General features: G+C 47.8%; 1 protein-coding gene across 1 annotated transcript; it reads left to right on the top strand.

The window, feature by feature from the left end:
- The first annotated feature begins 16205 nt into the window (after positions 1 to 16205).
- Positions 16206 to 47645, top strand: LOC142814471 (uncharacterized). Its single transcript, XM_075893233.1, has 5 exons — positions 16206 to 16223; positions 17765 to 17926; positions 32232 to 32329; positions 41029 to 41090; positions 47374 to 47645. The coding sequence occupies exons 1-5, from the start codon at positions 16206 to 16208 to the stop codon at positions 47643 to 47645; spliced, it is 612 nt and encodes a 203-aa protein (XP_075749348.1).
- Positions 47646 to 72089: the final 24444 nt, after the last annotated feature.

Here is a 72089-nt window from a genome sequence, read left to right as displayed (position 1 = left end):
ATAATGTTCACCGGGGTCGGCACCAAGAGATATTTTTCCAAGTTCGGTCTGACGAAAGGCTATTGGCAAGTCCCACTCCATCGGGCTTCAAGACCAGTCACTGCCTTGTCGACGCAGTCAGGACATTAACAATTCATATATATGCCTTTCGGCATCAACACGGCTTCCGCAGTGTTCACGAGAATAATGAGGACTCTTCTTCAGGGTGTGGAAAACGTAGTCGATTACATTGACGACGTTCTCGTAGCTACAGCGACCTGGGAGGAGCACTTGGAGACTTTACAGCACTTGTTGCAGCGAGTCCGTGAAGCAGGACTAACCATCAAGCCTCAGAAATGTGAAATCGCCATGGAATCCATCATCTTCTTGGGTCATCGGTTGAGACGTGGAACTATTCAACCAGTAGAAAGTAGAATGGCGAAGATTGCTCACGCAACTCGACCCGAGACCAAGAGGCAGCTGCGATCGTTCCTGGGATTAGCAGGATACCACCGCGATTTAATACCCCGATATGCCGAAAAGGCCCAGCCTTTAACGGAATTAACCAAGAAAAGGGAGAAGAACAAGATCTGCTGGAACCAAGAAAGAGAAGCGGCTTTTGAGACACTGAAGCAAGCCCTCTCATCAGGACCAATAGTACGAGCTCCTGATCCGAAACGCACATTCGTACTTCGTTCGGATGCGTCTGGCACCTGTATCGGGGCAGTTCTCGTGCAGGACCACGATGGGGTGTTACATCCAGTGTCATACGCCAGCCGACAGCTATTGCCGCGAGAACAGAATTACTCCACCATAGAACGAGAATGTCTGGCACTAGTGTGGGCAATAGAAAAGTTTCACATCTTTGTGTACGGATTGCAGTTTGTTGTGCAAACTGATCACCAACCATTACAATATCTAGCTAAGGCCAAACACCTGAACAGCAGAGTACTGAGATGGAGTCTGGCATTACAAGAGTATTCCTTTGTTATTCAAGATATTAGAGGCTCAGATAATTCAGGTGCCGATTTCATGAGTAGGCTATAACCTAAGCTTTCACGGAAGTGTATTGCAACTGGTTTACAGTTTGTCTACAATGTATATTTCTGAACCACGTAGTTTATTCACCAGAAGAAAACAGTCATCGTGCCATGGCTGACTACATGGTTTTTTCCTTGTTTTTTTATGTGTGAGGATGTGTGAACATTTATTGTGGACATATATCACCTCTATTCACTGGCGCGGTGCAGTGTTCTTGTGCGGACACGTGGTGATTGCGACTAAGACGTGGCTAGAAAGTTTTTTTTTTAAAAAGAAAACACTTTTTTCGAAGGAGGGAAATTGTGTGTGCTGAAGAATCCGTCACGTGGGGAAAGGGTGGTGTGCACAAAAAGGCATACACACAAATTTGTGGAGTGCATTTCATTCGTCATTTATTTTATTCTGTTCTCATGTGGGATAAAAAATGTCGGCCAAACCAGTAGGTGTGTGAATGAGCGATTGAGAGAACACAATTACAAGGCGGGAAAACTGCCGCAAGAAGGTTTTCTGGCTCTTCATATTCACGCGTGTGGCTGTCGGCCTTTGTTCCAGAGTACAATCATTGTTGGTCGGCTTAAGGATGAGATGACTCGGTTGATCATAGAAGCCGAACTTATTGATGCTCTTGGAGATGTATGTATTAGCAAGCCTTCAATTGCGTTGTCACCCAAGGAACTGGCGTTCCTGCGTACGCAGTGATACGTGATTTGATCTGTGAGGTTTTTTCGCTGTCCTATTTATCGTTTCGTCTTGTAGGAAGATTGCATTGTCGCGCATGTATCTGAAACACGTGCGTATCTGCGTGCTCGCCTGACGATTATGGTTTAAAAGCGGTTTGGAGGTCGAAAATAAACATGTTGTTGCTAGTAGCGCTCTGTCTTCTCAGTCTATTTTTCCTCTGTTCGTTTTTTCGCCTCGCGCTACATAAATTTCTTTCAAATGTTTCACCAACAAGCCCACATCGCCACTCTTGTCACATGGCAACTGCCTGCAAAAGTATAACCGCAGACCCGAGCTCTACTCGTGCAGGTTCCAAGCGGAGAGACGGTGTGGCCACCAGCCGTTCGAATCACGGAGCCGTGCCAGGGCGCGATTACCTTCTTTAGTAGTCTGGTCATTTTCCCGCTTAGTATCAAATAGTCAGCCCCGGTTCAACTAAACCACCTATTGCATAGCCGTCTATCAGCAACGGTATATCCAGAGAAAGCCGCACACATCGCTCAGCGAATCTACACCCTTTACTGTTAGCGTTGGTCGGAAGTCTTCAGCACGTCGACTGCCAGCGACCTCGCCTCCAAGGGTCGCTTGCGTTAGTTTTCCCGGCGGGGCCTGGAAAACCGTGCGCCAGCATGGCGCTGTGGGGAAGATGAAAAGCGCCTCGGCGACGGTGAGCGCGACTGCCGTCCAAAAGGCGGTGGCATGCGCTGTTGAGCGAGGTAGTCCTCAATGTCCCGCGGTTGCTGGCCATACCGAGGAAGCGCTGAATATACTGAAAATCCGCGCAGCCCGAGGCGCCAGTATGGACACTGGTGGTACAAATGGTCCGCTTCACCGCAGTGAAAGCACAAAGGTCGGCGATCAGGAGTGCGCCAAACATCAGATTTCCGAGGCGAAGCACGTCTGTCGTCAAGGTAGTGTGCTGGTTGTTCCGCAAGATGCACAGGGCTGGCGTAAATGAGGGGTGGGGGCGTGCGTGTGTTCTCGTAGTCCCGGAGAGGCTGCGCCGACTGAAGTGAAACCGTAGGAGGTGCCTGAACAAACAGCGGGGAAGAGGAAGCTTTGCGCTTCAAGGCTTCCGCATAGGTCGCACGGTGGTAGTCAGCCGGGGCAGGTGTGGCGTTATTCAGACTCACAGGGTCACGAAGGGCATGATGCAGCTCATCCTTCACGATGCTTGCAATGGAACTCACCATAGGTAGTGGTGGTGTGGCAGCCTTTTGCAGCTCCTCGCGTACTATGGAGCGGATAAGGTCGCGCAGACACTCGATGTTGCTCGCAATAGTCGTGAGAACTTGAGCAGTGGACGAGTTCACTTGCCGCTCATACAGGGTGGATCGATGCTGAAGCATTTATTCCATCATGACGGCTTCGAACAAAAACTCGGCGACCGTGTTTGGAGGGCTCCGTACAAGGCCAGCGAAAAGCTGCTCCTTAACTCCCCGCATCAGGTGACGCACCTTCTTTTCTTCTGTCATACTCTGATGAGCCCGTTGGAACAGGCGCGTCATATCTTCCACATAGGTCATGACAGTTTCATTGGGCATCTGGATGCGGGCGTGGATCGCTTGCTCCGCTCGTTCGTGGCGATCAGCACTTCTGTAAGTATCCAACAGCTGGCGGCGGAATTCGGGCCACGATGTCATCTGTTCCTCGTGATTCATGTACCAGGTACGTGCTCCATCCTCCTAATAGAAGTACACACGTCGTAGTTTGGCCGCGTCGTTCCCGTCGTTCAAAGCAGCTACGCGCTCGAAGTCGACCAACCAGTCCTCGACGTCTTCGAGCTCGTTGCCATGAAACAGTGTCCGTACCTGTTGAAGTGGTTTGAACAGACGTGCTCATCATACTAGTGTGAACTGTAGGGTCAGCTTCGGGTGGCAATCCCCTGATCCTGCGGCTTGTCCGATGAACGGGAGTGTTGACTCGCACTGGGCTTGTGGTGCCGCTTCCAGGAGGGGTCTGAAACTTCCGTGAGGAGCCTACCCCGCACCTCTACCAATTGTCACGTCACTCCAGGGGGTGTCGACAAGGTTTATAGAGGTCTCAGCAACAGGGTTCTAACCAAGCGTGTCGGTTCGGCTTGTTTGCCAGAGCGGGGGCCACGTGCACTTCTTTCTTCTCTGTGGTCGTATGCCAAGCCTTCACCTTGGCATACGACCCACTACTAGAAGTAGGTGGCAGTATGTATGTATGTATGTATCTATGTATGTATGTGTGAATGTCTGTATGTATCAATGTATGTGTCTGATTGATATGTGGGGTTTAACGTCCCAAAACCACTATATGATTATGAGAGACGCCATAGTGGAGGGCTCCGGAAATTCAGACCACCTAGGGTTCTTTAACGTGCACCCAAATCTGAGCACACGGGCCTAACACATTTCCGCCTCCATCGGAAATGCAGCCGCCGCAGCCGGGATTTGAACCCGCGCCCTGCGGGTCAGCAGCCGAGTACCTTAGCCACTAAACCACCGCGGTGGGGCCAATGTATGTGTCTGTCTGTGTATGTGTGTATGTCTGTATGTATGTACGTATGTGTATGTGTGTGTATGTGTATGTTAGTGTGTATGTATGTGTGTATGTGTGTATGTGTGTGTATGTGTGTGTATGTATGTGTGTATGTGAGTATGTATGTGTGTATGCGTGTGTATGTATATATATATGTGTGTATGCGTGTGTGTGTATGTATGTGTGTATGTATGTGTGTATGTGTATGTGTATGTATGCTTTTATGTGTGTGTGTATGTGTGTGTATGTATGTGTGTATGTGTGCGTGCGTGTGTGTCTGTATATATGTGTGCATGTATGTATGTTTGTTTGTATGTGTGCATGTTGGTATGTCTGTATGTCTGTCTGCATATATGTGTGTCGCTATGCATGTGTATGTATGTATGTGTGTATGTGTGTTTTTGTATGTATGTATGTATGTATGTGTGTGTATGTGTGTATGTATGTGTGTGTATGTACGTGTTTGTGTATAGATATATGTGTGTATGTAGTTTTGTATGTGCCTGTGTTTGTGTGTAAATATATGTATGTAAGAATGTATGTATGTATGTGTGTAGTATGGGTGTGTGTTGTGTGTTTGCATGTATGTATGTGTGTATGCATGTATATGTGTATGTATGTGTGTATGTGTGTATGTATGTATGTAGGTGTGTATGTGTATGTGTGTATGTATGTATGTATATGTGTGTATGTATGTATGTATGTTTGCGTTACTATGTGTGTTTGTATGCATGTATGTATGTATGTATGTATGCGTTACTAAGTATGTGTGTATGTATGTATGTGTGTATGTATGTATGTGTGTATGCATGTGTATGTGCGTGTGCGTATGTATGTATGTATGTCTGTATGTATGAATGTATGTGTGTGTAACTGTGTATGTCTGTGTGTGTGTCTGTATGTGTGTATGTCCGTATGTATATAGTGTGTATGTGTGTGTATGTCTGTATGTATATATATATGTGTGTGTATGTGTGTGTGTATGTGTGGGTATGTCTGTATGTATGTGTTTATGTATGTATGCATGTGTGTATGTATGTATGCATGTGTGTATGTCTGTATGTATAAATGTATATTTGTAAGTATGTATGTCTATATGTATGTGTGTGTGAATGCATGAATGTGTGTATGTGTATATGTATGTGTGTATGTATGTATGTATGTGTGTGTATGTACGTGTGTGTGTATGTATGTATGTGTAAGCCTGCGTGTATGTATTTATGTATGTATGTATGTATGTATGTATGTATGTATGTGCGTGTGTGTGTGCGTGTGTGTGTGCGCGCGCGCGTGTGCGTATTTGTGTGTGCGTGCGTGTGTGTGTATGCGTGTGTGTGTATGTGTGTGTATGTGTGTATGCATGTGTGTGTATGTGTGTGCTTATGTATGTATGTATGTGTGCTTATGTATGTATTTGTGTATGTGTGTGTATGTATGTACTTGTTTATGTGTGTGTATATGTATGTATGCGTGCTTGTATGTGTGTATGTGTGTAGTGTGTTCATGTGTGTATGTTTGTGTATATATGTACATGTTTGTGGTGTATATATATATGTTTTTTTGTCTAATGTGAAGATGACAATCTGTATAATTTCTTTCCACTCCTGTATGAGCCTGTTAAGGCTTACAGTATCAATAAAATAAAATAAAAAAATAATAAATAATATGTGTGTGTATGTGTGTGTGTGTTTGTGTGTGTATGTATGTGTATGTGTGTGGTCTGTGTGTTTATGTATGTGTATGTATGTGTGTGTGCGTGTGCGTATGTGTGCGTGTGCTTGTGTGTGTGCGTGTGCGTGCATGTGCGTGTGTGTGCGTGTGCGAACAAGCGTAGGCGTGTGTGTCCGTGAGCGCGTGCGTGCATGTATGTGTGTGTGGGTGTCTGTATGTATGTGTGCGTGTGTCTGTCTGTCTGTATGTATGTGTGTGCATGTATGTGTGCATGTATGTATGTCTGTATGTGTGGGTACATGTATGTATGTCTGTATATGTGCGTATGTGTGTATGTATGTATGTGTAAATGTATGTATGTATATATATGTATGTATTTATTTATTTTTATTTATTTATTTACAATACTGCGACTCTCCTTCGAGAGCATGGCAGTTGGGCAATACAGTAATTTTTCACACACAAAAAAAGGATGTAGACGTAAAAACATGCAAGCGTAATAACAGGACATGAGGATCATATAACCATTGAGCAGTACAGAAGTTAAACGTAAATTATGATATTATTACACAATGTATGCAATAATCACAAGATACCAAGCAAGTTATAGCCATTATACAGAGCTGAAACCATGCCGAAAGGCAATAGAAATAAAATACATGATAGAAGAAAGGAACTTATGTTAGCATTGGTATCGTGAGGGAAAACATAAATGGAACAGTTGTGACACTAATAGCAAGCACTGAAAGCATACTTCAAAAATAGCTATACTACTGTGAAAGAAACATTGAAAAAGGTGTTGCTTTAACTAACGAAGAGCAGATCTGGACCGGAGCGCCTGCATGCGTATAAACTGTTATGTGCGCCCAGTTTTTCTATCTGTGCAATAAATTCTGATAGCGATTGGGAGTTTGTGATAGTGACATCAAGTTGGTTCCATTCCGCTATCGCTCGCGGGAAGAATGAGTACTTAAACGTGTCGTTCCTACATGCGTATTCTGACAACGTGCGCGCATGTTTACTGCGAGTTTGCCGAGCCTGTGAAAATGAGCGGTATTTGGATGAATCTATCTTGTAGTTATTTTTTACTAGCTGGAAAAAGAATTTTGAGCGAGCGTGTTTCGTTCTTGTGGACAGCGTTTGTAAACCTGACTGAGTTAAAAGATGTGTTGGGGAATCTGTGCGTCTATATTTGTTGTAAATAAATCTTACAGCTTTTCTTTGTATTGCTTCTAGTTTGGTTATATTAGTCAGCGAATACGGAAACCAGACAGTGTTTGCATATTCTAAAACTAGTTTTACGAATGATGTGTAAGCTAGCAGCTTCGTTGGCGTTGTTGAGAGCGCTAGAGTTTGTTTTAAGAAGAATAGTTTGCGTAGCGCCTTCGTAGTTATATTAGCGATCTGTTTGTCCCATTTGAGATCAGAAGTCAGTGTAACTCCTAGATATTTATGTTCCTCAACTTTATTAGGCAGTGTGTTATTAATGGTGTGTGGGAAGTTGCATGGCTTCGTTTTTCTGCTTACGGTCATTATCCCTGATTTTTGTGTGTTTATTTTCATCTGCCATTTAGAGAACCCATTAGCCACGACAGCTAGAGAATCATTAAGCATAATGTGATTGTTGTAATGATTAATTTCTCTATAGATCACACAGTCCTCCGCAAATAGCTTGATGTTGCTATTGATGTTAGCAGTGATATCATTAATATAGAGCAAGAAAAGCAATGGCCTAAGTACTGAGCCTTGGGGAACGCCGGATGTTACTGCTACTGTGTTAGAAGACATCTGTTCATAGAGTACAAATTGTGACCTGTTAAATAAGAAAGCTTTTATTCAAGCGGAAAGTTCTCCTATTCCGAAAACATTTTCTACTTTAGCTACTAGTTTGCTGTGGCATACACAGTCAAAAGCCTTAGATAGGTCAAGTAGAGTTAAGTCAGTTTGACCACGGTTATTAACTGTAATGGCAAGGTCGTGAACTAGTTCAGTAAGTTGAGTTACCGTCGATAAACCACTTCGAAAACCATGTTGGTTAGGGGAGAAAAAATTTATCTGCTCTAGAAATTCTGTCATGTGTTTTAAGATTATGTGTTCGAGTAGTTTACATGATGTGCTGGTCAATGAAATAGGCCTGAAATTTGAAAATTGTGCTGCGTCTCCTCCTTTATGGATCGGTACCACCTTTGCGATCTTCCAATTGTTAGGTAGTTGTGAAGTCGTGAGTAATTTTCGGAAAATGAGACCAAGATATTTGCTACACCATTCTGCATATCTTTTCAGGAAACTGTTCGGTATATTGTCTGGTCCACTACTTTTTTTGGTGTCGAGCTTAAGTAGCAGGTTGAAAATCCCAGCATCAGCGATGTCTAATTGGTCGACTTTCGTACGATGTTGCTCTTCTATTGGCGGAATAACGTTATCATCAACGGTAAACACCGATCGAAAAATTCGTTATATGCGTTGGCCTTAACAGTTTTTTTCTTCTGGAAGGAGATGCGATGCTGCTCTTTTAGTGGCGCGAACGTGATTCCAGAACCTAGGTAATGTCTCGTCAAAATAGCGGAACGTCAAAAATAGCGGAAGAAGGAACGTAGGTAATGTCTCGTCAAAATAGCGTTGTTTAGCAAGTTTACCTTTGTGCCTAAATTCCGCGATGGCATCCGGCCGCTTTCGAATTCTTATTCTCCCCCGCCTTTTGTTTTTATTGCTCTACGTAACCTTTTCAAACGTCGCTTCGCCTGAATAACTTCGCGCGTGATCCATGGATTATTTTTTGGTGGGCGTTTGACTTTTGTAGGTATGTGATGAGCGATACAAAAACGTACGACAGATTTGAAGTGAAGCCAAAGGAAATCGACATCTACTGATTATTCAACCCCATTTTTGAGAAATACAGGAATTCATGAGCGAGATGAGTTAGTATGCTATCGTCATCAGCGTTTTTGAAGTTTGTTACAACAGATAAAGACGAATGAGTGGTCATGGTGCCACCAAGAGGAACTACGCACACTGGTACGTCGTGGTCAGATATTCCGCGGGTTACATCAATTCTTATGCGGTTTATGTCAAAATGGTTGCTGAAAAATATTAGATCAAGTAAGTTCTCAGTTACTCCCTGCGAGCGAGTAGGCTGCGAAACGACCTGATGAAGACTGAAGGTTAGCATGAGGTCAAATAACACATTCGAAGCTGATGACGTATAGCACATACTATCCCAGCTAATGTCTGGAAGATTAAAATCACCCATGAGTACAACACGTGACCCGTAAGCATGACGTTACATGTAATCATGAATTGCACTGACAGAATCGTCACCCGAGTTTGGGCTTCGATAAACACAACCTAATAATATGCTGGTACTGTCACAAAGTAGTTTACAAAAAATCGCTTCAGCATATTGTACCTCTGGAAGGGTCACGAAAGAGAGGCCTTTTCTTATCAATATTGCCACCCCACCACCACGTGTGGGGCGATCTTTTCGGATCACGGAATAGTTGGGTGTGTAAATTCATGATCTAAAACATCAGGCGTGAGCCACGTTTCTGTGACGGCTGCTAAGTGAGGCTCATAATCGATGATCAAAAGTTCAAGAGGTTCAGGCTTATTAATTACGCTTCTAGCATTCACTGTGAGAAGTGTTAGTTCGCCTATTTTGCAGCACGACGAGTAGTGGCTCCCTTTTTTGTTTGGTCGCCGGGTACGTTCGTCGTTCTCGTTACACGGGCTGTTTCTGAGGCAGCTTCCGCGTGTTTTTTCTTAAGCGGAACCTTGTCATCCTTTTCGTTGCTCCAGACATAGGCATGATCATTATTATACAGCTTGTCAAAAACTAAGGAAACCTTTTCATTATTTTCTCGATTTGCCTTCGCACTGTTCCAAAGTTTTCTCCGAATTTCACGTACTCGTTTCGAAAAGTCTTCTCCGATAAATAGGTTTGTGCCATGAAGTTCATGTCCCCGTTTAAATATTGAAAATTTCTCTCTTCAGTCTAGCAGCTTGAGATTTACGGGCCTAGTTTTGTTTTGTTGGGCTCTACCGATGCGATGTATGCGTTCAATTGCTGCAGGTTTTAATTCTAGGGTGTCTTCAATTATTTTTTTGTTCACTGCACATTCAAGTGTCAAAGGAGTCTCGCCTTCTACCTCGGGAAAGCCAAATATTATCAGATTAGCTCGCCTGCTGCGATTCTCTAGATCGTCAATTTTTTCTTGCATAGATTGTATTACCATTTTCATATTTGCTATTTGTTCTTGACATGAATCCACTTTTTCTTCTAGCCTCGCGAGCGAGTCTAGTTTCTTGTCGATTTTAGGTAAGCGGCTTTCCTTTATCTCTTTGATATCTGCTGCGATTTCTTTTAATTGATGGCTGATGTCAGGGCCAGGGTTCGTCTCAATGTCTCTGCCTAGCAGTAAAAGATTAAGAGTCGGTACAACATGTCAATCACAACAGCACATAGCCATGGGCACGGCAGCACAAGTAAGAAAGGGTCGTTTGAACGGATACACTTTCCAAATCGCCTTCTCACCTGTAGGATGAAGACGAGCGGATTGTTAGGTGGTTGCATTCCGTGAGTGCCGCCGTGCCCAATGGTGCCGTCCCTCGTGAGATGGGCTTTTATAGCTGGGTTGAGTGGTGGCGCTGTGCGCAGGCAGTGCGCATAATGCACCCAGCATCCACGCAGGTAGACGACGAGCGACCCAGCACGGAATCCCATAGCTTGACCGGCAAGGAATCTTGTGTGCAGACACTGGTGGCGTTGACGCCGATGGTAGCTCCGATCCTTACTGGTGGCCCCGAAATCGGACCGGCGTGGAGCAGCAGTCCGAGAACGAGCTGTAGGATGAAGACGAGCGGACTGTTAAGTGGTTGCATTCCGTGAGTGCCGCCGTGCCCAATGGTGCCGTCCCTCGTGAGATGGGCTTTTATAGCTAGGTTGAGTGGTCGCGCTGTGCGCAGCCAATGCGCATATGTTATGCAGCCAGCATCCACGCAGGTAGACGACGAGCGACCCAGCACGGAATCCCGTAGCTTGACCGGCAAGGAATCTTGTGCGCAGACACTGGTGGCGTTGACGCCGATGGTAGCTCCGATCCTTACTGGTGGCCCAGAACTCGGACCGACGTGGAGCAGCAGCCCGAGAATGAGCTGTAGGATGAAGACGAGTGGATTGTCAGGTGGTTGCATTCCGTGAGTGCCGCCGTGCCCAATGTATGTATGTATGTATGTATGTATGTATGTATGTATGTATGTATGTATGTATGTATGTATGTATGTATGTATGTATGTATGTATGTATGTATGTATGTATGTATGTATGTATGTGTGTATGTCTGTATGTAGGTATGTATGTTTGTACGTCTGTATTTATGTATGTGTGTATGTCTGTATGTGTGTATTTCTGCCTGTCTGTCCGTCTGTCTGTATGTATGTATGTATACGTGCATGTCTGTGTGTATGTGTGTGTATGTATTTGTGTGTGTGTGTGCGTGTGTATGTATGCATGTATGTATGTATGTGTGTGTGCTTGTGTGTGTATGTATGTGTGTATGTGTCTGTGTGCATATGTATGTATGTGTGCGTATGTGTGTGTCTGTGTGTATGTATGTATGTGTGTGTACGTATGTTTGGGTGTATGTGTGTATGTATGTATATGTGTGTGTATGTCTGTGTGTATGTGTGTGTGTATGTATGTGTGTATGTCTGCATGTATGTATATGTGTGTGTAAGTATGTATGTATGTGTGTATGTATGTATGTAGGTATGCATGTGTGTAAATCTGTATGTATGTGTGTGTGAATGTATATGTGTGTATGTGTATATGTATGTGTGTATATATGATTGTGTGTGTATTTATGTGTGTGTTTATGTATCTATGTGTAAGCGTGCGTGCGTGTGTGTATGTATGTATGTGCGTGTGCGTGTGCGCGCGCATGCGCACGTGTGTGTTCGTGTGTGTTTGTGTGCGCGCGTGCGCGCATGTGCGTGTGTGTGCGCGCGCGCTTGTGCGTGTTTGTGTGTGCGTGTTTGTGTGCGCGTGTATGTGTGTGTATGTTTGTGTGTATGTGTGTATGTATGTGTGTATGTGTGTGTGCATGTATGTATGTGTGTGTATGTATGTATTTGTGTATGTGTGTATGTATGTACTTGTGTATGCGTGTGTGTATGTATGTATGGGTGTATGTATGTGTGTATGTGTGTGTAAGGAGCTGTATAGAGAGACAAAGCTCTAGACGAGACGCTAGTGTTTCTGTACGGAAACCTGCGATGACTCAATCGTCATCGGGCAGTAACGAGGCCGTTTATGCAATCACACAAAAAAATGTATTTTCAAAAGACATGGAAGGTCTAATAATAAATGAAGTAAGGAAAAAAATATAACATGCTTGGAATACTGGTGTGAGAGTCACAAGGGCATAAAAACAGAAAGAGTTCACCGGAGAGGAAGGCGGTGGTCAAATCCCGGCGGCAAACTCAACGCTGGGAAGGGCCGGCCGACGCTTGGGTAGCCTGGTAAGTCCAATGACAGCCGCGGCCAAGAACGCGGCTCACTGCGGAGGTCGTTGACCTGGAGCACGCTTGGCGTTTGCCATGCCTATCTCGAACGCTGGCTGGCGCTCGCTGCCGTAGGTGCCGGACTCGCCTGGCGGAAACGTCCTGGCGACGTTTCGCCCACGCCACGCCCGAACTACAAAGACGGCTGGTATGGCCCCAGGTGGGAGCCTGGTGAGACCTCGAGTCCGCAACCCGACGGGTCACTGCTCCAACGCCCTAGTTCTTAAACCTTGCTTCTTCCTTCCAGCCACGTCTGCCTCACTCCTTCTTCGCACACCCACCTGCCCTGATTTTCCTGCGTCGTCTTTTTCGACTGTCTCTTTGGAGCGCACTTCAACACAATTCTATCTTCACGATCACACACGGCCACTTCACTCATCACAGTGTGTATGCATGTATCTATGTATGTATGTATGTATGTATGTATGTATGTATGTATGTATGTATGTATGTACGTACGTATGTATGTATGTATGTATGTATTTTTGTATATATGTGTGCATGGGGGTTTGTATGTACGTGTGTGTATATGTGTGTGTATGTGTATGTATGTGTGTGCGTGTGTGTGTGCGTGTGTGTGCGTGTGTGCGTGCGTGTGCATGCGTGTGCGTCTGCGTGTGCGTGTGTGTGTGCTTGTGTGTGTGCGTGTGTGCGTGCGCGTGCGCGTGCGTGCTTGTGCGTGTGTGTACGTGCGCGTACGTGCGAAGGCGTATGTGTATGTGCGTGCGCGCGTGCGTGTGCATGTATGTATGTCTGTATGTATGTGTACATGTATGTGTGTCTGTATGTGTGTATGTATGTATGTGTGTATGCGTATGTGTGCATGTTTGATTGTGTGTATGTATGCATGTGTGCATGTATATGTGTATGTATGTATGTATGTGTGTAAATGTATGTATGTATGTATGTGTATGTATGTATGTGTAAGTATGTATGTATGTATGTATGTATGTGTGTGTGTGTATGTGTGTGTGTATGTATGTGTGTGTGCGTGTGTGTGTGCATGCGCGTGCGTGTGTTTGCGCGTGTGCATGCGTGTGCGTGTGTTTGTGTGCACGTGCGTGTGTGTGTGCATGCGTGCGCGTGCGTGTGTGGGCGTGTGCACGCGTTTGTGTGTGTGCGCGCGTGTGTGTGTGTGGCTGTGTGTATATGTGCGTGTGTGTGTGTCATATGTATGTGTGCATGTATGTATGTGTGTATGTATGTGTACATGTATGTGTGTCTGTATGTATGTGTGCATGTATGTATGTCTGTGTGTATGTGCGCATGTATGTATGTGCGTGCGTGCACGTGTGTGCAGGTATGTATGTGGGTATGTATGTATGTATGTATGTATGTATGTATGTATGTATGTGTGTATGTATGTGTGTATGTGTGTATGTGTGTATGCTTGTATTTGTGTGTGTATGTATGTGTATGTATGTATGTGGTATGTATGTGTGTGTATGTATGTGTGTGTGCGTGTGTACGTGCGCGCGTGTGCGTGTGTGTGCGCGTGTGCATGCGTGTGCGTGTTTGTGTGTGCGTGTGCGTGCGTGTGCGTGTGTGTGCACGCGTGTGTGCACGTGCGTGTGTGTGTGTGCATGCGTGCGCGTGCGTGTGTGCGTGTGTGTGTGCGTGTGTGTGCGTGTGCGTGCGTGTGCATGTGTGTGTGCGCGTGCATGTATGTGTGTTGTGACTGCATGTATGTGTGCATGTATGTATGTCTGTATCTATGTGTGCTTGTATGTATACCTGTATGTTTGTTGCATGTGTGTGTGTTTGAGTGTTTGTGTAGGTATGTATGTGTGTGTCTGTGTGTATGTATGTGTGTGTATGTATATATGTGTGTGTATGTGCGTTTGTGTGTGTGTAAGAGTGCGTGAATGTATGCGCGTATGTATTAAAGTATGTATGTATGTATGTATGCATGTATGTATGTATATATGTATGTACGTATGTATGTATGTATGTTAGTGTGTATGTATGTGTGTATGTGTGAATGTTTGTACGTATGCATTTATGTGTCTGTATGTATTTATGTATATGTGTACGTATATACGTATGTGTGTGTATGTTCGTGTGTATGTATGTGTGTATGTGTGTTGGTATGTGTGTGTGTATGCGTGCGTGTGTATGTGTATGTATGTATGTATGTATGTGCGTGTGTGTGTGTGTTTGTGTGTGTACGTGTGTGTATATGTGTGTATGTGTGTGTGTAGGTGTGTGTATGTTTGTATATCTGTGTGTGTATGTGTGTGTATATGTGTGTATATGTGTGTATGGGTGTGTATGTATGCATGTATGTGTGTATGTACGTATGTGTGTGTCTGTGGATATATGTAGATATATCTGTATGCATATGTATGTATGTATATGTGTGTGTCTTTGTGTGTATGTGTATATGTGTGTGCGCGCGCGCGCGCGTATGTATGTGTGTGTATGTATGTATGTATGTATGTGTGTGTATGTATGTATTTACGTGTGTATGATTGTATGTATGTATGTATGTATTTAAATGTGTATGTATGTATGTATGTATGTATGTATGTATGTATGTATGCATGTGTGTAGGTCTGTAAGTATGTGTGTGTGTGTGTATGTATGTACGTGCAAGCTTGCGTGCGTGTATGTATGTATGTTGATATGTGCGTGTGTGTGCTTGTGTGTGTGTGTGTGCGTGCGCACGTGTGCGTTCTTGTGTGTGTGTTCGCGCATGCGCCCGTGTGCGTGTGCATGTGTGTGCGCGCGTTTGTGCATGTGCGTGCGCGCGTGTGTGTGTGTGTGCGTGTGTGTGTGCGTGTGTGTATGTGTGTATGTATGTATGTGTGTGTATGTGTGAGTATGTATGTATGTGTGTATGTGTGTGCGTCTGTATATATGTGTGCATGTTTGTATGTTTGTTTGTATGTGTGCATGTATGTATGTCTGTATGTATGTGTACATATATGTATGTCTGTATGTGTGTGTATGTATGTATGTGTGTGTATGTGTGTGTATATGTGCATGTATGTGTGTGTATGTATGCATGTGTGTATAGATATGTGTGTATGTATGTATGTATTTATGTGTATGTATGTATTTGTGCATGTATGTGTATGTGAATGTATGTGTGTGTATGTGTGTGTCCATGTATGTATTAATGTATGTGTGTATGTATGTGTTATTGTATGTATGTATGTATGTATGTATGTATGTATGTATGTATGTATGTATGTATGTATGTATGTATGTATGTATGTATGTATGTATGTATGTATGTATGTATGGATGGATGTTTGTGTGTCTGTGTATCCTTGTGTGTGTGCATATGTATGTGTATCTGTGTGTATGTGTGCGTGTGTATGTATGTATGTGTGTATATGTATGTGTGTATGTGTGTGTATGTATGTGTGTATGTGTGTATGTGTGTATGTATGTGTGTATGCATCACATCATGAGAACGCGCCTGCAGCACAAGAAAATCAACGGTATACAAAACATCTTGGATGAGAACGCGGGCGGTACAGGCAGCTGACTGACTGAGGGAGGGTAGTCGGGTGAAGAAGATCCTTGTTGACGTGCCGTGTTGTTAAAGCGCCGAGAGTCGTGCGACGATCTTTGCATGTTGTCGCTCTGAACGAGAGGGCGGCGGCGGCACAAGCGAGCCATATGTCCTGCGTAACTGCAAGAATAGCAAATCGGGCGGTTGTCTGCGGTGCGCCACGGATTCGGAAATGCTGCAATCTGCCGGCTGAACGGAACTGGTGATGGCCGGACAGGGATCGGTGAGGTAGCATAAGTGGGTTGTCGAGGTGCACTGGCTGCAACGACTTGCACATACGTCAAGGGTGCGGCCTCCAGAGGTGGTGAACGAGCGAAAGGCAAAGCGTCCGCTACCTCATCTTGTATGACGTGCCTTATGGCCGGGGCCAGATGATCTGGGGCCAAAGGATGCGTTTGTGCTGGCTCGAGCGTGCTCGATAAAATGGAGAGCTGCTGAGCGACCTCCTCACGCACGAACTGCTTTATGCGAACCAACATGTCGTTCTGGTCTCCGAGAGTCAAGGCCGCGATCGAATCACGTTTTTCCAGAGAGCGCTGTGTTTGTGCGCGTTTCTTGCGCAATACGTCAAATTTCTAGCACAAGCTGACGAGTTCTGCAATGGTTTGTGGGTCCTTGGCTAACAACTTTTGAAATGCGTCATCGCATATGCCCTTGAGAATTTGTTTAATTTTGTCGGCTTCGAGCATCGCTGGGTTTACCCGCTTGCACAAGTCAACAACGTCTTCAATGTAGCTGGTAAAGGTCTCTCCGGGTTGTTGAGCGCGCTCACGAAGTCGTTGTGCTGCGCGGAGTTTTCGCACAGCAGGGCGATCGAAGACTTGTGAAAAGGAGGCCTTGAATGAATCCCAGCTGGCAATGTCGGCTTCGTGATTGCGCAACCAGAGACTAGCGACGCCTGACAAGTAAAAGCTTACATAGCTCAGCTTAGCCGCATCGTCCCACTTGTTCACTGCGCTCACCTTGTGGTAAGTAGCCAGCCACTCCTCAACGTCTTGGCCGTCAGTGCCGCTGAAGATTGGTGGGTGACGCAGTGGCCACTCGCCGCGACATGTAAAGGCGGGAACTTGCGAGGTACCTTGGGTGGAGGGTTCTTCCAGCATTGCTGGCACTGCAGGTAAGGTGCAACTTCGTAGTTCCAGCTTCGAAGCTGGAACTACGAAGCACCGCCACCAGATTATAAGGGGGTTTATTGAATAAAACCAACTGCCTGGTTCAAGAGGCATCAGTCACTGTCACGAGCTCAGCTCTTCGTCGTAGTCGTCTTTCAGGTGCTCCAACTAGATACTGTCTCTCTTTCTCTTCCCCACTACAATACATACACAGATACATACATACACACATACACACATACATACATACATACATATACACACACAAACACAACCACATACATACATACATACATACATACATACATACATACATACATACATACATAAAAACACACATACACACATACATACGTACAAACATACAGACATACAAACATACACATATACACACATACATACATACACACACACACATACACATACATACATACATACATACATACATACATACATACATACATACATACATACATACATACATACATACATACATACATACATACATACATACATACATACATACATACATACATACATACATACATACATACATACATACATACATACAGAAATACATACAGAAATACATACAGAAATACATCCACACAGAAATACAGACATACACACATACAGAAATACATCCATACAGAAATACAGACATACACACATACATACACATTTACACATATACACACATACATACATACACACACATGCATACGCACATACACACACACATACACACATACATACACACACATACACACACATACACACACATACACACACACATACACACGCACACACACACATACAAACATACACACACATACATGCATAGAGACATACACGCATACAGACATACATACATACACACATACTTACATACAGACATACACACATACATACAGACATACACACATACCTACATGCATACATACACACATACACACATACAGACATACACACATATATACATACGCACATATATACTAAAAGGGGGTTTATTGAAAAAACCAACTGCCTGGTTCAAGAGGCATCAGTCACTGTCACGAGCTCAGCTCTTCGTCGTAGTCGTCTTTCAGGTGGTCCAACTAGATACTGTCTCTCTCCCTCTTCCCCACTACATTTGCCCCGGTGGTGAAGCGGAGCCATCCTGGCGACTCACGGCGAAGCAAGCGCAGGGGGATCATAGTAAGGTTTTAAGCGGCTCATGTGGACTGTCTCACGACCACGGCATCATCTGTCCTTAGCAGGTGTCACTGGTTCGACGACGTAGATGACCAGTGACGTGCATTGAACGATGCGGTACGGGCCATCGCACTTCGGTGCAAACTTTCGGGAGAGGCCGGGGGACTGGAATGGAACCGAAAGCCATACAAATGAGCCTAGGGGGAAGCTGTGAGCAGGCTTGTCTTGGTCGAGTCGTTCTTTTTGGAGACCTTGTTTGACGGACGTAAATGAACGCGCTAATTGGCGGCACTCTTCGGCACACTGAACAAGTTCGGAGGCTGGGCGGTATTCTGAAGCATCTGGGCGGTAAGTAAGTATCGTGTCAAGCGTAGAAGAGGGCTCGCGTTCGTACAGTAGAGAAAAGGTGAAAACCCAGTAGTTGCTTGCGTTGCCGTATTATACGTATACGTCACGAAAGGGAGCACCAAGTCGGAGGATATGTACTTAGAAAGCATATCACCAAGCGTGCGCTTAAAGGGCTCTGTCAAACCGTTTGTCTGTGGGTGATAGCTTGTAGTGGTGCAATGAATAATATTGCACTCACTGATAAGCTCCTGGACGACTTGCGCTAGAAACGCACGCCCACGGTCGCTGGGCAGCTCACGTGGCGCGCAAAGGCGAAGGACAAAGCTACGCAAATGAACAAGGCGACATTATGAGCAGCAGCGGCTGGCAAAGCGGCGGTTTCAGCGTAACGGGTTAGGTGGTCAACGGCCACAATAATCCAGCGATCTCCCGCAGGAGTACAAGGTAGTGGGCCTTAGAGGTCGATGCCGATTCTATCAAACGGCCGAGCTGGACACGGCAATAGTTGTAATTCGCCAGAGGCATGACAAGTTGTTTTCCGTCGCTGACACTCAGTGCAGGAGCCTATGTACTTGCGAACGTAAGAGTACATTCCACGCCAGAAAAATCGCTGACGAAGCCGGTCGTCTGTTTTCAAAACTCCAGCGTGCGCGTTTTGAGGGTCTGCGTGGAAGTACGCGCACATGTTGGAGCGCAAATGACGAGGTGTAACAAGGAGCCATTTTCTACCATCTACCTGATAGTTGCGACGGTACAACATGGCATCCCGTATTGCATAATGGGGAATTTGCCGACGTAGTGCACGAGGTAGACGCTGGCGTGGTGTAACTGAAGACGAGGAGAGAACGTCGATGAGCGATGCTATCCAAGGGTCCTTGCGTTGTTCCGAAGGCATGTCAGCGATATCGATGCTGCCGATGGTAGCTTCGGTGAAGGAAACAGGTGCAGCGGCTGAAGGAAGGGGCAAACAAAAAAGAGCATCTGCGTCGGTGTGCTTGCGGCCTGAGCGGTAAATGACGTGAATATCAAATTCCTGTAAACGTAACGCCCAACGTCCAAGCCGGCCCGAAGGATCCTTCAATGAAGCGAGCCAACAGAGTGACTGATGATCTGTAACGACATCGAATGGGCGTCCATATAAGTAAGGACGAAATTTTTGTAATTCCCAAACAATGGCGACACATTCCTTTTAAGAAACCGAGTATTTGTACTCTGCCTTCCTTAGGGTGCTACTGGCATACGCAACTACATACTCCGAGAAGCCAGGTTTGCGTTGAGCAAGGACAGCGTCAAGTCCTATGCCACTGGCATCCGTGTGCAACTCGGTTGGAGCAGTAGGGTCGAAGCGGCGTAAAATAGGTGGTGAAGGAGACGGCGTAATATTTCAAAAGCATCATCGCATGCTGGCGACGAATCAGAGAGATGTCCATCGCCAGAGATCAGCTGTGTCAGTGGTGCAGTGGTGCGATTATGGAAGCAAGGTTCTTCACAAAGCGGCAAAAGTAAGAGCCTAGTCCAACAAAGCTGCGAAGCGCTTTCACAGTCGTAGGCTTCGGGAACTCAGCGACAACACGAAGCTTCTCTGTGTCTGGGAGGACGCCCTGTTTTGAGACAGCGTGACCAAGTATCGTGAGCTTCCGTTCTCCGAAGTGGCACTTCTTGATGTTTAGTTGAAGGCCTGCGCTCGTGAGGCAGCTCAAGACTTCGCTGAGACGTTGGAGATGGCTGTCGATATCAGTGGAGAAAACAACGACATCATCCAAGTAGCATAGGCATGTTTTCCATTTTAGCCCACGCAAGACGCTATACATCATCTATTCGAATGTGGCTGGCGCATTACAAAGGCCGAAGGGCATTACATTAAATTCGTATAGCCCATCGGGCGTCACAAAAGCCGTTTTTGGATGATCTGATGGTGCCATGGGGACCTGCCAATAACCGGACCGTAGCTCTAGTGGTGAGAAGAATTAAGCGTCTTGCAAGCAGTCCAGGGCACCATCGATGCGCGGCAATGGGTATACGTCTTTAATCGTGACTTTGTTTAAACAGCGGTAATCGACGCAAAAGCGAATCCAGCCGTCTTTTTTCCTCACAAGTACCACAGGTGAAAACCAGGGACTGTTGGATGGCCGAATGACGCCACGTTGAAGCATGTCGGCCACTTGCTCGGTGATTACACGACGCTCCACAGGAGATACATGGTAGAGACGCTGTCGCAGAGGCGCTTGGGAGCCGGTGTTAATCTGATGCACAACGGTGTGCGTTCGGCCTAAGGACGTCTGCTGGCAATCTAACTAGCCGCGAAACTGGTGAAGAAGTTCTAGAAGCTTTTTGAGGTGTGGTTTTTCAAGTTCGCCATCAATTGAGGGGCCAAACAAATTATTATTTTCGTGGACAATTGAATGGGCAGATGGCGTCAATGCATTAAGCTGCAAATCACTTTCACCGTCAAGGTCGAAGATTGAGAAAACGTCTACGTCTTGGAATGTTCCAGTACATTCTCCGCGACGCAAGGTTGTGGGAGACGGCAAGGAATTTGTGACAAACAAATTGGTAGCGCGCGCCGAAATATCTAGAACTGCAAACGGCAACGCGGGGCTATTGCGTCTTTGGAATGTTTGGGAAGACGTAAACAACACTGCAGGCTTAGACACATCGGCACAAGATACGGGAACAAAGGCTGCGCTAGTCGGTGGTATGTTGATGTCATTAGCGACAAACAGCTTGTTCAACGGAAATTCAGGCGATGAGGCACACAACGCAGAGAAGGCCACTTCAGCACGAGCACAGTCGATAACCGCATGATTACGAGACAGAAAATCCCAGCCAAAGATCACATCATGAGAACACGCCTGTAGCACAACAAATTCAACGGTATACAACACATCTTGGATGAGAACGCGGGCGGTACAGGCAGCTGACTGACTGAGGGAGGGTAGTCGGGTGAAGAAGATCCTTGTTGACGTGCCGTGTTGTTAAAGCGCCGAGAGTCGTGCGACGATCTTTGCATGTTGTCGCTCTGAACGAGAGGGCGGCGGCGGCACAAGCGAGCCATATGTCCTGCGTAACTGCAAGAATAGCAAATCGGGCGGTTGTCTGCGGTGCGCCACGGATTCGGAAATGCTGCAATCTGCCGGCTGAACGGAACTGGTGATGGCCGGACAGGGATCGGTGAGGTAGCATAAGTGGGTTGTCGAGGTGCACTGGCTGCAACGACTTGCACATACGTCAAGGGTGCGGCCTCCAGAGGTGGTGAACGAGCGAAAGGCAAAGCGTCCGCTACCTCATCTTGTATGACGTGCCTTATGGCCGGGGCCAGATGATCTGGGGCCAAAGGATGCGTTTGTGCTGGCTCGAGCGTGCTCGATAAAATGGAGAGCTGCTGAGCGACCTCCTCACGCACGAACTGCTTTATGCGAACCAACATGTCGTTCTGGTCTCCGAGAGTCAAGGCCGCGATCGAATCACGTTTTTCCAGAGAGCGCTGTGTTTGTGCGCGTTTCTTGCGCAATTCGTCAAAACTCTGGCACAAGCTGACGAGTTCGGCAATGGTTTGTGGGTTCTTGGCTAACAACATTTGAAATGCGTCATCGCATACGCCCTTGAGGATTTGTTTGATTTTGTCGGCTTCGAGCATCGCTGGGTTTACCCGCTTGCACAAGTCAACAACGTCTTCAATGTAGCTGGTAAAGGTCTCTCCGGGCTGTTGAGCGCGCTCACGAAGTCGTTGTGCTGCGCGGAGTTTTCGCACAGCAGGGTGATCGAAGACTTGTGAAAAGGAGGCCTTGAATGCATCCCAGATGGCAATGTCGGCTTCGTGATTGCGCAACCAGAGACTAGCGACGCCAGACAAGTAAAAGCTTACATAGCTCAGCTTAGCCGCATCATCCCACTTGTTCGCTGCGCTCACGTTGTGGTAAGTAGCCAGCCACTCCTCAACGTCTTGATTGATTGATATGTGGGGTTTAACGTCCCAAAACCACTATATGATTATGAGACACGCCGTAGTGGCGGGCTCCGGAAATTTAGACCACCTGGGGTTCTTTAACGTGCACCCAAATCTGAGCACACGGGCCTACAACATTTCCGCCTCCATCGGAAATGCAGCCGCCGCCGCCGGGATTTGAACCCGCGCCCTGCGGGTCAGCAGCCGAGTACCTTAGCCACTAGACCACCGCGGCGGGGCGCAACGTCTTGGCCATCAGTGCCGCTGAAGATTGGTGGGTGACGCAGTGGCCACACGGCGCGACATGTAAAGGCGGGAACTTGCGAGGTACCTTGGGTGGAGGGTTCTTCCAGCATTGCTGGCACTGCAGGTAAGGTGCGACTTCGTAGTTCCAGCTTCCAAGACTACCCAGCACCTCCACCAGATTATAAGGGGGTTTTTTGAATAAAACCAACAGCCTTGTTCAAGAGACGTCGGTCACTGTCACGAGCTCAGCTCTTCGTCGTAGTCGTCTTTCAGGTGCTCCAACTAGATACTGTCTCTCTCCCTCTTCCCAACTACAATACATACACAGATACATACATACATACACACATACACACATACATGCATACATACATACTCACATACATACAGACATGCACACATACAGACATACACACATACATAAAAACACACATATACACATGCATACATACACACATACAGACATACAGACATACACACATACATACACACATACACACACATACATACGCACACACACATACACAGACACGCACACATACATACATACATACATACATACATACATGCATACATACATACACACATACATACATACATACATACATACATACATACATACATACATACATACATACATACATACATACATACATACATACATACATACATACATACATACGTACGTACGTACGTAGGTACATACATACATACATACATACATACATACATACATACATACATACATACATACATACATACATACATACATACATACATACATACATACATACATACATACATACATACATACATACATACATACATACATACATACATACATACATACACACACAAATACTTACATACACACACACATACATAAAACACATATGGTTATGCAAGTCCATTTTCATGAACATCTCGTCTTCTGTCATATCAGTGTACTTCTACTGGTCTTCCCTTTTTTACTTTCGCCCACTCAACAATATTTGCCTAATAACCATGACGCTTGCTCCGCTGTCAACTAACGCACTCTGTTCCTTTCGATCCACAAAAAGAGATCTGTACAATTGACTTTTATGAGACAAATAAACAGCTTCTCTTGATGTCGTCAGGTGGAAACTGAGACCCTCTCTATTTAGTTTGTTGTTACGTAATCTAGCTCTTCGCCTTTGTCTGAGCCTCCCTGGGCAGTCCAAAAGGATACCGGTGTTGCAGTAGGCGTACAGCTTGCAAGCGGTTGTCGTTCCTCAGCTCATGTGGCGCCGGTATTTCTTGTAGCAGGTGTCATGGGTTGACGCTGGGTTCCTAGGCCCTGAAAGTAGAGGTCTCCCATTCCCTGCAGAAGTTCTTTGACCGTCTTGGATCCTCGCATTTGCATTTGCTTCTGGAGGTCCGGACTTAAACAATGAATGATAAGCGGAACCACAGGAATCTCAGGCAAAGATGAGTACGCCAGCTGTAGCAAGCGCCTTCTCTAATAAAAAAATAGCTGAGTGCAGATCCAGACCTGTATTTGAACGTGATTGCTTTGTCCCATAGCAACACCTTGTTCTCGCTAAAGGAGCTCAGAAAGCTTGCTTTCCACTCTATCTATGGTTCGTTGCTGTGAGTGTTGAGACGCCATTCGTACCAACTCTTAGCTATGCCCGATAGGAATAGTCGCATGTTTTTCACTTTATCTTCGTCGCTGTGCCAGCAGTTTTCATTGCATGCATACTCGTACAACGTGAGCCAGGACTCGGGACTACTAGACTCTCCGTCCAACATGTCTGGCTTCACGTGTTCGCGACTCGGTCTGCTTAATCTTTCCGTCGGGTTAACAAGCAAGCGCATTGAATCATTTTGCTGGCAATTCTGTTCTTGGTGCAGTTCAAGAAACTTGTTGATCAACTTGACGGAACTGTCAAGCGAAGCAGCGGTAGGAGGCTTCGCGTCGTTTCTTATTTGAGTTAGCACGAAATTCTTATAATCCTGTCGTTTCATGTTGATCCTCACCATTCATCTTGCAAGTAAGTGGTATGGAGTGAGCTTCATTTTAGTGCTTTTATAGGAAACAAATGCGTCAGTGCTCACTGCTTCCGGAAGTGCTACTTCCTCTTCATCTTCAGGCGTTGCGGTCAAGATCCGCATGCCACCGCGTTGATTTGCTCCAATGGTGAAGTGCACCAACATCTTGAATATCTGCACAGAAAGTATACGAGGCTACGCCAATTTGTAATAATACACAGTATTAGGCTGTGGTGTCAGCCATCTTCTTTATTTTTAACCTCTTTTTCCTCCTCGTCTCCCTCCAACCCTACCTAAGGTCCACGTACAATACATACACACACACAAACACACACCTATACTTACACACACACACACACATACATACATACATACATACATACATACATACATACATACATACATACATACATACATACATACATACATACATACATACATACATACATACATACATACATACATACTCACATACATACATACATACATACATACATACATACATACATACATACATACATACATACATACATACATACATACATACATACATACATACATACATACATACATACATACATACATACATACATACATACATACATACACACAAACACACAAACACACACACATACATACACACACATACATACAGACATACCCACACATACATACATATTGCCACAGGCATGGAATGAGGTTTAGCCATGCCAATGCGAGTATGTGCCATGGTGTGAAAGAAGAAGAGGACGGTTGGTGTGCTCGTGCTCTAACGTTCGGTTCGGCTTGACGTCCAGTGCTGCTCCTGTGAACAGACGTTGTGGTCGTTCTGTAATCACGTGACATTTTCTGGTGGAGGTGCTGGGTAGTGTTGTAGCACTGCAATCAGCAGCAAGGTCCCGACACTAGTCGCGACTTGGTAGAACCAGCTGACCTACGGCGTAGCAGGCGACAACTAGGCCTACCTCCTGAATTCGGACCATTTCCACAACTGGGTAGTACTATGGCTAGTGCGGGAACGCAAACCCAAGAAACATCAACGCTGCCTCCTCCATGGTTCTTCAACGTCCCGCGAACTCCGAAGCCGTTCCACGGTCAGCCTTACGAGGACGTCGACGACTGGCTTGACGATTACAACCGTTGCGGCAGCGTCAACGAGTGGAACGAGCAGCGAAAGCTTCGGTATGTCTACTTTTATCTCGAGGACTCTGCGCGCACGTGGTTCGCAAACCATGAAGCCACTATGACAACCTGGCCAGAGTTTTGCAACCAGTTGCGAAATACCTTCCGAAGCTCTGACCGAAAAAAGCAAGCGGAACGGCTCCTCAATTCCCGAAACCAGCGTCCGAACGAGAGTGTTGCCATGTTCGTTGAGGACATGTCGCGGCTGTTCAGGCGAGCCGACTCCTCAATGACGGAAGAGAAGAAGGTGCGCCTCCTAATGCGGGGAGTGAAAGAGCAGCTGTTCGCGGGACTAGTGCGCAACCCTCCCAGCACTGTAGAGAATTCCTCCACGAAGCCACGACAATGGAGAGAATGCTAAGGCAGCGTTCGTACCAGTATGAGCGTCCTCGCAGTCTTTCGTCAGTATCGTCGGCCCTGCCAACACCTGATGTCACGACTGTAAAAGATCTGACGGAGCTCGTGCGCAGTATTGTGCGCGAGGAGCTGCAAAAGCTGCACGTGGTGTCTTCTCCGCCCCATGTTGCTGCTCTAACGGATGTCGTTCGCGAAGAGGTCCGGCAGCTGGTGCACCCCATGACAACTCTGCGTGCAGCCGAAGTCCAACCCATGATGGCCCCGCGTCCAGCCGAAGCTCCGCTATTAACGTACGCGGAAGCACTACGTACTCTTGCACCGGCTGTTGGCTATCCGTCCCGTCCGTCCACCCTGCATACGGCACCGTCGTTCTACTCGGGACCACCGCAGTACGGCAACCCACCCCTTACACGGAAATCAAGTGTATGGCGTGATCCCGACAACCGGCCTCTATGTTATCACTGTGGTGAACCAGGTCACATCTACCGTGAGTGCGCCTACAGGCACATGGGTCTTCCTGGCTTTCGTCCGGATGCTCGTCGACCCAGAGATGGTGAGCGGCCCCGTGCTATCGCCGAATACTTGGCAAGCCAACGATCCTCAACCCTTCCGCGTCGCCAATCCCGCTCACCATCTCCACGGCGTTCCACGTCACCTGGCCAACAATCGACCTTTGCGGACATCCTTGCAGGAAGATCGCCTAGATCCACAAGCTCGCGCCGGGGAAACTAAGAACAGCGACCTCTGGGGGTGAGGCCGCTGTTGATCGACCGTTACAAAACCCTCCCCCGATTTGCCTGCCGACATCCGACGACATTCTTTCACCGACGTGTGCCATCGACGACAAACGGGTCTCTGCTCGTATCTCTGTCCTTGTCGACAACCACCCGCTGACCGCTCTGGTAGATACGGGTGCCGATTATTCTGTTATAAGCGCTGACCTCGCTGCACAGCTAAGAAAGCTAACGACACCTTGGGGACATGGAACCAACCTCCGGACTGCGGGAGGTCACCTATTGACACCGCTAGAAATGTGCACTGCCCGCCTCCGAATTCGTGAGTCGACGTACATTGTTTCCTTCGTTGTATTGCGCGAATGCTCCCAAAACCTGATTCTCGGAATGGATTTTCTCCGCGAGCATGGAGCCATTATTAACCTTCGCGACCTGCTCATAACGTTAACTAACGACCATACAGCCCTACGAAAGGATGCAGTTGCGCCGACCGCAACACTTCGAATTGCTGACGACACCATCGCACTGCCGCCGCGAGCCTGTATGTTGGTAACCGTGGAGAGCGACTGGGACAACAAGAGTAGTGGCATCGCGGAAACTAACCTCTCGGTGCTCTTGGCTCGGCAGATTCGTGTCGCGCGTGCTATCATCAAACTCAAACATCGGAGGGCTCAGCTTCTGATCACGAATTTCGGCGGCCAGTACCAACACTTGGCGAAGCGAACAGCGATCGCGAACTTTGAAGCCATTGATGATGAAGAATGTTCCACTATTGCTCCGATTGCCACTGCTGCCGAAGGTAACACTGCATTAGCCAGTACAGTTGACGTCAATTGCCAGCTATCCTGTGCGCAGCAATAGCAGATACGCATGATTTTACGTACGTATAGTGATTGCTTTGCGTCCACCTCCATAATCAAGCAGACCCCTACCGTGAAGCACCACATTATAACGGACCCTACCGAACGGCCTGTACGACAGCACGCCTACTGCGTGTCGCAAAAAGAACAAGAGGCAATACGTTTTCAAGTGAAACAGATGCTCGACGACGACGTCATCCAACCCTCGAACAGTAAATGGGCGTCACCCGTCGTACTTGTTAAAAAGAAAGACGGCACTCTTCGATTTTGCATCGATTACCAGAAGCTCAACAAAGTGACGATGAGAGATGTCTACCCCCTTTCACGCATAGATGATTCACTGGATCGACTTCGACATGCCCGATATTTTTCCTCAATGGATTTACGCAGCGGCTACTGGCAGATCGAGGTCGATGAACGTGACAGGGAAAAAACAGCATTCATAACTCCCAATGGCCTTTACGAATTCAAAGTGTTACCATTTGGATTGTGCTCTGCACCGGCAACGTTCCAAAGGATGATGGACACCGCCCGGTCCGGTCTGAAGTGGGAATCCTGCCTCGTGTATTTAGACGACGTCGTTGCTTTTTCCAAAACATTTGAACAACATTTACAACGACTTCAGTCCGTCTTCGTCGCTATTCGATCCGCAGGCCTATCGCTAAAACCGGAGAAGTGTCATTTCGGCTACGAAGAACTAAAGTTCCTCGGCCACCTTATCAGTCACGATGGCATTAGACCAGACACAGAAAAGACCATGGCTGTTGCTGCATTTCCTCCACCTTCGAACAAATGGGATTTGCGCCGGTTTTTTGGGTCTCTGCGCCTACTACAGGCGCTTTGTCCAGAGCTTTGCCAACATCGCTGAACCCCTTACCCGTTTAAGGAAGGAGGATACTCCTTTTGCGTGGGGTCCAGAGCAGAGAGCCGCTTTTTCCCAGCTTCAGCAGTGCCTTCAGAGTGAACCCTTACCAGGGCACTTATATGAAGATGCCGCCACCGAACTTCACACTGACGCAAGCAACATCGGTCTTGGTGCAGTCCTCGTTCAGTGACAAGACGGCGCTGAACGCCCCATCGCTTATGCTAGCCGCATTTTGTCATCTGCGGAAACTAACTACTCGGCCACGGAGAAGGAATGTCTTGCTGTTATTTGGGCGATAACAAAGTTCCGACCGTATATGTATGGCCGTCCATTCAGAGTAGTTACGGACCATCATGCCCTCTGTTGGCTGGCCAATCTCAAGGACCCTTCAGGGCGCCTCGCGATGTGGAGCTTACGCCTTCAAGAATTTGAGGTTACAGTCGTCTACAAGTCGGGCCGCCGGCACACTGATGCCGACTGTCTTTCGCGCGCACCCCTCGCGACGACATCGAGGGACGATGATACCGATGGCCATTTTCTTTGTGCAGTCAGTGAATCTGACTTGGCCCAGCAACAGGGGAATGATTCAGAGATCCAACAACTTATCATATACCTTCAAGGTCGCAGCTCGAGTCCACCATCGGCATTCGCACATTCAGGGTCATTTTGTCTCCGCAACGACATCGTCTACGAAATGAACTTCGAACCTTATGCGACTGAGTACTTCCTCGTCGTTCCACCAGGGCTACGTGCTGACATTTTATCTGCCTGCCACGACGAGCCTTCCTCCGGCCACCTAGGATTCGCACGTACCCTTGCCCGGATTTGGACTCGCTACTACTGGCCAAAGCTCACCCAGGATGTCAAGCATTACGTTAAAACGTGTAATCATTGCCAGCGCCGTAAAGCCCCACCTGTTCGCCCTGTTGGTTTATTGCAGCCTGTTGCACCCCCGTCACAACCGTTTGAACGAATCGGCATGGACTTGCTTGGGCCCTTCCCGAAGTCACATGAAGGCAACCGCTGGATCGTAGTCGCTACTGACTATTTAACAAGGTACTGCGAAACGAAAGCCCTACAACGAGGCACCGCCATTGAAGTTGCGTATTTTTTCATCAACTACATCGTCCTCCGCCATGAAGCGCCAACAGTTCTTATCACTGACCGTGGAACAACCTTTACAGCCCAATTGATGCAAGACGTTACGAGACTTAGTGGAACAGCTCATCGCAAAACAACCGCATACCATCCGCAAACCAACGGTCCGACGGAGAGATTAAACAACACGCTGGCTGACATGCTATCTATGTACGTCGACCGTGATCACAAAAACTGGGATGCAATTTTGCCGTACGTAACGTTCGCTTACCACACTGCGGTTCAAGAGGCTACGGGTTTCACTTCTTCCGATTGCTTCACGGCCGAGAAGCAATTACGATGCTTGATGCCATGCTATTGCCTGACACGACCGATATTACTACTGATGCGAACGACTTTATCCGGCTCGCCGACGCGGCCCGCCAGCTTGCACTCGAGCGGATCCGAAAACAACAACGAATCGACTCGCTGAGGTACAACTCCCTTCATCGCCATGTCATTTACCAACCCGGTGATCTGGTCTGGCTGTGGATCCCCGTTCGCCAAAGGGGCCGCTCGGAAAAGTTACTTCACCGCTACTTCGGTCCCTATAGAGTACTACGGCGCCTCACAGATGTCAACTACGAAATTCTCCTTGAAGACACAGCTCAGCGATCTCGACGTTCCCAACAGGCCGACATTGTTCATGTGTCACGGATGAAGCCACACTACCCCCGAGCCACCTGACACTGCTTCATCATGCGTCTTTGTGCGTGTACGCGATTACTTTAACTTTTAATCGGCATTGGTCATCGGGGTGGTACTTTTTTTTCAAAGCGGGGGGGGGGGGGGGTAATGCCACAGGCATGGAATGAGGTTGCGCCATGCCAATGCGAGTATGTGTCATGGTGTGAAAGAAGGAGAGGACGGTTGGTGTGCTCGTGCTCTAACGTTCGGTTCGGCTCGACGTCCAGTGCTGCTCCTGTGAACAGACGTTGTGGTCGTTCTGTAATCACGTGACAATATACACACACATACATACGCACACATACACAAACACACATACACACATACATACGTACGTACATACATACATACACACTTACGTACATACTCACATACATACATACAGACATACACACATACATAAATACACACATACATACATACACACATACACACATACATACGCACATACACATATACACACATACATACACACTCATACATACACACACACATACACAAATACACACATACACACACATACAAACATAGACACACATACATACATACATACATACATACATACATACATACATACATACATACATACATACATACATACATACATACATACATACATACATACATACATACATACATGTACAGACATAAATACATGCACACATACATACAGGCATACATACATATATGCTTCAATTCATACACATACATACATGCACACATGCATGCAGACACACACACACGCGCACAGATACATACAGACACACATACACACACACACATTCACGCAGGCGCACACCCACACGCACACACGCACAAACACATACGCACACACGCACACGCACGCACGCACGCACACACACGCACGCACTCTTACGCACACGCGCAACCACATACACACGTAGATACACACATACATACACACATACCTACACATACACATACACAAACAAACACATACACACATGTACAGACACATACATACATACACACCCATACACACACATACACACATACATGCACACACATATGCACACACATACATACACACAAACATACAGAAATACACACATACACACACACATACATAGACACACACACATATACGCACTCATGCATACATACACACACACATACACACATACATACATACATACCTGCCAACACATACACACACACATACATACATACATACATACATACATACATACATGCATACACTTACACACAGACATACATACATGCACATATACATACAGACATACATACATGCACACATACATACAGACATACATACATGCACACATACATATGACACACACACGCATACATACATACAGACACACACACACGCACACACATACAGACACATGCACATATACATACAGACACACACGCGCACGCACACACGCACACGCATGCATGCACACGCACGCACATGTGCACGCACACTAGCACACACGCACACACACACGCAAGCACACGCATGCGAACGCACACACTCACGCACACATTGGCATGCGCATGCAAACACTCACACACACGCAAACACACACACACGCACACGCGCACACACGCACACGCATGCACCTACACGCACGCATGCACACATACTTACATACACACATACATACACACATACACACACGTACACACACAAATACACACATACACACACATACATGCACACACACATACATACACACATACACACAAACAAACATAGGAACACATACATATATACGCACACACATATACGCACACATACATGCATACATCCATCCATCCATACATACGTACATACATACATACATACATACATACATACATACATACCTACATACATACATACATACATACATACATACATACATACATACATACATACATACATACATACATACATACATACATACATACATACATACATACTGTCACGCAGCAAAGGACGACGCAGTTGTCTATGAGAAAAACAAGTTTATTGGAGCGAACCTGTGCTCCCCTAACAACTGAAAAAATACACAGGGGGCGAAGCAGCGGCGAGCAAAACGACGGGCACGCTAGTGAGCGTCGGCGATCGAATGACGCGGCATCGGCTGTACGGGAATTTATATCCCTCGGCGCGAGGTTTTCATCCAATACGGCCACTCCCATCCAAATCACCCAGTGGAACTGTCGGGGCTTTAAGGCTCACACTAAGCGCGCCAACCTCCGGCTTTTCCTCGCAGCATTTCAAAACCTTCCTGCTGTGGTAGCCCTCCAGGAGCCAGGGAGTGCTGCCACACTCACAAACTATACTACGTTTCAGCAGGACCCTTTATCTTGTATCTGCGTGCACAAAAATTATACGGCCAACCTAGTTGATCTCGACCTTAAGCCAGCTTTCTCGTACGTGATGGTGACACTCCTTCCGCTGCGTAAACAGGACCCGCCACTGCACGTGCTAAACATTTATTGCTCACCGAAACTAAGCAACATTACATTCGCAGACCTTTTTAGCCACGCCTTAAAGGCTGCAGGCAGGAACCCTCTGGTGATCGTGGGTGATTTTAATGCCCCAGCACACTCTGGGGGTATGCACGTGAAGAGAAACGTGGACGTAAATTGGCGGAACTTATGTCCACGCTGGGCCTAACTCTTCACACCGACCCTGCCTACCCAACTCGCGTGGGTAACTCCGTGACCCGGGACACATGTCCGGACCTTACCCTCACAAAAAACATACAGTATGCGGATTGGGTCAACACTGAAGAGACCCTCGGCAGCGACCACTGCATACTCAACACCACCATTCGCACCTATCCTTTGGCAAGACCCTACGGAGAGGCAAAATTACCCGATTACACGAAGTTTCGGCAAATATACGCCAATTCGACACCCATTGAGGAGCAAGGATACCATGCTTGGTTCCAGCAACTGGTTTCCTCATTACGCTCCACAGAAACACAAATTAAACTCTCCGAGGCGACTCTGGCGGTGGATAATCATCTCCTTCACCTCTGGGAGGCCCGGCGCAGCCTCGTCCGCCGATGGCGCCGGCAAAAACACAACCGAAAGCTCAAAAATCGCATCGCTGAGCTCACCCAGCGAGCAGCAGAGTACGCGGCCCAGCTCAATACCCGAACACTCCTTCCGCTGCGTAAACAGGACCCGCCACTGCACGTGCTAAACATTTATTGCTCACCGAAACTAAGCAACATTACATTCGCAGACATTTTTAGCCGCGCCTTAAAGGCTGCAGGCAGGGACCCTCTGGTGATCGTGGGTGATTTTAATGCCCCAGCACACTCTGGGGTATGCACGTGAAGAGAAACGTGGACGTAAATTGGCGGAACTTATGAACCAATACCCGAACGCGATCAGATTAGAGTACTGGGGCTTTTTATACACAAAAATCGCAGAGCAGACACAACATTGGCCAAATTGCGTAAGGTGGGGGACCAGGTGGGCCGGATGGTCCGCCGGGTTTCCAACATGCGCGGGGGGTTACGATGCAAAGATGCCTTGCGGCTGGCACATGCATTCGTAACCAGCCGAGTCCTGTACTCGGCTCCATACCTCCGCTTACGCAAATCCGACGAGAATGCACTCGAAGTCATTCTCCGCAAAATCTACAAGCGCGCCCTCGACTTTCCTGTCAGCACCTCTAACCAGCGCCTTTTGGGCTTGGAAATGGTGAACACCTTCAAGGAGCTGAGAGAGGCGCACTTGAGAAACCAATATACTAGACTCTCTAAAACACCGTCGGGTCGCCGCCTCCTTGCTCGGCTACACATCAATCATTCAATACACACGGAAGAGCGCGTACGGATTCCAGAAGTTTGGCGATACTCCTTGCACGTGCGCCCTCTTCCGGCTAACATGACCCGAGACGACTACAGTGGCCGACGCCTCGCGCGGGCGGAAGCTTTGCCTCGACACTACGGCCACAAATTCGGAGTATTCTACGTGGACGCCTTCGGCCCGCACCACGGTGGTTGGTACACGGCTGCGGTCGTCCACCAAAACACCGTTGTAAACGGACTCACATTCCGTGCACATAACATTACGCACGCGCAGGAGATCGCCATCGCACTAGCCGCCGCAGATCAGGACTCGAGGGTCATCATCACCGACTCAAGGGGTGCCTGTCGCAATATTGAACAGGGATACATTCCGTACCGTGCTTATAAAATTTTGCAGAACAGCAGCTACCTAGGTGCCCCCGCGCACCGAACGATCATATGGGCTCCGGCTCACACGGGCCTCGATGGTAATGAGACGGCCGATGCCGCCGCCCGCGCGCTCATTCTCCGGGCACCATCCTCGTCCCCTACCGATCCGGAACTCGAACCCAATCCCGCCTACACCTTTAAGGAGGTCACACAATTTTATCAATCCGGCCATAACGTCTATCCGAAACCCTGTAAGGGCCTCACGAAGGCGGAGGAGCGAATCCTCCTTCGCCTTTATACTAAAACACTATTGTGCCCGGCAATCATAAAACACTTTGACCCCGCTTGCACGGGGAAGTGCCCGCATTGTGAGGAAAATTCCTCTGACATTTTCCACATAGTTTGGGCATGCCAAAAAACCCCAAACCTTACCCCACTACCCAACCCTTCGCGGGAGGACTTGGAGGCAGCCCTGCTCAGCTGCTCTGACCTGACGGCCCAACGGGCCCTGGTCGAGCGTGCCCGGGCCGCGGCCAACGCCAATGGGCTCCCGTAAGAGGGAGCTCACCTAGTGTTTGTATGGGGCGGCCCCTTAAGAACCGTTCCCACCCTCCCTGTAAATAACATCTGTAAATAAATGTTTTTCAGCAGCAGCAGCGACGGTTTCTCGAATAGTCGAATTGTATCGAGAATGCCGTGATAGCGTTTGTTAGAAACGCTGTTCGTTCGAACAGCGCTTCTAACAAACAACGCTTGAAGCGTTGTTTCTATCGAACAACGCCTGAAGCGTTGTTCGATAGCGTTTGTTCGAAACGCTGTGGTAGCGTTTGTTCGAAACGCTGTGAAAACGGCGATAGCACAGGCCGGCGCAGCCAGGCCGAAAAAACAAAACACAAATAAACAAACCCAATGCATGGTTCGCGGCATTACCCCCCTCTCGTAGTGTTGCTGTAGCGTAAGATGCCTTGCATGAGCTCCGCAGTGAAGGTCGTTCCGCGGTCCGTGATTAGGACCTCAGGGGCTCCATGTCGCAGCACAATTTGGTTAATAAAGAACTTTGCAACTTCTTGTGCAGTTCCCCTAGGAAGAGCGGTCGTCTTTGCGTAGCGCGTCTTGTAGTCTGTCGCTACGACAATCCATTTGTTCGCGGATCAGGATGTAGGGAACGGGCCCAGAAGGTCCATTCCGATCTGTTGGTAGGGCCTCGTTTGGAAAGCGATCCGCTGCAGAAGTCCGGCTGGTCTCGTCGGTGGTGTTTTTCGTCGCTGGCAGTCACAGCAGCTCCGGACGTAGTGGGTGACATCGGATGTAAGGCGGGGCCAGAAGTATTTCGCCTTGATTTTTGTAATTGTGCGAGCTGTTCTGAGATGTCCGGAAGACGGGTCGTCGTGGCACGCTTCCAAAATTTCGTCACGAAGGTCTGCGGGGATGACAAGTAGATAATTCGTTCTCGTTCCACGGTTGAAATTCTTCTTCACTAGGATGGAGTTTTTGAGGCTGAATGCTGGTAAGTTGCGCTTGAACGCCTTAGGCACGGCGACGTTGCGTCCTTGGAGGTAGTCGATCATGGCGCGGAGGTCAGGGTCGGCACGCTGCTGGGCGGCTAGGTCGCTCTCTGTCACGACTCCTGTGGTGGTGGGTCGACGGGGGCGCGGGACAGGCAGTCGGCGTCAGAGTGTTTCCTGTCTGATTTGTAGAATATTGTAACGTCAAACTCTTGCAGACGCAAGCTCCACCGCCCAAGACGGCCAGAGGGGTCCTTCAAATTGGCGAGCCAACACAGCGCATGATGGTCTGTCACAACCTTAAACGGTCTACCATAGACGTATGGGCGAAATTTCGAAATGGCCCATATGATAGCCACGCACCCTTTCTCGGAGGCAGAGTAGTTTCTCTCCTCCTTCGACAGACCACGGCTTGCATAGGCGATTACCTTTTCGTAACCACTTTGCTTTTGGACGAGGACGGCACCCAAACCGATATCTTTGGCGTCCGTGTGCATTTCCGTTTCGGCGTTTTTGTCGAAATGAGCGAGCACGGGCGGGTTTTGCAGGCGTTGTTGCGGCTCGCAGAATGCCTTTTCTTGGTCGTTTTCCCAGCTGAAAGGGGTACTTTCTTTCGTCAGGCGCGTGAGTGGCTCTGCAATGCGTGCGAAGTTTGCGACGAAGCGCCGGTAATATGCGCACAGTTCGAGAAACATTCGCACACCCTTCTTATCTTTCGGCCTTGGGAAGTTCGCAATGGCTGATGTTTTTGCCGGGTCAGGTAGGACTCCCGCGGCGTTCACGACGTGACCCAAGAACTTGAGTTCCTCGTACGCGAAACGGCACTTCTCAGGCTTCAGCGTTAACCCCGACGTACGAATGGCCTCGAGTACAGATTCCAACCTTGTGAGGTGTTCGTCGAAAGTCCGGGTGAATACGACAACGTCGTCGAGGTATACGAGGCAAGTGTGCCACTTCAGGCCTGCTAGCACAGTGTCCATGACTCTCTGAAACGTTGCGGGCGCCGTGCACAGCCCAAACGGCGTCACCTTGAACTCGTATAGACCGTCCGGGGTTTTAAATGCAGTCTTCTCTCGGTCTCTCTCGTCCACTTCAATTTGCCAGTAGCCGGTCTTCAGATCGATGGATGAGAAGTACTTGGCGTGGCAGAGGTGGTCGAGGGCGTCGTCGATTCGTGGCAGGGGGTACACGTCCTTTTTGGTGATTTCGTTTAGTCTCCGGTAATCAACGAAGAATCTTAAAGTGCCATCTTTTTTCTTCACGAGTACAACCGGCGCAGCCCACGGACTTTTTGATAGCTGTATTATGTCGTCGCTGAGCATGTCATCAACTTGAGTCCGGATGGCTTCGCGCTCGTGTGAAGAAACGCGGTACGGTGACTGTCTGGTAGGTCGGGCTTCATCTTCGGTTATTATCCGGTGCTTCGCCAAAGGTGTCTGACGTAACTTCGAGTTCGAGGAAAAACACTCGCTGTAGCGACGGAGCTACTCCAGTAATCTGTCCCGATTTTCTTGCGACAGCGCCGGGTTCACGTCGAAAGGATGTGGCAGCCTGGAAGCATCTGCGCGTGCGCGTTCAAAGGTGGCGACCACGATCACTTGACTCGCTTCTTGCGTTTCTTCGAGGAACGCAATTGCAGCGCCCTTGTTTAGATGCTGGTACTCCTCGGTGAAATTGGTGACCAAAACGTGGGATCTGCGTTGCTTAAACCACACAATGCCTCTTGCGACAGACACACCGCGGTCTAGAAGCAACCTTTGGTCAGTCTCCACGATAGCGTCGACGTCAGGAGCAGCACCTCCACAATAGACGGCGATCATCAAGCTTGCGCGGGGTGGCAGGGTGACGTGATCGTCGGCGATTCTTACAGCAGCACGGTGTCCGAGGTTCGGCTGCGGCGTCGTAGAGTGATCAGAAGAAAACGTTATCGACCTGGTCTGCAGAACAGTTATTGCGCCATTGTCCGTCAAAAAGTCCATTCCGAGAATTACGTCGCGGGAGCAGTTAGGCGAAATGACCAACTCCGAAGGGTACGTAGTGCCGTCTATGGTGACGCGCGATGTGCACATTCCACTTGGGGTCACGAGGTGGCCTCCTGCTGTGCGTATGTGCGGACCGTCCCATCTGGTCGTAACTTTCTTTAGCTTGGACGCGAATGACCCGCTCATGACCGAGTAGTCGGCTCCCGTGTCGATGAGGGCGACTACGTCAAGGCCGTCGATGGACAACTGGACGTCGGATGCCGCTTTCTTCGAATTTCGGGTGCGTCGGGGCGTCGTATCGCGGCTTGCACGTGTTGATGGCCGGGCACTATGCGTCGTCATCGTCCTCTTCTCAGCGGCAGGCTTCGTCATTTCGGGTACGTGTCGCGCAGCGTAGCTGTCGTCGTTTTCGGGTGTCTCGTCAGGGTGTCGTCGGGTCGTCGGAATGAGGGCATGTCGTGAGTCACGGTCTTGCGTCGTTGGAGGTTTTTCATTTTCTCGCCGTTGTGCAACTTCACCTCCAGAAGTTGCTGCTTTTAGTTTCCCCCTCTTGGGCCGGGGGAGCTTCCACGGGCGAAGTCAGCATGGCTGCGACGGTTGGGGGATTGGTACGGGTAGGGCGACGGCGAATGGTTTAAACGGGATGGTCCACGGCTGGTGTTCGACAGGTATTCTTCGATCTCAAATGGTCGCTGGCCGGCTCGCGGGCGGGGTGCGTCGACGGAGAACCCACGCGAACCCAGCCTCTTGTACGGGCAGCGGTGGTAGAAGTGGTCGGCCTCTCCGCAGTGGTAGCACAGCGGACGATTATCTGGCGTTCGCCACGCCTCGGTCTTCCTGGGCGCCTGGTTTCGGGTTACAGGGGGTCGGGCGGGCGACATTGGGCGGCGGTATGGCGGGGCCTCTTGATAACGGGTTGGGACGGGTCGGGGTCGACGAGCAGCAGCGGAGTAGGTCATCGCTTGTGGTTCGCAAGATGCTTCCGACGGCGTGGAATTTCCCAGTGCTTGCTGAACCTTCTCGCGGACAACGTCAGTGAGGGAGGCGATTTGGGGCTGCGGCGTTGCTGGGAACAATTTCCTCAGTTCCTCGCGAACGACGACGCGGATGGTCTCCCGCAAGTCTTCCGTCGCCATTCCAGGGGCGTTTGCCGGGTTCACCGAAAGGGTGTTTAGTGGTCTATCGTATTGCCGCGAACGCATATCCAAGGTCCTCTAGATCATCGAAGCCTCGGTGACGAACTCAGCGACGGTCTTAGGGGGGTTGCGGATGAGTTCAGCGAAGAGCTCTTGTTTAACTCCCCGCATCAGAAAGCGCACCTTCTTCTCATCTGCCATTTCTGGGTCAGCTCTCCGGGACAGCATCTTCATCTCCTCAGCGAACAGTACAACACCTTTGTTAGGGTGTTGCATTCGCGTCTCCAACAAAAGGGCGGCTCGTTCTTTCCGCACAACCGTAACGAATGTTTTGAGGAATTCGCTCTTAAAGACAGTCCAGTCGGTTAGGGAGCCTTCATGGTTCTCAAACCACGTTCGAGCTGCATCCTCCAAATAGAAGAAGACATGACGAAAAGTTTCTTCGTCATCCCACCTGTTAAAGATGTGGATGCGCTCCAGCTTCTCCAGCCACTCTTCCGGGTCTTCACCAGGAGATCCTCGGAATGATGGGGGCTCACGAGGTTGTTGCAGAACGACGGGAGGGTTGGTAGCGCTGGTCATGGTGCCTGCGTTGATCATCGTGGTTTTTACATCTTCTTTCCTTTTTTTATCCGGGAGTGGTCCAAACTCTGGCTGAAGGCCTTGCTGTCGGCGGATGACACGAGTTGGGCGTGCTTGTCGGCTTGGCAATGGCTTAGGGTTCATGTACCCCGCACCTCCATCACATGTCACGCAGCAAAGGACGACGAAGTTGTCTATGAGGAAAACAAGTTTATTGGAGCGAACCTGTGCTTCCCTAACAACTGAAAAAATACACAGGTGGCGAAGCAGCGGCCAGCAAAACGACGGGCACGCTAGTGAGCGTCGGCGATCGAATGACGCAGCATCGGCTGTGCGGGAATTTATATCCCTCGACGCGAGGGTTTCTCGAATAGTCGAATTGTATCGAGAACGCCGTGATAGCGTTTGTTAGAAACGCTGTTCGTTCGAACAGCGCTTCTAACAAACAACGCTTGAAGCGTTGTTTCTATCGAACAACGCCTGAAGCGTTGTTCGATAGCGTTTGTTCGAAACGCTGTGGTAGCGTTTGTTCGAAACGCTGTGAAAACGGCGATAGCACAGGCCGGCGTTGCCAGGCCGAAAAAACAAAACACAAATAAACAAACCCAATGCATGGTTCGCGGCAATACATGCATACATACATACATACATACATACATACATACATACATACATACATACATACATACATACATACATACATACATACATACATACATACATACATACACTCATACACACACACATACCTGCACACATATACACACACATACATACATACACATATACATACAGACATACATACATGCACACATACGTACAGACATACATACATGCACACATACATATGACACACGCACACGCACACATACATACAGACACACACATACATACATACAGACACACACACGCACGCACAGATACACACACACGCCCGCGCGCGCACACACGCACGCGTACGCACGCACGCACACTCACGCGCACACAGGCACACGCACGCAAACACTCACACACACGCACACACGCACACACACACGCACACGCACGCGCGCACGCACACACACACACACGCACACGCGCAGACACACGCACGTGCGCACGCGCACACATGCACACGCACGCGCGCACGCGCAAACGCGCACACGCACACATACGCACACACGCACGTGCGAACACACGCACGTGCACACACAGGCACACACACACGCACACACACCCACACGCACGCACGCGCACATGCGCACACGCACACATAAATACATACACAGATACATACACACATACGTACTGCCGCGACAGGTTGGCCACGCTCAAGTAGCCCGCCTCAATCATCGTGGCAAGAGCACAAGCAAGACCCAGCTGGCATGCGCCACGCGTTCGTGCGCTCCGGCAACGAGGAAGAGGAAGTTAGTTGGATCTGTGCCACTCGGCTACTCGGACTTGACGACCATAGTCTTTAGAATCGTGGGCACAAGTTCGCCCTAATAAATACGCTTGTTTTTTAACCTGTCTGCCTCAGCATCGCTACATTTCTGGTGGAGTTGCTGGGTTATGAATCGAAGCCCCGCGAGCTCAAGACAGCGTAGCCCCGACGACCAGCGTATCAACCCCGTGGAAGTGACTCCTGTACACTAGAGGGCAAGTCGCCGTCTTCGAGGTGACTCACCTGAGTTCGGTCCTCTTCACTTCACACCACGGGGAATTCAAACGATGGATGCCACCACTATGACTACCCAGGTAACACCGGCACAAGTGTTCATTAGCCAACCGCACTAGCCGCCAGGATTCCACGGCGACTCGTATGAGGATGTTGAAGATTGGTTGGACCTGTTCGAAAGAGTGGCGAGCTTGAATGGATGGGACGAAAGAGAAAAGCTCCGTCGCGTATACTTCGCCCTAGAAGACTTCACAAAGACATGGTTTGAGAACCGTCAAACCTCGTTGTCTACCTGGGAGGTATTTCGTCGACAAGCGGTGGCTACGTTCGCGAACATAGACCGGAAAGAAAAGGCGGAGGCTGCTCTTCAATCGAGGAACCAGCTCACGAACGAGAGTGCTGCTATGTACATTGAGGACATGGTCCGTTTGTTCAAGCATGCGGATTACAACATGGCTGAGGATAAAAAGGTGCGCCATCTAATGCGCGGAAAGAAGCAAGAGCTGTTCGCCGTTCTCGTCCGCAACCCTCCAAGCACAGTTGCTGAGTTTTACTCGGAAGCGACAGCCATCGAAAAAACACTGGAACAGCGGGCTCGGCAGTACAACCGGAATCTCAACTGCGCATCTGCACGGGTATTCTCCGGAGGCGTGCGAAACGACGTTGAAGCACTGCGAGAGCTCATTAGATCAGTTGTTAGAGAAGAACTAAGCAGACTGCAAATGCCCCAGACTCCAACTGCACTATCCGTTACGGACGTTGTTCGTGACGAACGGAGGCAGGTGATAGGAGAGCCAGAGCGTGAGCTGCAGCCGGTTCGACCTATCCGAACATGCTCGGAGGTTGTCAGACAACACAACGTACACAGCAATGTAGCAGTTGCGATGGCGACGACTCCTCTCCCACCTGCGGCACGCAGCGCACCTCGTCCACGGGAACCAACAGCTACCTATCTGCCCCCAGGAGCACGTAGCACACATCACTATGTGGAGCGCAGGCCCAGGAAAAGTGACGTCTGGCGTGATCACGAGCGCAGGCCTCTGTGTTTTCATTGTGGGGAAGCGGGTCATCTGTACAGATTCTGTCCTTACCGACAGGCTGGATTAAGAGGCTTCCCGCCGTATGCACCGTGCCCCCGAAACGGCGAACGACCAGCGGAGATTGAGGAGTACTTGTCCGCGCGCCAGAACTCGCCAACTCTACGCCAACACCGGCCACGGTCACCATCGCCTATGCGCTACCGGTCCTCCAGCCCACGTAGACCTTCAAGGCAGCCTGGTCATCGCTCTCCAAGTACACTCCCGTGAAACTGAAGCAAGCGACCTGTGGAGGTGAGGCCACTGATAACGTCAGTTACGAAGATCCTCCAATATGGTTTGAGGGTGATGACGGTGTATTTCCGGTAGATGGGTGCAGCAACGAAAACGTTACTTCAGGTTTGCGGTTGAGAATGGAAGGATGGGTGTTGAATGCCTTAGTCGACACCGGTGCTGATTGTTCAGTGATAAGTCATCAGATGGTGAAAAAGCTAAACAAATATGTGACACATTGGAGTGGATCGCAGATACGCACGGCAGGCGGTCACATTATTACGCCCCTTGGCAGATGCACTGCAAGACTGGAAATACGGGGCTTTATTTACGTGGCCGATTTCATTGTGCTGCCAGAATGTTCAAGGGAACTCATTATAGGAATAGATTTTTTGCGAGCTAATGGCGCCGTAATTAACCTGCGTAGATCCAGCGTATCGTTTTCGACTGAACGAGCTATACCTGTGGAGGAATCTGAGGAACGACGCCTAACTGCTCTACGCGTTGTTCATGAGGACGTAACTGTGCCGCCACGCTGCAGTAAAATGGTGCTCGTAGAAAATGACGCATTGTACAACCACGAAGGCTTAGCGGGTACAAATGTAGGGCTGTTTTTGTACAAAGGTGTCTGCGTAGCTAGGGGTCTTGTTCACTTGACGAAAGGCCGTGAAGATGTCCTACTCACAAATTTCTCCAATAAACTTCAACACATCGCTCAAGGCACGGCTATTGCCTATATACACGACTTCTGTAAGGCGACTGAACTATGCAGCTTAACCACATCAACCACTCGACCAGTGGCCTGCAACATCAACACATCCGTGACCGTCAATCAGAGCCTTCCGGGCAGTCAAAAGAAACAGATTTACTCCTTGGTAACAGAATTCTCTGATTGCTTTTCAAGTGCCTCGAAGGTCCAGCGCACGTCAATCACGAAGCACAGAATTATAACGCAAGACGACACGAGGCCTATATGCCAGCATCCATATCGGGTGTCACAGAAAGAACGGGAAGTTATCAAGAAGCAAGTGGAGGAGATGCTTTCGGATGATGTCATCCAGCCTTCGAATAGTCCATGGGCGTCCCCCGTAGTGCTCGTTAAAAAGAAAGACAACACACTTAGATTCTGTGTCGGCTACAGAAAACTGAACAGTAAAACTAAACGAGATGTCTACCCCTTGCCACGTATCGACGATACACTAGATCGGTGGCGATCCGCAAAGTTTTTCTCCTCCTTAGATCTGAAAAGCGGATATTGGCAAATAGAGGTCGACGAGCGGGACCGTGAAAAAACGGCATTCGTAACACCAGATGGCCTCTACGAATTGAAAGCGCTTCCATTCGGCCTCTGTTCCACAGCAGCAACGTTCAGCGAATGATGGACACTGTCCTTGCTGGATTGAAATGGCAGTCATGTCTAGTGTATTTGGATGACGTGGTGGTATTTTCTGCAACGTTTGATTGATGATATGTGGGGTTTAACGTCCCAAAACCACCATATGATTATGAGAGACGCCGTAGTGGAGGGCTCCGGAAATTTTGACCACCTGGGGTTCTTTAACGTGCACCCAAATCTGCCTCTGCAACGTTTGACAAACATCTAGAGCGACTACGCACAGTATTGGAAGCCATCCGGTCAGCAAAATTGACAATCAAACCCGAAAAATGCCACTTCGGCTTCGAAGAGCTGCGATTCCTTGGACATGTCATTAGTTCCGATGGTGTTCGTCCTGATCCCAAAAAGACAGCCGCTGTTCAGAGGTTCCCTACACCCAGAGAAAAAAGTCAGTGCGTCCATTTTTGGGTTTATGTGCCTACTATAGGCGATTTGTTGAAAATTTCTCAAAGATTGCGGATCCTCTTACAAAACTGACGAAAGACGACGTGCCCTTCACATGGGAAAGCGAACAACAGAAAGCTTTTGACGAATTAAGAAAACGACTATAGTGTTCACCAATACTTGCCCATTTTGATGAGACAGCCGACAGTGAAGTCCATACCGATGCCAGCAATGTCGGCTTCGGCGCCATCCTTGTCCAGTGGCAAAATGGTCAAGAGAAAGTGTTAGCCTATGCCAGCCGCAAACCATCAAAAGCTGAGGCTAACTACTCTGCAACTGAAAAAGAGTGCCTCGCAGTCATCTCGGCAATAAAGAAGTTTCGACCATACCTTTATGGTAGACCGTTCAGAGCTGTCAGTGACCACCATGCTCTATGCTGGCTGGCAAATCTCAAGGACCCGTCAGGTCGACTAGCAAGATGGAGCCTCAGGCTGCAGGAATATGACATTACGGTCGTGTACAAATCTGGAAGGAAACACAGTGATGCCGACTGCCTGTCACGCTCTCCTGTCGATCCAAGTGTACCTGAAGAGGAAGACCTCCCGTTTCTAGGCGTTGCCGGCGCATCCGAAATAGCTCAACTACAACGAGATGACCCGGATTTGCTGGCGCTTATACAACACCTGCTGGGTCTCGACGTTCACGTCCCTCGCATATTCTCCAGAGGGCTCTCCGTGTTCTGCCTTCGAGGAAGTGTCCTTTACAGGAGAAACTTCGAACCTAATGGTGAAACGTTTTTGCTAGTCGTGCCCACAGCCATGCGAGAGGAAATTCTGCACGCATGCCACGACGAGCCAACATCAGGACACATGGGTGTGAGCGGAACATTCGCCAGGGTTCGCCTGAAATGCTATTGGCCTAAGTTGCTCGCATCAGTGCAGCGCTACGTGAAAACTTGTCGTCAATGTCAACGGCGCAAAACTCCACCCGCAAAACCAGCCGGCCTTCTCCAGCCAATAGACCCTCCAGATGCCCCATTCCAACAAGTCGGCATGGACTTCCTAGGACCTTTCCCGACATCGTGTGCAGGCAAGAAATGGAGAGTCGTAGCCACAGACTATCTGACCCGTTATGCTGAGACTGACTCTCTGTACAGTGTCACAGCTGCCGAAGTCGCCAAGTTCTTTGTGAACAACATAGTGCTCAGACATGGTGCGCCCATCGTCGTTATTACGGATCGCGGCACCGCATTTACTGCAGACCTAATGCAATACCTGATGCGCATGACAAATACCGATCACAGAAGAACAACGGCGTATCACCCTCAGTCAAATGGCTTAACCGAATGCCTAAACCTAACTCTGACCGACATACTATCAATGTAAGTCGATGTTGAACACTAACAGTGGGTTGAAATATTACCCTACGTAACATTCGCATATAATACAGCCGTTCAAGAAACAACCCACGTTGCTCCTTTCGAACTAGTATTCGGCCGAAGAGTGACCACCCCGCTGGATGCCATGTGACCACTACAGGACGAAAGCAGCTATCCACCTGAGTTAGATGACTTCTTTCAAAGAGCCGAAGAAGCACGGCAAATGGCAAGATACCGAATACGCCACCAACAGCACGTCAATTCTAGTCGGTACAACAAGCGACGCAGTGACGCACTTTATCATCCCGGTGACAAAGTGTGGATATTGATACCAGTGCGCCGCCGCGGACTCTCTGAAAAGCTTCTTTGCCGATACTTCGGCTTTTATGAAGTACTCAACCGTATCAGCAACGTCACTTATGAAGTCAGAACCGCTAGACACGTGAGTTCAAGACGCCGCAATCCCACGGAAGTGGTACACGTAGTCCGCATGAAACCCTACCATGACAGGTCGTCGAGAAACGAGTGAGAGTGCGCATGTATCTTTTCACTGTCTTAAGCATCGGGACGATGCGTCTGAGGAGGGGGATATTGCCGCGACAGGTTGGCCACGTTCAAGTAGCCCGCCGCAATCATCCTGGCAAGAGCACAAGAGACCCGGCTGGCATGCGCCACGCGTTCGTGCGCTCCGGCAACGAGAAAGAGGAAGTTAGTTCGATCTGTGCCACTCGGCTACTCGGACTTGACGACCATAGTCTTTAGAATGGTGGGCACAAGTTCGCCCTAATAAATACGCTTGTTTTTAACCTGTCTGCCTCAGCATCACTACAATACAAACACACATACATACATACATACATACATACATACATAAAAACATACATACATACATACATACATACATACATACATACATACATACATACATACATACATACATACATACATACATACATACATACATACATACATACATACATAAGTACATACACATATAAATAAGTACATACATACATACATACATACATACATACATACATACATACATACATACATACATACATACACATACAAACACACATACATACACACATAAACACACACATATATACACGCACACAACCGTACATACATACACACACGTACAGACATAAATACATGCACACATACATAGAGACATACATACATATATGCACACATACATACAGATATACATACATTCACACATACATACACACACACGCACACATGCATACAGACACACATACACACGCACACTTACACGCATGCGCACACGCACGCACACACACACACGCACACGCACCCACGGGCATGTACACCCACAAGCACACGCACACAAGCAAAAACACATACGCACACACACACACGCACACACACATACGCACACGCGCGCACGCACACGCACGCAAACATGCACACGCACGCACCCACGCACACATACATACATACACACACATAAACATACATACATACACACTCATACATACAGACACAAACACACATACGCACACATACATGCACACACACACATACGCACACACACATACATACATACATGCATACATACATACACAAATACACACATACACGCATATACGCACACACACCTATACGCGCACACACATATACGCACACATACATACATACACACATACATATATTAATATACAACCACACATACATACATATATACATACATACATACATACATACATTCATACACATACACAGAGACATACATTCGTGCACACATACATACAGACACAAGCACACATACATATGACACACACAGACGCACACATACCAACAGACACACACACACATACATACAGACACACGCACACGCACGCACACGCACGCACACATACCAACAGACATACATACATACATACATACATACATACATACATACATACATACATACATACATACATACATACATACATACATACATATATACATACAGACACACGCACACTCACAGATACATACAGGCACACGCACGCACACGCACACACGCACACGCAGACACACACGCACGCATGCGCGCGCACACACTCACATACACACAGGTATGCCCACGCAAACACTCACACACACACTCACTCACACCCACACACATGCACACGAACGCACACATGCGCATACATCCGCATGCGCGCACGCACGCGCGCACACCAGCACGCATGCACACACACATGCGCACGCAAGCACACACGCACGTGCGCGCGCATGCGCGCACACACTCGCACACACACGCACACTCAAACGCACATGCGTACGCACACGTGCACACACACACGCGCGCACACACACGCACGCACACACACGCACTCACCTTCACGCGCGAACACATACGCACACACGCACGCGCACACACACAGGCACATACACACGCGTGCTCACACACACACGCGTGCTCACACACACACGCACACACACACACACGCGCGCGCGCGCACGCGCACACACAGGTTGCAGAAAAGAGGTTGCAGAGAGATGAGAAGGTACACACAATCACGAGCGCACTCGGGGAGCACACACAGTCTACAGGCGGTCACTCAGGTTTGTTCACTTTAGGTAAATTAGCAGTGCTTTAGTTGCTTTCTGCGCAACTGAGGCAGATGCCCAAGGTCCTAGTTTCTTCTGCACACAAAATGGTCCGGGGTCAAGTTGATTCAAAACCATCCGGAGCTGGCATCGCTGTGTGTCGTAGCAAGGGCAGCTGCACAGGACGTGTTCGATGGTCTCTTCAGCTCCGCAGTAGTCGCATGTAGGAGTGTCTGCCATACCAATGCGAAAGGAGTACACCTTTGTAAATGCAACACCCAACCAAAGGCGGCATAACAGTGTCGCATCGGAGCGGGAAAGCTGTGATGGTAGCTTTAGCTTGAGCGAAGGATCCAGTTCATAAAATTGACACCTTTGGAAACTGGTAGACGACCAGAACGTGCGTGTGAGATCTCGAGCCAGCAGGTAAAGTTGTCTTCTGCATCATCTGCATCATTCCTTGATAGAGGAATCGGGACTACACGGGTTCCTTCATGGGCTGAGCGGGCTGCATCATCGGCTAATTGATTTCTGGTAATACCGATATGTCCAGGCAGCCATTGATATATAATATCATGCCCTCGTGCTAGAGCTTTATGATGGCAATGTCTTATTTTTTGTACCAATTGGTCATGACTCCCCCTACGCATGGCAGACTGCAAACTCTGAAGCGCTGCCTTCGAATCACAGAATATGACCCATTTTCCTGGACGTTCTTGAACGAGATATTGTAAAGCAGCCCTTATAGCAGCAAGCTCTGATGCCGTAGATGTAGTCATATGCGACAACTTAAACTTGATTGTCATTGCTGCAGCCGGAATTACAGCGGCACCTGATGAGCTGCTGAACGAGACGGACGCATCAGTGTATATCTGCGTTCTGTCTAAGTACAACTCACGTAATAATTGCAGTGCTGCTTTCTTCAATGCTACTCTGGAGTGATTGCTTTTCTTTTTGATTCCCGAAATTTCTAGACGTACTTGCGGCTGGTCGAGGCACCACAAAGGACATGCCATCCTCGCAGATGGCGTATATCCTGATGGAATGCTGTTTAGGTGCTTGGCTATGACGTCTGAAAACGTAGCACATGGTCTTCTGGAGGGTAGAAGGGCCAAGTGGTAGTCGGGGACACGGCTAGCATGTCGAATGTGTGCTCTGAGGCAATCCACAACTCTATGATGGTCTTTGGCAAGCATGATTGTGGCATAAGTAGAAGCGCATCGGGGCAGTCCTAGGCAGATACGCAGTGCCTGACCCTGCACTCTCCAATTAATAAGTATTGGATTTGCAAGTGTTAGTCAGTACCGGCAAGCTGTAGCGCAATAGACCCAGAAATAGGGCCCTGTACAGCTGTAGCATGGAGGCCACAGAAGTTCCCTAAGCTTTTTCGCACATGAATTTCATTAAATGCACAATAGATAGCAGTCTCTTCTTCAAGTACGCACAATGTGGGCTCCACGAAAGACTTCTATCAATTATTATGCCCAGGAAACGATGCGCCCGTGCATATTTGACACTCTGTCCATTGATGTAAACAGGGTATGGCATCATTGGTTTGCGTGTAAACGCCATCAATGCGCACTTCACAGTTAATATAGTTAGGCCTTGTTTCTGAAGGTGGGCTGTTGTGAGGGTTGCTGCCCGCTGTATTCGTGCACGCACCTGAGGGCGAGTAACTGCAGCACTCCAGAGGCAAATGCCATCGGCGTATATGGATAGGCACACCGACTTTGGCAGAATTTTCACCAGACCAATGAGGGCAACATTGAACAATGTGGGGCTTAAAACACCTCCCTGAGGTACTCCGCAGTAGGTGTAATGATCAGCAGTTGTACCCTCATATGTTTGCGCAAAGAAACACCTGCCAGTTATATAATCTTTTATCCAATGAAACAGACATAAATACAAGCACACATACATACATACAGACATACATACATGCACACATACACACAGACATACATACATGCACAAATACGTACAGACATACATACATGCACACGCACGCACACATGCACAAGCATGCACACACCCACGCACACGCATGCACACGCACACACGCACACAAACGCACGCGTACGCACACACACACACACACACACACAGGCATGTGCACGCAAAACACTCACATATAAACACACGCACACGCACGCACACACACGCACAACGCACACACACGCACACACACATGCACACACGCACACACACGCGCGCACACACGCGTACGCACGCATGCACACGAGCACACACGCACGCACACACACTCGCGCACACATACGCACACACGCATACACGCACGCGCACACACACGCGCACACACATGTGCGCGCACGCACACACGCACGCACACACACTCGTGCACACATGCGCACACACGCACGTGCGCACACACGCACACATACATACACACATACATACACACATATACACACATACACACACGCATAAATACGTTCATATATACATACATCCATACATACATACATATATTTACACATACATACATACATACATACATACATACACGCGACAAACATAAATACACGCACACATACATACACACATACATACATATATGCACCAATTCATACAGACATACACACATGCACACATGCATAAAGATACACACACTCGCACAGATACATAGAGACACACATACACACGCACACATTCACGCAGGCGCACGCACGCACACACACGCACACACACTTACGCACACATGCAAACACACACGCATGCACACACGCACACATACATAAAAACACACATAGATACACACATACATACATAGACACATACACATACAAATACATACACACATGTACCCACACATACATACATACACACTCATACATACATACACACATACACACACATATCCACACACACATACATGCATACAAACATACACAAATACACACATACACACACATACAAACATAGACACACACACATATACGCACTCATGCATACATACACACATACATACATACATACATACATACATGTACAGACATAAATACATGCACACATACATACAAACATACATATATGCACCAATTTATACAGACATACATACATGCACACATACATAGAGACACACACACACGCACAGATACATACAGACACACATATACACGCACACATTCACGCAGGCGCACACGCACACACGCACAAACACATAGGCACACACGCGCACGCACGCACGCACACACACGCACACACACTTACGCACACGCGCACGCACATACACACATAGATTCACACATATATACACACTTACCTACACATACACATACACATACAAAAACATACACACACGTACAGACACATACATACACACTCCAACATACACACACATACACACATACATGCACACACACACACATACATACACACAAACATATAGAAATACACACATACACACACATACAAACATAGACACACACACATTAACGCACTCATGCATACACACACGCATACACACATACATACATACACGCAAGCACACGCACGCGAACGCACACACTCACGCACACATTGGCATGTGCACGCAAACACTCACACACGCACACACACACGCACACACACACACACATGCACACACGCACACACGTGCACACACACGCGCACGCACGCACGCGCGCACACGAGCACGCATGCACACACACACACGCGCACACACGCGCAACTACGCGTGCACACGCACGCACACACTCATGCACACTCCCACACACACGCACACACACGCACGCACACACACACGCTCGCGCGCACGTGCACACACACGCGCGCACACACTCACGCACGTACACACATGTGCACAGACGCACGTGCGCAGACACACACGCACCCACGCGCGCGCACACACACGCACGCGCAAGGACACGCACGCATGCACACATACTTACATACACACATACATACACACATACACACAAGTACACACACACATACACACACAAATACACACATACACACACATACATGCACACACACACATAAGTACACACACACATACATATACATACATACATACAAAAATAAAAACACAAACATATATACGCACACACACATACATACATACATACATACATACATACATACATACATACATACATACATACATACATACATACATACATACATACATACATACATACACTCATACAAACACGCATTCCTGCACACATATAACACACATACATACATGCACATATACATACAGACATACATACATGCACACATACATACAGACATACATACATGCACACATACATATGACACACGCACACATACATACATACAGACACACACACGTGCACATACATACAGACACACACACACACGCACAGATACACACACACACACGCCCACACGCGCACACACGCACACGCACGCACACACACACACGCACGCGCACGCACGCACGCACACTCACGCGCACACAGGCATATGCACGCAAACACTCACACACACGCAACATGCACACACACACGCACACACCCACGAACACGCACGCACGCGCACACACACACACGCACACGCGGAGACACACGCACGTGCGCACACGCACACATGCACACGCAGGCGCGCACGCGCAAACGCGCACACGCACACATACGCACACACGCACGTGCGAACACACGCACGTGCTCACACAGGCACACACAGACACGAACACACACGCACACGCGCGCACACACACGCACACCCACGCATGCGCACATGCACACACGCACACATACATACATACATACACACATACATACAAACACACATACACACATACATACATACATACATACATACATACATACATACATACACACTAACAAACATACACACACATAAATAAGTACATACACACATAAATAAGTACATACATACATACATACATACATACATACATACATACATACATACATACATACATACATACATACATACATACATACATACATACATACATACATACATACATACATACATACATACATACATACAGACATACATACATACATACATACACACACATATACATACACACACACAACCATACATACATACACACGTACAGACATAAATACATGCACACATACATAGAGACATACATACATATATGCACACATACATACACACACACGCACACATACATACACACACACATACACACGCACACATACACGCATGCGCACACGCACGCACACAGACACACGCACACAAGTACAAACACATACGCACACACGCACACGCACGCACACACACATACGCACACGCGCATACACATACATAGACACATACACACATACGCACACATACATGCACACACACATGCATACATACATACATATATACATACATACATACATACATACATTCATACATACATATACATACATACATACATACATACATACATACATACATACATACATACATACATACATACATACATACATACATACATACATACATACATACATACATACATACATACATACATGCCCCGCCGCGGTGGTCTAGTGGCTAAGGTACTCGGCTGCTGACCCGCAGGTCGCGGGTTCGATTCCCGGCTGCGGCGGCTGCATTTCCGATGGAGGCGGAAATGTTGTAGGCCCGTGTACTCAGATTTGGGTGCACGTTAAAGAACCCCAGGTGGTCAAAATTTCCGGAGCCCTCCACTACGGCGTCTCTCATAATCAAATGGTGGTTTTGGGACGTTAAACCCCACAAATCAATCAACATACATACATACATACATACATACATACATACATACATACATACACAAATACACACATACACACATATACGCAGACACACCTATACGCGCACACACATATACGCACACATACATACATACACACATACATATATACATATACAACCACACATACACATACATACATACATACATACATAGTCCTAATAACTTCATCAATACCATACAAACGCCGTCAGGATCTGTTTTTTGACAACATTAATTGCGAGTCTGTTTGGCTTGAAGTAAAATCTTCTGCTCTGCCATTGAACAATCGTCATACAGTCATTGCATCCATCTACCGTTCTCCCTCATCCTCGAATTCCGAGTTTTGCGTGCAGCTTGAAAGAATTCTTGCTACTCAACGCTGCAAAACAAAAACATTATTATTTGCGGTGACGTAAACATAAATATCCTTGATACTAACACTCCAGTTTGCTTGGAATATGTTCGCTGTTTTCTTAGTTTTGGCCTACAATCTCTGATTCACTCCCCGACTAGATGTGATATAAATGGGTCTAACACATTAATCGACCATGTACTGTCGAATATATTTGCTGATTCGAAGTCCGGGGTTATTGACTATTTATTCACCGACCACTATCCTGTATTTTTCTGTCTTCATGCCTGTATTCCCATAAAAAATAAGCATAATACCAAGACAGTATTCAACTCAGCGGAATTTGTTGAGATAGTGCGTAAGGCTGACTGGGACTTTGTTGCACAAGAAGAATGTGGCGAGGAAGCGTTTAATGAATTTTCGGCAAAAATAAGCGCATTCATTGCAGAATGCCCAACCACAAGTACCGTCATGCATTGGTTTCGCACGCCTAGAAACCCATGGATAACTCCTGGTCTCTTGCATTCCATATCTTAAACGGAAAACATGTGAAAAAAATTAAAATCTCAGCCTTCAAACAGCTCTCTAAAAACGCGCTTAAAAAGATATTCAAATCTACTTTCAATGCTGCTCAAGGGGGCAAAACGCGAGTATTATGAAAAACAAATAGATAAGAACGGTAATGATACCAGGAAAAACTGGCAGTTAATAAAAAAAAATCTTGAACAGCAGCGAGGCCACATGATTATCAAAAATAACGGTTGATGGACGTTCCCTTGCCGAGCCACTCGATATCGCTAATGCTTTCAGTGATACTTTTGCATCAAATTCCTCCGATTCACTAGTTGACCTTCATTTTCCCATTCTATCTCGTTCACCTCAGTCTTTTTACTTACGTCCTACACCTGCAGGCGAAGTCTTTCAAATCATGTATTCTCTTAAAACCAAAGGGCCAGGCTTAGATTCCATTCACCCGTCTAAGATAAAGCTCGTGGCACGTGAGCTGTCTCCTATTTTAGCTGAAATAATTAACAAATTGTTCAAAGCAGGTGCATTTCCTGATGCTTTAAAGGTAGGAAAGATAACACCTGTTTTCAAAAAGGGCGATCGTTTGTCAACTAATAATTACCGTCCGATTTGTGTACTTCCTTTCTTTAGCAAAGTAATCGAAAAGCTTTTTTACTTGCGTTTGATGTGCTATCTGCTTAAATTTAACCTAATCTCTCCCCACCAATTTGGTTTTCGACCTGGCTACTCGACAGAGCTCGCCTTGCTCAGCTTTACTGACCGAATTAAACAAGCCATAGACGACGGATTACTTACTGGGGCAGCTTTTATTGACCTCATGAAGGCTTTCGACACAATTAACCACCGGATCCTTCTGTGTAAACTTGAATCTTTCGGAATTGTGGGTCCCGCTTTGCAGTTCATTCGCAATTACTTAACAAATCGCTCACAGGTAGTTTATGTCAATAACATTGCGTCATCTGCTAAGCCAGTTACCATGGGCGTCCCTCAAGGTTCAATCTTAGGCCCACTTCTATTCCTACTTTTTATTAACGACCTACCTAGTTCCCTTAACCATACTAACTGTCTTCTTTACGCCGATGACACTACTATTTTTGCATCCCAGAAAACAACTGCTGAACTTGAAAGTAGCCTAAACTCCGATCTCTGTAATATTTATCAATGGTGTGTTAACAATCATCTTTATATGAATCCCTCTAAAACTACATTTGTGGTGTTTTCATCCGCACAGAACACATTTCCCTCACCAGTTTCCGTATCTCTTAACAACCATATTATTTCCGTATCAGATCATGTGAAGTTCTTAGGCGTAATACTAGACAAGCATTTGAAATATAACTATCATGTACTCTCAATATTAAAAAAAGCTTCTTTTGGCATTCCTGTTCTCATTAAAGCCCGCCCTTATTTTCAGTCACGCATTATTTTATCATTATACTATGCATATATTCATAGCCATCTTTCCTATTGCATTTCATCCTGGGGTAATACATATGCCAGTCACCTGGAGCCCCTTCTATATCTTCAGAAACAGACACTACGTCTGATCGCCTTCGCTCCATTTCAATCGCCTTCTACGCCACTCTTTATTTATTTTTCCGTGCTTCCAATTAATCTTTTATTCACTCTAAAGTTAGCTATATTGATGTACCGCCTCATTTATCATGGTCTATGTGTTTCAGGGCTATCCACACAACATCTTGTCAATAGTAATAACACCAGGTTTTCAGCCTGTCACAATTTCCTTCTCCCTAAAGTGCGTAGCAATTATGGAAAACTAACTCTTAAATTTACAGGTGTATCCGTATGGAACAACATACCACTTGAAATAAAGTTATGTCCCACATTCTATTCGTTTCGCAAAATGTTTAAAGAGTACCTAATCACAAAACGTGTTTTCTAAACTCTGCCGTCGTGCCTTACTCCTAATTTTAGTATTTCTTTTACTCACTATACCACTTGCTGTTACACAGAACTTTTATTTCCTTGTTGTTATGAATTTTTAACCATTCTTTGTTTAATTCGTACAAAGTGTTTTTCACTGCTTGCTGCATTGTTATCGCACTTGACTCATTCTCTAACGGAGGTCCCCCCGACAGTTTTCTAACTTCGGGACCTCCTCTGTACTGTAGAATTTTATTCATGTAAATGTATGCATTCCTGAAATAAAGTTTGAAGTTTTTGAAGTAAAAAAATACATACATACATACATACATACATACATACATACATACATACATACATACATACATACATACATACATACATACATACATACATACATACATACATACATACATACATACATACATACATACATACATACATACATACATACATACATACATACATACATACATACATACATACATACACAGAGACATACATTCGTGCACACATACATACGACACACACAGACACACACATACCAGCAGACACACACATACATACATACAGACACGCACGCACACATACCAACAGACACACACACATACATACATACCGACACACGCACACTCACAGATACATAGAGATACACGCACACGCACGCACACGCACACACGCACACGCAGGCACACACACGCGCACACGCATGCGCGCGCACACACGCACACACACGCACGCACACACTCACATAAACACAGGTATGCGCAAGCAAACACTCACACACACGCACACGCAAACACACACTCACTCACACCCACACACATGCACACGAACGCACACACATGCACACACGCACACAAGCGCACACATCCGCATGCGCGCACGCACGCGCGCGCATGAGCACGCATGCACACACACACGCGCACGCACACACGCACCTACGCGCGCGCACACACTCGCACACACGCGCACACACACGCACACTCACACGCACACGCGTGCGCACACGTGCACACACACGGGCGCGCAAACACACGCACGCACACTCACGCGCGAACACATACGCACACACGCACGCGCACACACACAGGCACACACACGCGCGCACACACACGCGCACAGACACGCATGCACGCGCACACACACGCGCGCTTACACACACGCGCACGCGCGCACGCACACACACACATACATCCATACATACATACATACATACATACATACATACATACATACATACATACATACATACATACATACATACATACATACATACATACATACATACATACATACATACATACATACATACATACATTAGAAAATTATGGTGTGCGTGGGACAGCTCATGCTCTTTTAAAATCCTACCTTTCAGACAGGACACAACTCGTAGATGCCAACAATGAAATATCTGCAAGGAAGCCGGTCATTGTAGGTGTGCCACAAGGAAATATTTTAGGGCCACTTTTATTTTTGATTTATATTAGTGACATTGTACACTGCACAAACAACGCAACATTTGTCTCTTGCGCCGATGACACAACAGTTTTTATTGCAGGGAGCATGGAAACAGAGATAGAAGAAACGGCTAATGAAACACTGTCTGCTATAGATACCTGGGCTTCAGTGAATTTACTAAAACTAAACCCTTCAAAAACACAAGTCATTTTATATACGCCTAAAGGAAAAACCTTGATAAAGAATATGAGCTTATTTCTGGGCTCTCAGCAGTTAGACATGGTTGATTCTGTTAGTATTCTTGGTGTATATTTTTCACGACACCTTACGTGGAATGTACATGTTGATATTCTATACTCTAAGATGCGATCTATGTATGCGAACTCTACGTATGCGATCTCTTCTTCCCACTAAGGTCAAAATTATGATATACAATGCACTGGTATCATCTTTGTTACTGTACTTTAGCTTAATGTGGTGCACAACCGGTGTGACGAATTTGCGCAAGTTGCACTTACTACAGAAAAGGGCCGTACGACATATTGCGGCTGAACACTGTCCTCTACAAAACTTCTTTTTCTAAAATATCATATTCTTCCAGTTTTCTTTTTGTACAACTACAGACTGATGTTATGCTATAAAGAGTTTGTCAAACATTGTACCAATAGCACAATACATCTTGCTAAACTTAGCGTAAACACAAGTGTTCGACTCACCAGGCACAAAGAAGTTTGGACTGTACCCACCCCAAGAACCTTTTATGACAAACAATCATTGTCCTACAGACTACCTTCTTTGTTAAATTTTTTAAACCGCGAAGATTTCGATCCTTCCTCTAAACAAAACTGTCAGATTAAACACTTCGCCAAACTGATACATTATCCTCAATGATACATCTCTCAGAATTTTCCCATTCTTTCCTTTTTATTATTGCTTTTCATGTTCATGCCGCTTCATGATCACACATTTGAACTACTCTCTTTTTATCTTAGCACTGCTTTCATAAACTTTTTGTATTACTTTTTGTGTAGTTATACTTGTACGTTTATTTCATATTTGTTGTACTTGATTGACTGCCATTCCTGCTGCTTTGTCAACTTGTGATCGGGGTCAGGACCTCGTCAAGCTCTTGAGCTTTTAGTCCTGTACTCCACCTTATCTAAAGGAAGTAAAATAATTGATTGATTGATTGATAAACACGTACATACATACATACATACATACATACATACATACATACATACATACATACATACATACATACATACATACATACATACATACATACATACATACATACATACATACATACATACATACATACATACATACATACATACATACATACATACATACATACATACATACATACATACATACATACATACATACACTGCTTCACTGCTTGCTGCATTGTTATCGCAATTTACTTATTCTCTAACGGAGGTCCCCCCGACAGTTTTCTAACTTCGGGACCTCCTCTGTACTGTAGAATTTTATTCATGTAATGTATGCATTCCTGAAATAAAGTTTGATTGATTGATTGATTGATTGATACATACATACATACATACATACATACATACATACATACATACATACATACATACATACATACATACATACATACATACATACATACATACATACATACATACATACATACATACATACATACATACATACATACATACATACATACATACATATTGCCGCGAACGTAATACAGACAGCGACGAAACGACGTCTTGCTTGCCCTCAGACCAGGACGCAAAAGCCCTCTTCTTTCTTCACTTCCAAGGGATTCCACCTCCTACAGTTGATGGCTCATACCCAATACCTATGACATTACTCCCTCTCCTCGAAAAGCATCGGCTCGATGCTGGTAATGAGCGCTGAGAAAAAAAAATGCGAAAGAAAAGATGCTACCATGGAACCCAACAACGGCGTCGTAAGGGAAAAAATGGGCTGGCGTCGTAGAAGTACTCAATAAAGAAAGGAGTAAGTACACAAAACAATAAAAAAAACCAAAGCGGCAAAAAAAGTCATTGCATGATTGATTGATTTGTGTGGTTTAACGTCCCAAAACCACCATATGATTATGAGGGACGCCGTAGTGGAGGGCTCCGGAAATTTCGACCACCTGGGGTTCTTTAACGTGCACCCAAATCTGAGGACACGGGCCTACAACATTTCCGCCTCCATCGGAAATACAGCCGCCGCAGCCGGGATTTAGTCATTGCATGGTAAGTTTGTCCACGTTCGATGGATGACGCGAGAAATATGGCTTGAGTCTTGACACGTGCACCACATCACTTTGTGGAAACCGACGGGAACGTCTTGAGGTGCCCTCAGGGAGAACTTCATACGTAACGTCACTGAGTCGGCGCAGAACTTTGTAATGGCTGAAGTAGCGCCCAATCAACTTCTCAGAGTGACCACGCTGTCGGATGGGAGTCCACACCCAAACTTCATCGCCTGGTTGGAAGGTAACCTCTCGGTGTGTAAGGTTGTAGCAGTGTGCGTCGGCAGTTTGGTGAGCCTGAATACGGCATCGGGCAAGTTGACGGGCCTCCTCGGCGCGTTGAGCGAACATTCCAGCGTCCGTGTTGAACATGGTCAAGTTGTTGGGAAGGAGCATTGCGTCGAGCATTGTATTGACCTCTCGACCATGAACTAAGCGCAATGGGGTGAAACCTGTACTCTCTTGGACTGCCGTATTGTAAGCAAAAGTTACGTAAGGGAGTATATCATCCCAGTTCTTGTGATCAGCGGCCACATACATTGACAGCATATCTGCAATTGTCTTGTTCAACCGTTCAGTGAGTTCATTTGTTTGGGGGTGATAACCCGTGGTTTTCCGATGTTCTGTACCACTTAGTCTCAGCACTTCTTGAAGCATCTCTGCGGTGAAAGCTGTACCACGATCAGTAATTATCACAGCTGGCGCTCCGTGACGAAGTACGATGCTGGTGACAAAAAAACTGTGCGATTTCAGCTGGGGTAGCTTTGGGCAGGGCCTTTGTTTCGCTGTAACGCGTTAAATAATCAGTGGCTACCACAATCCACCGGTTTCCAGACGAAGAGGTGGGAAATGAACTGAGCAAGTCAATGCCAATTTGATTGAATGGTCTCTTCGGCGTGGCAATGGGTTGTAGTAGTCCTGCTGGTCAGACAGGTGGAGTCTTACGGCGTTGGTAGTCGCGGCATGTGCGGACGTACTGCTTGACTGTCTTTGCGAGGCGGGGCCAGTAGTATGAGCGGTGAATTCTTTCCAATGTGCGCGTGTAGCCAAGGTGTCCGGATGATGGTTTGTCGTGACAAGCATGTAAAATATCGTCCCGAAGCGAGGTCGGCGCAACCAGTAGGTAAATAGCCTGGGTATGGTCGAAATTTTTCTTGTAGAGGACTCCATCCCTGATGCAGAACGAGGCCAGCGAACGTGCAAAGTTTCGAGGAAGGCTGCGTTTTCGGCCTTCGAGGTAGTCAATCAGCGGGCTTAGCTCCATGTCGTCGCGTTGTTGTTGTTGAGCCAAGTCGGTTGCTGACATAGAGGAAAGGAATGTATCGTCATCTTCAACGTCCGTGTTCGTACTTCCAATTGGTGCACGTGAGAGACAGTCAGCATCAGTATGTTTGCGTCCTGACTTGTGAATGACTGTAACGTCAAATTCTTGCAGCCGAAGGCTCCAGCGTGCTAGACGACCGGAAGGGTCTTTGAGGTTGGCGAGCCAGCATAAAGAATGGTGGTCGCTAACTACCCTGAATGGTCGACCGTACAAATAAGGGCGAAACTTTGTTATAGCCCAAACAACGGCTAAGCATTCTTTTTCTGTTGCAGAGTAGTTTTTCTCTGCAGATGATAGTGTTCGACTTGCATAGCCAATCACGCGCTCTATGCCATTTTGCCATTGAACCAGTACAGCTCCAAGTCCGACGTTGCTGGCATCTGTGTGTAGCTCTGTGGCAGCGTTGTCGTCAAAGTGATCGAGTACAGGTGGGGCTTGGAGATGGTTTCGTAGCGTGTCAAAGGCGTGATGCTGATCATGGCCCCAAACAAACGGTACGCCGTCTTTCGTAAGTTCAATTAGCGGTTCAGCGATTTTAGAAAAGCCTTTGACGAAGCGTCTGTAATATGCGCAGAGTCCCAGAAATCGGCGGAGGTCACGCTTGTTCGTTGGGACAGGAAATGCGGCAACAGCTTTCGTTTTCTCAGGGTCTGGGTGTATACCGGCGTGGCTGACGACGTGACCAAGAAATTTCAGTTCCTCGAATGCAAAGCGGCATTTTTCAGGTTTGAGAGAAAGTCCAGCTGTTTGAATCGCCTGAAGAACTTCCTGTAAGCGCTGGACGTGCAGCTCAAACGTGTCCGAGAAGACGACCACATCGTCAAGGTAGACAAGACACGATTGCCATTTTAGCCCAGAAAGAACCGTGTCCATCATTCTTTGAAAAGTAGCTGGTGCCGAGCATAAGCCAAATGGAAGGACCTTGAACTCGTAGAGTCCGTCAGGAGTAATGAAGGCGGTCTTTTCGCGGTCGCGCTCATCAACAGATATTTGCCAATAGCCGCTGCGTAGATCCATGGCAGAAAAGTAACGAGCATTGCGAATGCGGTCCAGCGCGTCGTCTATTCGTGGTAAAGGATACACGTCTTTCTTTGTGATCTTATTCAACTTTCGGTAGTCGACGCAAAATCGGAGAGTACCATCTTTTTTCTTTACTAACACTACAGGGGACGCCCAGGGACTGGTCGATGGCTGGATGACATCGTCCTTGAGCATCTGCTGGACCTGTTGGCGTATAACGTCTTGTTCTTTTTGCGAGACTCTGTAGGCATGCTGTCGAATGGGTCTCTCGGTAGGCTCGGTGATGATACGATGCTTGGCAAGCGGTGTTTGGTTAACTTTCGAAGTCGTAGCGAAGCAGTCCCGAAATGAGCCGAGTAGCTTCAAAAGACGTTCCCGTTGTGCAGACGGTAGACCTTGGTTTACGTCGAGAGTGCTTGCAAATGTCATGGCGGAATTGTCGCACGACGAAAGAGCAGACAATGTTGAGGGACCAGGGACGTCGGTAATATCCTCAAGGTATGCGATCGCAGTGTGTTTGGTAAGATGGCGATACTCCTCGCTGAAATTCGTGACTAATAGGCAAGCCTGCTTTCTACTGGGCTGAACAATACCTCGGGCAACGCAGATTTGTTGTGCAAAAAGTAGGGACAAAATTCCTTCTGCAATCACAGCATCGGCGACGTCTTGGTCACATTCAACGTTGATAAAAAGGCTGCTGCGGGGAGGCAGAGTAACAGATTTGGAGGATACACGTAGGGCAGCCTTCGATGGGTGAGCGTTTTCCGGTTCAGGATGAAACGGGTCCTCGAACGACACCTGCAAGTCTCGTAAGTCAATAATATCGCCGTGTTCGCGAAGAAAGTCCAGCCCCAGTATGAGTGGACGGGAGCACACAGGTAATACGAGGAAAGTCTCTGTGAACGTCGAAGCACGGACTCGAACACGGGCTGTGCACATTCCAGTTGGCGTGACGAGGTGGCTCCTGCCGTGCGCAACGGCGGTCCTTGCCAAGGGGTAGTTACCTTACTCAGTGGGGATGCTAGGGCGCTGCTCATAACCGAATAATCGGCGCCCGTGTCGACGAGGGCAGTGACGACGTGATTATCGACGCGTACGGTGATGTCGGCGGAAACAGTCTTATGACTTTCGGAAACGACTGGAAAGTCCGAACGGTCTTCGTCGGGTCTTTGCGTCGAAGGAGGCTCTTTGACAGTTCGTTGGGACGCGGCTTCGCCCCCAGGAGCCGCGGTTTCTAGTTTCCCCTGTGGGGACTCGGTGACCGGCCTCTGAAAGGAGCATAGGATGACGAGGGAATGCTAGGTGACGAGGGGCGGCGAGGTGATGGTGATTGTGATTGGGGGCGTTGACCAAGGTGAGGAGATTGCTGGCCCGTAGGGTACGCTTCGATGTCGCGGGGACGCTCACCGTAACGCGGGCACCGAGCATCAGGGTGAAAGCCACGGAGACCAAGTTGGCGGTACTGGCAGTTACGGTAGACGTGACCCGCTCCGCCACAGTGGTAGCAGAGTGGACGGTTATCGGACGTACGCCACACGCTGGCCTTTGTGGCGTTCTGCTGCGATCCAGACGGACGATGAATTGGTGCACTCGGAAACCTTGAAACGGGTGGCGGAGTCGAAGAGCTGCCCTGGAATCGATGGCTAGCCTGATCCATTCTCCCCATGGTGGGATCAGGGCCATGTGGTGCAGGAGATCGCAGAGCCGCCGCATAAGTCAGCACAGGGGCCTCAGGCCTTGTTGGCGTGAGTGGGGTGACCCCCTGTCGGATCTCATTTTGGATTAAGTCTGCGAGATCACTTACGGGTGGTTGGGGTCCCGCTGCTTGGAGTTGGCGCAGCTCGTCCCGCACGACGCTTCTTATGAACTCAGTGAGGGCATGCCTCTCGCTGTCAGCCCCGATAAAGCATGCAGCAGGGGTCACGTCGTGGCGTTCATACTGTGACGACCTATACTGGAGAGTACGCTCCATTGTGGTTGCCTCATTTATGAACTCTGCCACAGTCGTCGGTGGATTGCGCACGACTCCGGCGAAGAGCTGCTCTTTTACCCCACGCATTAAATGCCGCACCTTCTTTTCTTCGGACATTGCAGCGTCAGCACGCTTGAAGAGTCGAAGCATGTCCTCGACAAACATCGAAACTCTCTCGTTGGGTCAATGGTTCCGAAACGAGACAGCCTGCTCCGCTCTCTCTTTCCTTTCAGTGCTGGGGTACGCATCACGAAACTGTTGGCTGAACTCATGCCACGTCGCAAAGGAACCCTCGTGATTCTCGTACCACGTTTTGGCAGAGTCTTCTAATGCAAAGTAAACTCTCCGCAGCTTGCGAGCTTCATCCCATTCGTTGATGTTGGCAACTCGATTGAAGTGGTCAAGCCAGTCGTCAACATCTTCATAAATGTCTCCATGCAATGAGCGTGGTGTTTGTGGCGCATGAAAAACATGCGGGAGAAAATAATAGGCGTCGTTGGTTTGACTCGCCTGGTTGTTAGTTGAAGTTGCCATCTCGTCTTGAGAGAGGGGACCGTACTCAGGAGATAGTCCTCGCAGGCGGCGACTGCTTCGTGCCGTGGGAGCTGTAGCTCTCTCCAAGTAGCTCGGTGTGTCGGCTGAAAATCTGCAGCCGAGGCGCATTTACCCAGCACCTCCACCAGTGCCGCGAACGTAATAACAGACAGCGACGAAACGACGTCTTGCTTGCCCTCAGACCAGGACGCAAAAGCCCTCTTCTTTCTTCACTTCCAAGGGATTCCAACTACAGTTGATGGCCCATACCCATTACCTGTGACAATAAACACACATGCATACACACATCTACATTCACACACATACACACACATACACACATACACACACAAACATACACACATACACACACACATACATACATACATACATACATACATACATACACATACACATTCACACACATACATACAAACATACACACACATACACACATACTTAAACACACATACACACACATACACACATACTTAAATACACATACACACACATACACACATACACACGCGCACACACATACACACACACTTACATACACATACACAAACACATACACACACATACACACCTACACACACACACATACATACATACACACACAGATATACACACATATATACACACACATGCACACACATACACACATACACATACACAAACACACACATACATACATACATACATACATACATACATACATACATACATACATACATACATACATACATACATACATACATACATACATACATACATACATACGTACACACACATACATACAACCCTACATTCACACATACACCCATACATACACACTCAAAGGGGAACCACCCCGAGACGCAAGTCCCGAGACGCAAGCCCCGAGACGCAAGTCACTGAAGCGGCGCGCCTGCCCTGTCGGCTTCACGGCCCTTTTCCCTTCCTCTTGTTTGCTCTGGCCGCACTATGACCCACTTGCCTTCTCTTCTCTTTCTTGTGCAGCACCCTCCTCGCCCCTTTCTTTCGGCACGCGGCTGTCGCTTATCTTGCTCGGTGCATTCGCTCACCCCTCTTTCCTGCTCCCCTCCAGCGCTTGGCATCGTGCCCAATCGGCGGATGACGGCCACGATGCTTGCTAGCCTCGATACTTCCCGCGTTTTGTTTTCTTCTTTTTAAGGTTTTTGATGGCCTTTTTGAAATTGGCTACGTGCAATATCCGAGGGTTTAGAGATAGGGCGAAACAAGCAGCCATCTTATGTTTCGCTAGGAACCAGAACATAGACCTCCTCTTTATTCAAGAGGCGAATTTCCGAACGCCGCTGGATGAGGTTATTTCCGCCGAGATCATCAGACCGACGCCTTTTTCTCTCTGGAGACCACAAGAGCATGCGGGGTCGGAGTAATATTTGTGTCAGGCAGATTTCGATCAAAATCCCATTGTATTTTTGGGGCGAATGGTCGGTACATAATGATTGACATTTTCATCGAAGGCAAAAAGATTCACATTGTGAACGTCTATGCCCCCGTGACAAGAAAACATACGAATAAGTTCTTTCAAGAGATGCACGAACTCCTCCTAGAGCCCATTCCCCACGTACTGGTCGGTGATTTTAATTGCGTGGTAGATTCTAACCGGGACGTGAGGGGGCCAAGCCAAGGAAGATCAACCTACAATGCAAAAGAGTTGGTGAAAACCCTTCGCCACCTAAACCTCTCGGACATATGGGTACACCTCTATAAAGACCGCTTCGTAGCAACCCGTACCTCTAGATCAGCAGGAAGTAGAATAGACCGGATGTACTTTCCGGACCTCCTCCTCCCTTTGGTTGAAGGATGCGAAGTACTCGCGCTCCCGGCCAACCTGAAAGAGAAGACGGATCATGCCCCGCTTGTCACGATGGTAAAGGGATCCCCCGGCCCGCACTTTGATAACAATAGCTGGAGAATAGACGCTGAGCTGCTGAGAGATGAGACTTGCGTAGAAAACTTGAAAGCTGCCATCAGCGTATCGGTAGAAAATGCCGGACATATTACCCCCCCCCCTCTGTGGGATAAACTTAAGGAAGAATGGAAGGCCCTGTTACAAAAAGAAGGCAAAGCCAGAAAAAGACGTCATACACAAAAGATGAAAGAACTTCTTCGTCGAATGCAGATCATCAAGGCAGCCGACACGTTGACCTCATGTACAACAGAGTACCTGACCTCGCTCGAGGAGCAATACAACCAACTCCTCAGAGATACCATGAGGCGACCTAGAAGTGAGCATGGACTGTTGGGCACGGCGACCGGAGTTGATGTGAGGGAAATACGTGGAAATGCCTGTTTGCGAATTACAGAGGCAAAGCGCTTAGACGGTTCTGTAACCGACGACCCAGCAGAAATTGAGAACATCTTCAGAGAGTACTTCAGCATACAGTTCCAAGACACCGAAGCAATAGACACCAATCGGGGACCCAACCATGTCAAAGAACTTTGCAAACATCTGCAGCGAATAAAGGAGGAGGAGGAGCCAGCAACCCTTAGCGCTGAAGTCTCCCCTGCAGAGCTTCGCGAAGCCATAAGAAGTATGACCCCCAATTCTGCCCCAGGCGCTGATGGCCTGACTGCAGCCTTCTATGTGACTTTTCTCGAAGTTCTCGAAGAACCCTTGCTCGCGATGGTGAATGCGATCTTCAGGTCCTTTAAGAAACCCGACTCCTTCGGAGTGGGTAAAATTTTCCTACTACAAAAAGAGGGTGCACAACCAAACGAGCCCATGGCGTGGCGTCCAATCACGCTTTTGAACACCGATTACAAGCTGGTAGCCACTATACTGAACAGGCTCAAGCTCCTGTTACCGGACATCATTAGCCCGTACCAAACGTGCGCGATTCCAGGAAGGTCGCTTTTTGCGAACCTCACAGTGATCCGTGACTCTTTCGAATACGCGACGACAAGGGGTTTCAATGGTGTTTTCATTTCCCTAGACCAAGCTAAAGCTTTTGACAGGGTACGACACCATTACCTCTTCGACGTGATGCAGGAGTTTGGCTTACCGGCAAGTTTTATAAAACTGGCAAAAACTTTGTACGAGGACCTAACCTGCACCGTTGTGATAAACGGAGTCGCAACGCCGACATTCAAGTATAGCAGAGGCATAAGGCAAGGATGCCCATTGGGCCCGACCTTTTTTGTCATGTCGTGCGAGCCGCTGATCACAAGTGTTATTGCGCATGAAGGCATTCGGGGCTTCCCACTGACGGGCCAGGAGCAGGTGAAAGTGCTGGCATACGCAGACGACATTTCCCTGTTTGTTCGGGATGAAAGCAGCCTCCAAGCCTTCAGTACGACGTTCACAAGATACGCGCAGGCATCCGGAGCGGCGATAAATGCGGACAAGAGCAAGGCGATGCTATTTGGAACTTTCCCTAGAGAAGCCCTAGGAAACATCGAAGTGGTGTCCATCGATAAAGTACTGGGAATCTACTTTTCCAGTGAAGGGGTGGCACCAGCCACGTGGCAGAGAGCCCTCGAGAGGGCAAAGCAGGCAGCTGACTGCATTCGCCTCCTAAACCTTACGTTACGTGAAAAAGCGCTGGCAGCAAGGACCACCGTTTGCGCGTTTGCGTTCTATGCCAGTAGGGTAGCGGTGATCCCTAGGAAAACCGCGAGCCAACTGAACGCCGTGATCACCGATTTGCTATGGGAAGAGAAACCGGCGCCAGTCAAGCGACACCTCCTTCAACTACCCGAGGACAAAGGTGGCCTCGGCCTCCCACACGTACAAATGACCAGCCAGATACTGGCCCTCAAGATTACCCGCATGCTTTATTACGCAGCGAGTTATGTTGGGAAGAATCTAATCAACTACTGGACAAGCACCATCACGCACTATCTGGAAAACCCAAACACACTGGCCCGCGCGCGGAAGCGCCCTCACACTTTTACAGGATGGCGGCAACTACGACAAAGATCATAGAAAAAGAAGCCCCGAACTGCGACATTGACAAGGACCCACCCGCCCGAATTGTCGAAGCGATAACAGAAAACCAGTTCTCCGAAGAAGAAAAGGAGCAGATCAAAAGCCTAGGACTGTGCAAACAAAAAAGCAATAAGTACCGACCGCGCGAAGTACATGACTTCGAGTGGAAGCGCAAGTGGCAAGTTTTGCCCACGAGACATCGCCTGCACCGTTTCGGCATCACGCCGAATAGCCAGTGTCCTAATTGCCGCGCTGAGGAAACGATCTCCCACGCGTTGTTAGAATACGGGGCGGCAAAGTCGGTATGGCGCCTGGTTGCGAGGTGCTTCAGCATCCGCCCTCCCCCGGCCCTCGAAAGGAATAGGGGCTGCTTCGCAAGGCTGGTGATTTCCATCACACTCTTTGTGATTTGGAAACGCCAGTGCCTTGCTGAAGTAAAGAACACCCCAGTCAGAGCGGCCTACCCAGCACTAGCCATGATCAGGCAGAAAATAGGGCAGTACTTGGCCAAGCAACTGGAAGCTGGCGGGGAGGACCAGTTCCTTCGCCGCTGGCACACAAAGTTTTTTTTCGTCAGAGGTGCGAAACTCCGTACCCCCATAATCCCCTACTAACCTCTTCTCCCCAAAACTTTGTGTTACAAGTGTATGTATAGCGCCAGTCGAAGTATTGTAAATATGCCTACCCATGTTCACGATCTGTTGTAAATAAATGTATATGTGATTGTAAATATATATTTATGGTGTTTTTACCAATGTATGCGTAGTTTAGCACAAACTTGTATATATGTATGTGTATATGTGTATATATATATGTATGTATATTTATATATGTATATATATATATATATATATATATATATATATATATATATTTATATATATATAGATCTGTGTATGTGCCGCTAGTTTCCTCCATGGATAATGGAGTTTGTATGCCCCATAGTGCACAAGAGGGGTGTCTAAACGAGCACTGTATGTATAAAATGATGTAAAGAGTTTTTTTTTTAGTTTGAAGTTAATAAACTTCTCTTTGTATCAGTCCGAGACTGCTATCTGTGCAAGACTGCTGCTGTAACCGGACTTTCCGTTTACTGGGCACAGGTTCGCCCAAATAAACAGTTAAATCCCAACACTAAGTCTCCTGTCTTCGGCCACGTCACGACCCCATGACATCTGGTAGAGGTGCTGCTTCGTTCATGTACCGGACGCCCCCGTCAAGCCGTGAACACAGCCCACGTCGCGGAGAAGACACCGACGCCAACCAAGAGCAGCGAACAAGCCGCCGACAGCAAGGTATCCCACCGGAGTACGGGCTTCTACAAGACAAGCCACGGAAAGCCAAGGCCATGACCTCTACTGCAGCGACTATGACAACCGGAGCGTCCCAGTCCGCGATCGTCATTCATCAACTCAGGGAACCACCAACGTTTCATGGGTCATCGTTTGAAGACCCGGAAACCTCGCTAGAAACATACGACCGTGTGGCCGCCCTCAACCACTGGGACAACGAAGAAAAGCTCCGTCGTGTGTGCTTCTACCTGGAAGACACCGCAAGGACCTGGCTAGAGAATCGGAAGTCCACGCTCCCAACGTGGGATGTCTTCTGCGGCGCATTTCTGCAAACGTTCGCGAGCGTCGCTCGCAAAGAGAGGGCCGCTGCTGTACTAGAGACCCGGGTTCAGCTACCAAATGAAAAGGTTGGAATTTTTACAGAGGAGATGACCCGCCTATTTGGTCACGCTGACCCAGACATGCCTGAGGAGAAGAAAGTTCGTTTCCTCATGCGAGGGGTCAAACAGGAGCTCTTCGCGGGACTGACTAATGAGGAATCCACCGAACACCGTCCAAGAATTTGTATCCGAGGCGACCACCATCGAAAAACCCTGGACATGCGCACCAGACAGTACAATCGTCGCCTGACTCCAGAATGCGCTGCTGCTCAAGCCAGTGACTCCGACAACCTGCGGGAAACAATCCGAGCGATCGTGCGGGAAGAGCTGCGCAAACTGTTGCCTTCGGCGCAACCTCAAGTAGATTCGATCGCCGACATTGTGCGAGAAGAAGTTCGGCAATCGCTTCGAATTCCCTAAACACCACTGCCCGAGCCAGAAACTATGAGCTACGCCGCTGCAGTGCGCCACAACGCTCCTCCCCGTCCACGCCAAAACGCCGCCCCGTCGCACTTCTGTCGCCAGACACCACCCACCACCCCCACCGACGACCTACCGTTCTCCAGTGGGCCAGCGCAGTGCGCCGAGGAAAACCGACGTTTGGCGCACCCCTGACCACCGCCCACTGTGCTACCACTGCGGCGAGGC

Source organism: Rhipicephalus microplus, chromosome 4 (assembly GCF_043290135.1).
Source record: "Rhipicephalus microplus isolate Deutch F79 chromosome 4, USDA_Rmic, whole genome shotgun sequence".
NCBI lineage: Eukaryota > Metazoa > Arthropoda > Arachnida > Ixodida > Ixodidae > Rhipicephalus > Rhipicephalus microplus.
This window is presented reverse-complemented; position numbering and strand designations above follow the sequence as displayed.

Excerpts from the sequence above, each read along its gene's own strand:
- LOC142814471 (XM_075893233.1), top strand. Across the intron at positions 17,927-32,231 it reads ATACACACGCACACACACAC|ACACACACACGCACACGCGC; the intron begins ATACAAACATAC and ends ACACACGCAAAC. Across the intron at positions 41,091-47,373 it reads ACACACGCACACGCACGCGC|ATATACATACATTCACACAT; the intron begins GCACGCACACAC and ends ACATACATACAG.